Source organism: Zingiber officinale, chromosome 9A (genome assembly GCF_018446385.1).
Source record: "Zingiber officinale cultivar Zhangliang chromosome 9A, Zo_v1.1, whole genome shotgun sequence".
In the NCBI taxonomy this organism is placed as follows: domain Eukaryota; kingdom Viridiplantae; phylum Streptophyta; class Magnoliopsida; order Zingiberales; family Zingiberaceae; genus Zingiber; species Zingiber officinale.
Window position 1 is genome coordinate 51439291 of NC_056002.1, and position 72089 is coordinate 51511379.

The 72089-nt window shown below is 40.3% G+C and overlaps 3 protein-coding genes and 1 pseudogene across 4 annotated transcripts; 2 read left to right on the forward strand and 2 right to left on the reverse strand.

Annotated features, from left to right (window-relative positions):
* The first annotated feature begins 24504 nt into the window (after nucleotides 1-24504).
* Nucleotides 24505-29443, forward strand: LOC122021852 (O-fucosyltransferase 7-like). Its single transcript, XM_042580018.1, has 12 exons — nucleotides 24505-24750; nucleotides 25403-25480; nucleotides 25658-25772; nucleotides 25849-25916; nucleotides 27279-27367; nucleotides 27438-27618; nucleotides 27692-27820; nucleotides 27906-28038; nucleotides 28122-28336; nucleotides 28682-28866; nucleotides 28979-29037; nucleotides 29112-29443. Exons 1-12 carry the CDS (start codon nucleotides 24589-24591, stop codon nucleotides 29348-29350), a joined length of 1653 nt encoding a protein of 550 aa, XP_042435952.1. The 5' UTR covers nucleotides 24505-24588; the 3' UTR covers nucleotides 29351-29443.
* Nucleotides 29444-29796: 353 nt separating this feature from the next.
* Nucleotides 29797-29971, reverse strand: LOC122022116 (annotated as a pseudogene).
* Nucleotides 29972-31579: 1608 nt separating this feature from the next.
* Nucleotides 31580-34707, forward strand: LOC122018804 (cell division control protein 45 homolog). 2 transcript variants are annotated; one of them, XR_006121915.1, is made up of 3 exons: nucleotides 31580-31717; nucleotides 31896-34195; nucleotides 34500-34666. XR_006121915.1 is itself a non-coding variant. In XM_042576216.1 (2 exons), the coding sequence occupies exon 2, from the start codon at nucleotides 31997-31999 to the stop codon at nucleotides 33773-33775; it is 1779 nt and encodes a 592-aa protein (XP_042432150.1). In that variant the 5' UTR covers nucleotides 31580-31717; nucleotides 31896-31996; the 3' UTR covers nucleotides 33776-34707. The 2 variants fall into 2 exon arrangements, 1 of the variants encoding a protein (XP_042432150.1); XM_042576216.1 differs by having other exon boundaries at nucleotides 31896-34707.
* Nucleotides 34582-44099, reverse strand: LOC122019205 (RNA-binding protein 38-like). Its single transcript, XM_042576700.1, has 6 exons — nucleotides 43862-44099; nucleotides 43645-43771; nucleotides 35467-35584; nucleotides 35203-35239; nucleotides 34796-35063; nucleotides 34582-34625 (listed from the first exon to the last, which is right to left on the reverse strand). The coding sequence occupies exons 1-6, from the start codon at nucleotides 44075-44077 to the stop codon at nucleotides 34582-34584; spliced, it is 810 nt and encodes a 269-aa protein (XP_042432634.1). The 5' UTR covers nucleotides 44078-44099.
* Nucleotides 44100-72089: the final 27990 nt, after the last annotated feature.

A 72089-nucleotide genomic window follows, 5' to 3' on the forward strand; every position in this document is an offset into this window, starting at 1 on the left:
TTAAAAGAACGCATGGTAGCTAGGTAAAGGTTCAGACCTTTGTACAAAATTTTTGTACAGTGGAACCATTAGGTTTACCGAGTAGCAACCAACAAGTGGTATCAGAGCTAGGGTTTTGCCTCTGTGTATTTGGTATTAGTTTAATTATGCACATGTCATACATAATTTAGGTAGGTTAATAGTAGGATGTACTAAATTTGTGAATGCAGGATCCAACTATTATGGCTTATAGTTTTTATGTGTGTGATTGGACCCTTAGACATGTCAAGGGCATTTATGTATGTGCATGATTGTATTATAAAATATAGCAGGAGCTGTATTTAGTTTTATTAGGATTTTATTTTTGATCTAGTTACATGTACATTTCTTTTATGGAATATAGGATCGATGGATATAAATTTTTATTTTATGTTCGATCTAGTTTACATGTACATTCCTTCGAGGAATATAGGATCGAAAAATGTAAAATTCTATTTATGTCGTGGATCGAATCTTGCAAGGCGTGGAACCTTTTGAGGATCAGAGGCGCAGCGGAACAAGGAGCAAGATGGATGTGACAATTAGACCCAGTGGTGGTGGCCAAAGATGGCAACAGCTAGGGTTGGCGACACACGGAGGACAGCAATAGATAAAAGCCATAATAGTTGAAAATTAGTTTTTCTATTTATTGCTTTTTATGTTGTGCTGTGTGTGCTTGTTAGTATGCATGCTAAGTAGGCTAGCATAGTCAAAATTCCTCACTTTAAATAACTAAGTGGGAGAGGGATTTATTTTTAAAATAAATTCCACAGTCTCTATTACTGGTTTATAAGTGATGTAACAAGCTTGCGCGTTGGCTCTGAGTGCCTTCCTCCATATCGGATAAGCTTGTTTGCGGATCACTAGCTTAAACTTCCATTTTGGATGACTATAGGAAGTTAATTAAGAGCGTGTGATCTTCCCCATCGGAAGGGGCACAATCTTATTAATGGACTTAGTGTCAAGTAATGGAATACACTTAGGCACATCTAATAGTATCCTCCCCATCGGAGTCACTGCTATTATTTGTGTGACCGAAGAAAACCAACTATTAATTTGTCAAATAAATAGGATGACAAGAAAATAAAATTAAAAACTCCTCTTACAAATGTTTGATTTTGTATACGTCCACACTATCGTGGCATACAAAATTCACAGTGTTTGAGGTAATTTTATTTTGTCATAAAGATTTATTGACAAGATAATTAATGGGTAAAACCCTCCTCTTACAAATGTTTAAATTTTGTATACGTTCACACTATCGTGGCATGCAAAATTCACGGTGTTTGAGGTGTTGATGAATTTAAATAATATTGTTTGAGGAATTAGTGTTATTTTAAATTCAAAAAGTTTTGACCAAATATTTGATCAAAGATAGATCAACCATTAATTTTATTCGTCATAAAGTAAAGTTGACGAGATAATAAAATTAATGGATAAAATCTCCTCTTTGATTTTGTATACGTCCACACTATTGTGGCATACAAAATTCATGGGGATTTTAAAAGAATTGATCTTGACCAAATATTTTTGTGATTCTTAGGATTTAAAATGTTTGTCAATTCCCTAGTTGTTATACTATAGAAAAGACTTAGTAGTCCCAATTGTATTGATTGGAAATAGGACTTGGACATTAAGGTAGTTTGTCTTCTTAGAACTAAGAACAACATAGGTGTATTTAATTCATTAGTTGAAACATGTTTAGTGGTGTTATCTACCAGAACCTGGAGTATAGATACAGATGTCATTAATCATGTCCGCAATTCATTGCAGGGTTCCAGGAAACCCGACAACTAAATGAAAATAAAAACACCGTCCATATGGGCACTGCTATAAAAATGGCAGCTGTTGCAGTGGGAGAAGTTTATTCTTTGATAAGAATAAAATATGGATTTTAAGTAATTGTCTTTATGTACCAAGTTTAGAAAGAATAGTTTTCAGTTTCTAAATTATTCAAAGAACTTGATATTCTGCCTCTTTAAATAACAAAGTTGTTATTAAGAAAAAGAGGGAAGTTATCTGTTCTGGTACGTTGTTTAGCAATTTATAAATCCAAAAACTCCCACGATGCAACAAATGGAAATTAGTAACACAACTTCTAACTTTAAGAGAAAGCAACCTTCAGAAACGAACCAATTATATCTTTGGCATCTAAGGCTAGGTTATATTAACTTGAGTAGGATTCATTGGTAGCTGATGAACTTTTGGGTTCATTGGTAGTGGAAATCTTTCCAATCGACGAGTCTTACTTGGAAGAAAAAATAACCAAGAAGCTTTTAAGTATAAGGGGTATGGAGCCAAAGATACATTGGAATAGGTTCATTCTGATTTGTGTGATCCTATGACAAGAGTTAGTATCAAATATTTCATCTATTTTATAGACAACTATTCAAGATACGGATACATTTATTTGATGTGCCGCAAGTCTAAGTGCTTTGATTAGTTCAAAGAGTACGAGGCTAATGTTGAGAAACGTCAAAGTAAAAGTATCAAGATACTACGGTGAGATCGTAGTGGCAAGTACCTCTTGGGAGAATTTAGAAGTTACTTATCATAAGTAGGGATTCAATCCCAACTAACTGCACCTGGTACACCCCTATAGAATAGTGTAGAAAAAGGAAGGTATAGGACTCTTATGGAAATAAGTAGATTGATGATGAGTTATTTGGAAAATTACCAAATTCATTTTAAGGATATACTCTGGAAACGGAAGTGAATATAGTACCTTCCAAAGTCAGAACTCTCTACTCATATAGAATTGCTAAATAGGGATAAGCCTATTTTTGAAGCATATTCGGATTCGGGTAGTCCAGCACATATGCTGAAGAGAGACAATGATAAGTTGGACAGGAATTCACTTGTTTGTAAGTTATCCTAGAGAAATGAAAGTAGGTTTCTAGTCTTAAAAATCAGAAGGTCATTGTTAGCATCAATGATCGATTTTTAGAAAAGGACTATGTAATAAACCACAAGCCCATAAGTAAATTTGTTCTTAAAGAAATTATAAAGGACATGTCTAATCTAGTACCAACTGTACAAGATGAAATATCACAAGAAACTGCAACACGTATCACAATTGATACACAATTATAGATAGTACATCATCGTAGTGGGAGGGTTGTCAAACAACCAAAAGGATTCATGTTTTGGGAGAGTTTTTGGACTTGATCCCAAATGAACATAAGTCTGATCCCGGAAATATGATGAAGCACTCCAAAATAAAGATGCAGCATCTTGGCAAAGAGCAATGAATACAGAATTAGAATATATGTATTCTAATCAAATCTGGAAGCTTGTAGAACCACCAGATGGTGTAAAAGCCATTGGGTGAAAATATGTCTACAATAGGAAAAGATGGATAGACAGGAAGGTGGAAACTTTCAAAGCAAGGCTTGATGAAAAAGGAAACTTTTTCACTGGTAGTCATGCTTAAGTCTATCCAGATTAGGGCTGCAAACGAATCGAGTCGGCTCGAAAAATATTCGATTCGTATTCGAATTTATCGAATTCGAGCCGAACTCGAACATGTTCGAACTTTTTTTCGAGCCGAACTCGAGCCCAAATTATATTGTTCGAGCCGCTCGTGAGCCACTCACGAGCCTTAATATTTATTAATATAAGTTAAATATATATTAAATAAATAAATTTCGAGCCTTTCGAACTTATTTTCGAGTAATAATTCGAATAGTTCGCGAACATGTTCGAATATTTCGAGCCGAACTCGAACCCGAATCCTAATTCGAATCGAACTCGAACCAAACATTTTAATTTTTTCGAGCTTCGAATCGAGCTTGAACTCGAATATACCTATTTCGAGCCGAATTCGAGCCTTAAGTTTTTCAGCATATTCGGCTCGATTCGATTCGTTTACACCCCTAATCCAGATTCTTTTATCTATTTAGTAAGTGGATGTCAAGACAGCATTCCTTAATGGGAGTCTTGAAAAAAGCATCCATACAAAGCAACCAGAAGGGTTCATTGCAAAGGGCAAAGAGCATTTTGTGTGCAAGCTCAATCAGTCTATGGACTGAGGCAAAGCTTCAAGGTCTTAGAACATCCAGTTTATCAAAGGAATCCAGATCTATGGATTTATTTAGTAACCGGATAAGTCTTGTGTATACAAAAGGTGTAATGGAAACGTGGTAATATTTCTTGTACTATACGTAGATAACATTTTTGGTAGTTGGAAACAATATCAAAATGTTGTCAGAAGTAAGGGTATGGTTGTCCAAACAATTTGATATGAAGGACTTGGGAGAATGAATATATTCTTGGGATCAAAGTAATAAGGAATCACAAGAAAAGAATATTTTAATTATCCCAAGCTTCATATATCGAAAAAAAATCCTTGCTCGTTTTAAGCATGCAAAACTCCAAGAAAAGTTTCTTACCTTTTTAGCATGGAGTAATTTTATCTAAAGAAATGTCTCCGTAGACATCAAAGGAGATAAAGGACATGAAGGCAGTTCCTTATGCTTCGGCTGTTGAAAGCCTAATGTATGCAATGTTGTGTACGAGACTGGATATCTATTTTACCGTGGGCATAGTTAGTAGATATTAAAGCAACTCTGGACAAGGACATTGATCTGCGGTAAAGCATATATTGAAGTATCTTAGAGGCACTAGAGATTATATGCTAGCTTATAAGGCAGATAATTTGTTCCCTGTGGGTTGCATGAATTTTAACATCCAATCGGAAAGGGACAATAGTAAGTCAACCTCGGGGTTTTGTGTTTACTTTAAGAGGTAAAGTCATAACTATGGAAGAGTGATAAGAATAGGTGTTTTTCTGGACTCTACCATAGAAGTTTAGTATATGGCAAGCCTCTGAGGTAGCCATAAAAGCTGAATGACTCAATAACCTCAAGATAGACTTAGATATGATTTCTGGTTTGACCAAAGATTATTACAATTTATTGTAATGATATTGGTGCAGTAACAAACTCGAAGAAACCATAAGTCTATAAGGCAGGTAAACACAATAGAGCGCTGTTGGTGCAACATCCCTCAGGTCAAGGTTGACCTGGTTGACCAAGCTGAGTCTTGGTTTGAGTTTAGATGTTTGACAATAAGAAATTGATTGAAGAAGAGTCAAGTAGGTCAAGGTTGACCGGATACTTGACTGGGAAGTCCTAACTGGGATGTTAGGTAGAATGGAAGTCCTGGTGAGTGAAGCCAGGCAGAAGGAAAGTCCTAGTGAGTGAAGCTAGGCAGATTGAAAACCCTAGTGAGTGAAGCTAGGTGAAAGTCCTGGTGAGTGAAGCTAGGTGAAAGTCCTGGTGAGTGAAGCCAGTGAAAGCCCTAGTGAGTGAAGCTAGGCAGATGGAAAACCCTAGTGAGTGAAGCTAGGTGAAAGTCCTGGTGAGTGAAGCCAGGCAAGGGAAAAGCCAGATGGAAACCCTAGTGAGTGAAGCTAGGTGAAAGTCCTGGTGAGTGAAGCGGGCAGGAAAATCCAGATGGATCAAGGATGATCGGACATCTGGTGTTGGGAAGTCCAAGTAGGTCAAAGGATTGACCAGATACTTGGCATGAATAGAAAAGTCCAAGTGGGTCAAAGGGATTGACCAGACACTTGGTGGGAAGTCCTAGCAGGTCAAAGGAGTGACCAGATGCTAGGCATGATGTACCAACAGGTCAAGGTTGACCGGATGTTGGTTTGAGAGGCTTGGGACTTGGTTTTGGGCAAAAACCAAGTGCTGGATCGATCAGTGGATCGATCCAGCGAACAGAGAGCCTCTGGATCGATCCGTGGATCGATCCAGATGTCCCAATCGATCAGTGGATCGATTGGGACGCGGCTGCTTCGCGCGATAAGCGCTGGATCAATCCGTGGATCGATCCAGACATTTTTCCCAGAGCACAGAGGCGCTCTGGATCGATCCGTGGATCAATCCAAAGCCTCCCCGATCGATTGGGAACATTCGAATCGATCGGGATCCGACCGTTGCGTCATGTTTATAGCCGCAGGCGAGCGTTGTCTTCGATATCTCTTCACTGATTCATTTCAGATCTTCACCAGCTCCTCCACAACTCTTCTCAAGCTCGAGATCGCCAGTTCTTGAAGGTTCTTGGAGGCTCTTCCAAGTCAAGAGGCGGATCAAAGCAAGAAGAAGAAACTAGGGTTAGGGTTTGTGCACTCATTGTAAGCTTGTAAGCTTGTATTTCTTTACTACCCTTTCTTCTTCTTGTATTGAGTCTTGTAGGGCTTCTCCGCCCTTGGTAGTTACCATAAAGGAGAGTTTCATTAGTGGAGGGTGCGTGCGTTGTGTGGATCCTTGGATTAGTCACCTCCCTTGGAGGTGGATACCAAGTAAAATCTAAGTGTTAGCGTATTTGTATTTGTTTCTTTGTATTTCCGCTGTGCATCCTTGAAGAAACAAGCAACGTCGAGCAACGAGCAAGCGAAGAGCTATTCACCCCCCCCCCCCCTCTAGCTACTTTTCGGTCCTAACAAGTGGTATCAGAGCCAGGTTGCTCTTCACCGGAATTATCGCCGAAAGGGTCAAGCATAACAAGAAAAGCTAGAGGGTGAAGAAGTTGGAGCAAATTCTTCAAGTTCAAGACTTTATCAAGCTCAACTTCAAGATACAATTCCAAGATGGACTTGGATTTGACACAAGGGTGGCTCCACCATATACTTCTATGAGTTTCGATTCTTGGAAATCAAGAATCGAAAATTTTCTTATGATGGAGATAGAGCAATGGTTTGCTCTAATGGAAGGCTTCAAGGCTCCAAGAAATTCAAAGGGCAAAGTTCTCAAGAGGAGCAAGTGGAGCCAAGAGCAAGCCCAAAGGTGCGAGGCCAATGACAAAGTGACCAAGCTCTTGGTCAATTTATTGCCAAGCACCATCCTTTGCAAAATTGGAGATTTTGAAGATGCAAAGGAACTATGGAGCAAATTGGCCAAGCTTCATGAAGAGATCCCCTCCACTGTACAAGAGAAAGAAAAATCCAGAGAGGGTGACTCTTTGGAGCAAGACCAAGAGGAGGACTCCGAGGTTGAGAGATGCTCAACCTCCGAAGAAGAGGAAATCCAAGAAGCTTCATCCTCGAGGGAATGCACCGAAGGGAACGAGGAGGGAGCATACTCCTTGTTTCATATTCAAGATGATGAAGCCTCCACCTCTAGGATTGAGGGAGAGCAATCCTTGGTGACGCCGGATCAAGAAGAAGGAGAAGCTTCTACATCCGGGTCGAGAGAAGAAGAGGAGGAAGAAGCAACTACCTCCACAAGTCAAGAAAAATCAAATGGAGGAGAATCAAATTCATACCAAGAGGAAGCTTCTACCTCCGGATCAAAAGGAGAAGATGCCACCCCTACAAGCAAAGGTATAAATATTTCAATTGATAATAAAAATCATATTATATGCTTTGAATGTAGGGAAAAAGGGCATTACAAAAGTAAATGCCCTAAATTGGTCAAGAAGAAGGGCCAAGTGACATTAAAGGGCAAGGAGAAGTCCAAGGAGACCACCCCCGGGACAAAGAAGAGCAAAGAGCACATTGTGTGCTTCTTGTGTCAACAAAAAGGGCATTATCGAAGTCAATGCCTCAAGGGGAAGAAGATGGTCAAGATTCAAGGAGGCATTAGTCAAGGGGGAGCCTCCAAGGTAAAGAAGAAGGTAACATTTATTGAGCCTACTCCTTTACATTATGGTAAAAAACATGATAGTTCTAATTTTTATCATTTTAATGCGATTTACCATAAGAATAGAAAACATGAGGGCTTTAAGGAAAAGTATGTGGCCCTACATGCCAAAACTACCCAACCTAAGGTTAGGAAGGTAGATGGACACTTGGGCAAGAACACTAAGGATAATAGATACAAGCCCAAAAACAAAAATGCTCATGGGTGTAATGAAAAATCAAAATCTAAGGATTTAATGATAGAAAATCAAGTCTTGAGATCAAGACTTGATAAAATGGAAAAGACCCTAAAAAGGATGAAAAATATCCTAAAAGGGCAAAATGAGCATAACCTAGGTTTAGGGGTACAAAAGTCATCCAATGGCCATAGAGGTTTGGGATACAAACCCAAAGCTAAAAAGGATGTGCTTAGTTATCATAGGGTTCCATATAGCTATGGAACAAACCCTAAGTCTAGAGGTCAAGTCAAAGATACAAGGGAAGATATCCCTAGAAGTATCTTTGCAACCAAAGTGACTAAGACTTCTAAGAAGTCTAAGAAAGTCACTAACAAAGTCACAAGGGAGGCTATCCCTAGAGTTGACCTAGAAAATGTGACCAAGGCTTCTAAGAAGTCCAACAAGGTCACTAGGAAGGTATCTAGGGAAGTTATCCCTAGTGAGTACCTAGAGCATCCAAGGAGCACCAATAGGTGTTGGGTTCCTAGGAGCATTTTCTCTACCCCATAAATGGGTTAGAGAGTGTCAACTCCGATTAGAAGGATAGTTAACCCAACTTTGAGGAAATTGACACTCAAGGAGCATTTTCAAGGTTTTGTTAACCTTTGAAAATGAAATGGAATTATTATTTACTCCTTGAAAGAGTAAAATGTGCCTAATGGTGGAAGAATTGATTTTAATCTTAAATGGCACATATTGGGAAATTCATAAGAACTACCAAGTTGGGATTTTGGTATGTTCTTAGGAAATTTAAGGCGATCCGGGCCTTAATTTAAAGGTGCTACTCTTGTGGAAAAATGAAATATGCCAACATTTGAGGATATGCTTATTTTCAATTGACATACATTAATCAAGGGAATTAGAAATGCCAATTTAGGCTTTGGCATTTTCTTGAAGCACTTTAGGGCAATCTAGGTTTAAGTTGTAAGTTTAGCTAAGATTTTAAGGATACTTAGATAGTTAATCTAGGTATATTTTATTTATGCTAAATCTTGCCATGATTGTTTGCCCATCATATGCCATGACATCATGTCTATTTTTGCATTCATGTTTTATTATGAAAAATCCAAAAATACCATGTCATGACACTCATACATCATGTAGTTATAGGAATCTTTCTTTTGAAAGTTATTTTATTTTGATGTATGTCATAACATTATCATGCATTAGTCTAATTCCTTGTAATTAAGGACAAATGGCATTTAACAACACTTATTAACAAGTGACATCCTAGGTGGATGTCTAATATCTCTAAAATGCCTAGATAGATATGCATGATCCCTAGATTAGGGCAAAACCAAAATCTACATCTCACAAAGACTATAAGGTGACTTGTATGTGTTTTAGTGCACATTAGATACAAGTGAGATGTTAGGATGATGAACAAAGCTCAAGATGTTGATTTAGTGCATTCTTTTGAGTTTTTAGGTTCATCAAAACACATAGTTATGTGTTTTCCCATCATTGGGAAAGCTAATGTACAAGTCATGTGCATTATGCCCAAGGAACATGATGGGATATTGGTTTTGAAAATGTTTTTAAAAAATGCTTTTGGAAAACCATGGTGAAGGCTATCTTTTGATAGTAATCACCATTGAATAGTTAGACACAAACTTGAAGAAAGCGCTAAAGTTTTAGCAAGTTTTCAAGCGTGTGTCAATCTTTGAAAATATGATGTATTTTCATAGAAAACTATTTTTCCATGATTAAGTATGCCCTAAATAATGTCTACACGAAATTTCATGATTTTTGGATTTTTGTAGAATTTTCTAGGGGTTTCTGAAGTTGACTGAAATGAAATTTCAGCAACTATCAGAGCTCCGATCGATCCATGGATCGATTGGAGTGCCTGAATCAATCCGTGGATTGATTCAGAAGGCAAGTCTCCCGCGAGCAGAAGCTCGCTGGATCGATCAGCCGATCGATCCAGGTAGTCTGAATCGATTAGTGGATCTATTCAGAAAGGTTCAATCGATTGGAACCCAACTCCAATCGATCCAAGTTGCTGATTTTGGCTGGGAAGGCCTGATTGCAGCATCTTTGAACCTCTTTGAGTCTAAGTAACCATTCCAAACCCCTAAAATACATTTGTATACATACAAAGGGTGTTTTCATGTGAAAACAAGGATGGATTGGTTAAGGAAGGCTTCATTGAAGTTTAGGTTGAGGTTTGTTTCAAATTTTGAGTATTTGAACCTCAAAACTTCTAAATTTGGGTTTCCTAAAGGTTTAGGGATTCCAAGTCATTGTTGGTGCAATGACAGAAGTTACCACCATGTCTTTAGGGGGAGGGACTCTTTAAAGACATGAAAAATTATTTTTCATGAACCTTGGAAGGTGGTTAACCTTCTTTAAAGAAAATGCTCATGTATGAGCTTTTGAACTTGAAATGGGGAGTGGATATCCTCATTATTTCAAGTGGGAACTCAAGTGGTTAGAAAATGCTCAAGGTTGGGTATTTGTCTACATTGAGGGAGAAGTTAAGGATAAATGAAGGGTATGAGACCTTCATTATCGTGTTGATCACAACGAGTGATGTTGTGAAAAACGATGAGCAACTCTTCAGGGGGAGAGTCGTCAACAAATGGATTTGTTGATGTGTACCCAAAATTGGGGCATGGGTTGATGTGTGCCCAAAGATGGGTTGATGTGTGCCAATAGGGGGAGAATGAAAGGACCTGTGATTGGGTGTAAGTTAGGCTTTCATTACCTAGAGGGAGTGTGCCCTCTTAGGGGGAGAATGAAGAGCTTAATTTATGTGTTCATTACCTAGTGGCATGAAGATTGAGGCTATAGGATTAGCCTAACTTACATGTGGTATTGTAAGTGTTATTGTGGTATTGTCAAACATCAAAAAGGGGGAGATTGTTGGTGCAACATCCCTCAGGTCAAGGTTGACCTGGTTGACCAAGCTGAGTCTTGGTTTGAGTTTAGATGTTTGACAATAAGAAATTGATTGAAGAAGAGTCAAGTAGGTCAAGGTTGACCGGATACTTGACTGGGAAGTCCTAACTGGGATGTTAGGTAGAATGGAAGTCCTGGTGAGTGAAGCCAGGCAGAAGGAAAGTCCTAGTGAGTGAAGCTAGGCAGATTGAAAACCCTAGTGAGTGAAGCTAAGTGAAAGTCCTGGTGAGTGAAGCTAGGTGAAAGTCCTGGTGAGTGAAGCCAGGTGAAAGCCCTAGTGAGTGAAGCTAGGCAGATGGAAAACCCTAGTGAGTGAAGCTAGGTGAAAGTCCTGGTGAGTGAAGCCAGGTGAAAGCCCTAGTGAGTGAAGCTAGGCAGATGGAAAACCCTAGTGAGTGAAGCTAGGTGAAAGTCCTGGTGAGTGAAGCCAGGCAAGGGAAAATCCAGATGGATCAAGGATGATCGGACATCTGGTGTTGGGAAGTCCAAGTAGGTCAAAGGATTGACCAGATACTTGGCATGAATAGAAAAGTCCAAGTGGGTCAAAGGGATTGACCAGACAGTTGGTGGGAAGTCCTAGCAGGTCAAAGGAGTGACCAGATGCTAGGCATGATGTACCAACAGGTCAAGGTTGACCGGATGTTGGTTTGAGAGGCTTGGGACTTGGTTTTGGGCAAAAACCAAGTGCTGGATCGATCAGTGGATCGATCCAGGCCTTTCTTAGGGAACAGAGAGCCTCTGGATCGATCCGTGGATCGATCCAGATGTCCCAATCGATCAGTGGATCGATTGGGACGCGGCTGCTTCGCGCGATAAGCGCTGGATCAATCCGTGGATCGATCCAGGCATTTTTCCCAGAGTACAGAGGCGCTCTGGATCGATCCGTGGATCGATCCAAAGCCTCCCCGATCGATTGGGAACATTCGAATCGATCGGGATCCGACCGTCGTCATGTTTATAGCCGCAGGCGAGCGTTGTCTTCGATATCTCTTCATTGATTCATTTCAGATCTTCACCAGCTCCTCCACAACTCTTCTCAAGCTCGAGATCACCAGTTCTTGAAGGTTCTTAGAGGCTCTTCCAAGTCAACAGGCGGATCAAAGCAAGAAGAAGAAACTAGGGTTAGGGTTTGTGCACTCATTGTAAGCTTGTAAGCTTGTATTTCTTTACTACCCTTTCTTCTTCTTGTATTGAGTCTTGTAGGGCTTCTCCGCCCTTGGTAGTTACCATAAAGGAGAGTTTCATTAGTGGAGGGTGCGTGCGTTGTGTGGATCCTTGGATTAGTCACCTCCCTTGGAGGTGGATACCAAGTAAAATCTACGTATTAGCGTATTTGTATTTGTTTCTTTGTATTTCCGCTGTGCATCCTTGAAGAAACAAGCAACGTCGAGCAACGAGCAAGCGAAGAGCTATTCACCCCCCCCCCTCTAGCTACTTTTCGGTCCTAACAAGCGCAAGTACCACCCAATACGAGAAATCGTATAAACGAGAAGTTGTTGCCGCCTAGATTGCATTAGGTGATGACCTATAGATCCTTTCACTAAGGCAAGAGCTTTTGATGGGCATGTTGAAGGGTTGGGAATCAGATGTATGGTAGCAGATATGGCAGCTTAGTCTTTTAGTATAAGTGGGAGATTGTTAGGATGTATACTAAAAGCCTAGCTTTTAGTATAAACATTTATCTAGAAATAAGAATCACATTGGTCAAATGTCTACATTTACGATAAATGTAGTTGCTCAATTAATTTATATTGTAGATAACATGGTGTGTGGTGATACACACAGAAGATCATGTTATCGGTTCCTTATAAATTATAAACAGTAGCTCACGACCAAGATGGAAAGGAACAAACCATTGGAAGGTCGTAGTGTAATTAGGTATTAGTTTATCTTAACTATATAATTACACTAGTACACTTAGAGTGTATTGAGTAGGACCATTTGAGGTCGTTCCTTTTATACTGACTTTATGAAGGAACAAAGACCTCAGTTATTATGGAAGTGTGTGCTCTTAATCCTAATATAATAACAAGCACATATATTTGATATTTATTTCTTTAATTTATCAATGGGTGAGATTTAGTTCAATGAATCAATAAGCCCGATAAGTTGGGAAATGATATCACTTATAGTGTGTGTTGTTGATTATAGAAGGAAATTGTGTCCTAGTAATCTAGGTTGATAATGTCCCCAAGATGAGCTCATAAAGATTGTCATGTTAAACCCTGCAGGTGGACTTAGTCCGACATGACGATAAGGTTGAGTGGTACTATTCTTGGATTAAGATATTAATTAAATGAGTTGTCAGTAACTCACTTAATTAGTGGACATTCAACATCTTAAACACAGGGAGACTAACACACTCATAATAAGAAGGAGCCCAAAAATGTAATTTGGGATTGGTGCGGTAGTTCAATAATAGTTCTCTAGTGGAATGAATTATTATTGATAAAATTAAGTTGTGTGTTCGGGGCGAACACGGGATGCTTAATTTTATCGGGAGACCAAAACCAATTCCTCCTCTCGGTCCCTATCGTAGTCTCTTATTTATAGAGTACTATACCCACCTATACTCACCTTCGTACCCATGATGTAGGGGCCGACCAAGCTAGCTTGTGGTTCAAGCTAGGGCCGGCCAAGCCTTGGTTCATGGGTGGTCAGCCCTAGCTTGAACCCAAGCTTAGGTGGCCGGCCTCCATTAAATTAAAAAGAATTTTAATTTTAAAATTTTCTTATGTGAAAGATATAATTTATTGGAGAGATTTAAAATTAAAATATCTCTTTTAAAAGGATCTACAAAAGATTAAAGAAAGAGATTAGATCTCTTTCCTTATTTGTAGATTGGAAAGATATTTTATTTTTTCTTCTTTATAAATTATTCACATGTAGAAAAATTAAAATTATAGAAATTTCTTTACCATGAAGGGATTGTAAAGAGAAATTTTATTTTTTAAAATTTCCGAAGACAAATACGGAATTTTTAATTGTTGATTGAAAATTATCTTATTTGCTCTCCATGAGGTGGCCGGCCATATACAATTGATTAGAAAATTTTATTTAATTTTTATTAATTAATTGTTATCAAGGAAAGTTAAGGAAATTTTATTGTAATTAAATTTCCTTATTTACCAAAGCTAAGGAATATAAAAGAGGGGCTTGGGGTGTCTTCATGAGAGACAACCTCTATTATTCTCTCCCTCTTTTCCTTGGTGTTGTGGCTGGCCATCCTCTCTCCCTCTCTTCCTCTTTGTGGTGGCCAAAACCTTATTTTGCTTGGAGCTCTTGTGGTGGCCGGATACTACTTGGAGTAGAAGAAGAAGAAGGAGAGAAAGCTTGCATCCCTTGGAGCTTAGTTGGTGGAAAAAGTTCTTCATCCTTGGATTTTGGTGCTTGGCCGAAACTTGAAGGAAGCAGAAGAAGGTGCTAGGTGGTCCTCATCTTGGAAGATTGTTGCCCACACAACATCCGAGGTTAGAAGAGGAATACGATAGAAGATCAAGAGGTCTTTCTAAAAGGTATAACTAGTATTTTTCCTTTCCGCATCATACTAGTTATTTTTGGAAATAATACCAAATACAAGAGGCATACGATTCTAGTATTTTGAATTTGTTTTTGATGTTGTGTTCTTTTGTTTTTTTCTTTTCCTTGTGATTTGATTGTTCTTTTCGGTTGACCTAAAGTTATTTAAGGAAATTAAATATTAATTTTCCTTAAAAGGCTTTGTCTAGTCGATGGTAGTTATTCCCATATCCAAGAAGGCCATGTGCCTCGCTACGTCAGTACTGGGAGCCAATTTTAGAAACTAATATTTAATGAAATTAATAACCTAGGTGATTTGGATCGAACGTGTTAAGTTTCGTAGGAGATCCGAGTCTAAACCTAAAAGAACAAATAGATTAAACTTTGGATCAAACGTGTTAAGTTCCGCAGACGATCCAAGTTTAATTTAAAAGAACACATTGTAGCTAGGTAAAGGTTCAGACCTTTGTACAAAATTTTTGTACAGTGGAACCATTAGATTTACCGAGTAGCAACCAACAATTCATTATTGATTTGGAGAGAAAATATTGTATCTGTGGGGAGTTTCAAATTTCAAGATTGTCTTGCTCACATGCAATTGCCGTCACCATTCATTGGAACATGGATACACTCCCAATCTCCCATATTGTATCTGTGGGGCGTATAGCTTGAGTTGCTCGCTGTTGATCCCGAATGCTCCAGTCAGCTGCTGAGCGACTAATTGAGAATCAGAGTGGATCAGAACCTTGCTGGCACCGACATGCCGCGCGACTTGTAGGCTAACTATAAGCATTTCATACTCAGCTTTGTTATTAGTGGCCCGGTATTCTAACGGAACGGGCAACTGCATCTGTTCTTCTTGCGGGGAAATAAGAAGTATGTCAATCCCACTCCCTTGCCGAGTGGACGAACCATCTACATATTGTTGGTGCAATATTCCCTAGGTCAAGGTTGACCTGGTTGACTGAGCTTGAATTGGTTCAAGCTCGAGTCTTGATGTTTGGGTTTCAATGTTTGACAATACATGGAGACAAGACATGGAGATAGCAGGTGTAATTGTTCATGTGGTGAAATTGTAAAGGATAGTCAAGTAGGTCAAAATTGACTAGATACTTGACTGAGAAATCCTGATGAGTGAAGCTAGGTGAAAGTCCTAGTGAGTGAAGCTAGGTAGGAGTGAAAGTCCAAGTGAGTGAAGCTAGGCAAAAGTGAAAGTCCTAGTGAGTGAAGCTAGGCAGAAGAGAAATCCTGATGAGTGAAGCCAGGTGAAAGTCCTAATGAGTGAAGCTAGGCAGAAGAGAAATCCTGGTGAGTGAAGCCAGGTGAAAGACCTAGTGAGTGAAGCTAGGCAGAAGGGAAGTCCTGGTGAGTGAAGTCAGGAAAGGAAAATCCATATGGATCAAGGATGATCGGACATCTGGTGTTGGGAAGTCCAAGTAGGTCAAAGGGATTGACTGAATACTTGGCACGAGGAAATCCAGATGGGTCAAGGTTGACCAGACATCTGGTGGAAGTTCAAGTGGGTCAAAGGGATTGATCGGACGCTTGGTAGGCGAGTTCTAGCAGGTCAAGGGTAACCGGATGCTAGGCATGATGTACCAACAGGTCATAGGTGACCGAATGTTGGTTTAGGGGGCTTTGGACTTGATTTTGGGCAAAATCAAGGAGCTGGATTGATCAGCCGATCGATTGGCTCATGCCCAATCGATCGGCCGATCGATTGGGTGAGTCCCCGTGACAAGCTTCCACCAATCGATCGGTGGATTGATTGGGAGAGGCTCACAATCGCACAGAAAAGCGCTGGATCGATCAGCCGATCGATCCAGAGCTCCCAATCAATCGGGCGATCGATTGGGAGGTGTGATTTCGTGCGATAAAGGCTGGATCGATCAGCTGATCGATCCAGACAATTCCCAAGAGCACAGAGGCGCTCTGGATCGATCAGTCGATCGATCCAAAGTCTCCCCAATCGATTGAGAGCAATCTAATCGATTGGGATCTGACCGTTGGTGCTGGATAAAGACGTTGGCATGCGTTTTCGTCGACAAGAACTTACGGCTTTCTTCTCCAGCGAGCACAGATCTTCATAGAGCTTCTCCACAGAGTTCTCACCACCAGTTCTTGAAGTTCTTCGAGGTTCTTCCTGTTAGGACCAAAAGTAGCTAGAGGGGGGGTGAATAGCTCGTCGCGTTCGCTCGGTGCTTGGCGTTGCTCGGCGTTGCTTGGCGTTGCTTGTTTCTTCAAGAATATGCAGCGAAAAATACAGAAACAAATACAACCACGCTAACACTAGGATTTTACTTGGTATCCACCTCCAAAGGAGGTGACTAATCCAAGGATCCACACCACGCACGCACCCTCCACTATGAAACACTCCTTTTCGGTAACTACCGAGGGCGGAGAAGCCCTACAAGACTCTCGGTACAAGAAGAAGGAAAGGGAAACAAAATACAAGCACAAAGCTTACAATGAATGCAGAAAACCCTAACTCTAGCTTCTCTTCTTGCCTTTGATCCGCCTCTTGACTCGGAGAGCTTCCAAGAACCTTCAAGAACTGGCGATCACGAGCTTTGAGAGTGTTGTGGAGGAGCTGGCGAAGATCTGAGATGAAATGAAGAGATTGCAGGCGTCCATCACCTGCATACGGCGCAACGGTCGAATCCCAATCGATTGGATTGCTCCCAATCGATCGGGAGGCTTTGGATCGATCCACGGATCGATCCGGAGCGCCTCGAATCAGAAATCCGGATCGATCCACGGATCGATCCGGCGCTTATCGCGGACGGCGTCCCAATCGATCCAGCGATCGATTGGGACCTCTGATCGATCCACGGATCGATCCGGAGGGGTGCGAGGACTCACCGGATCGATCGGCGGATCGATCCGGATCTTCTGGATCGATCCACTGATCGATCCAGATCTGCTGGATTGATCCACGGATCAATCCAAACCTGCTGGATCAATCCACGGATCAATCCAAACCTGTTGGATCAATCCACGGATCAATCCAAACCTGCTGGATCAATCCACGGATCAATCCAAACCTTGGTTTTTGTCCAAAACCAAGTCTAAAGCCCCCTAAACCAACATCTAGTCAACCATGACTTGTTGGTACATAAGACCTAGCATCCGGTCACCCTTGACCGGCTAGGACTCTCTCACCAAGTGTCTGGTCAATCCCTTTGACCCACTTGGACTTTTCTCTTCTTGCCAAGTATCCGGTCAGTCCCTCTGACCTACTTGGACTTTTCTTTCTCGTGCCAAGTATCCGGTCAATCCCTTTGACCTACTTGGATTCTCACCAAATGTCTGGTCAACCTTGACCCATTTGGATTTCTCTTGCCTGGCTTCACTCACCAGGACTTTCCCAATTGCCTAGCTTCACTCACTAGGTCTTTCACCTGGCTTCACTCACCAGGATTTTCCTCCTGCCTAGCTTCACTCACTAGGACTTCCCAATTGCCTAGCTTCACTCACTAGGTCTTTCACCTGGCTTCACTCACCAGGATTTTCCTCCTGCCTAGCTTCACTCACTAGGACTTCCCAGTCAAGTATCCGGTCATCCTTGACCTACTTGACTCTTCTTCAATCAACCTTGCATTGTCAAACATCGAAACCCAAACCAAGACTCAAGCTTGGTCAACCAAGTCAACCTTGACCTTAGGGATGTTGCACCAACACTTCCAAGTCAAGAGGCGGATCTACAGCAAGAAGAAGAAATCTAGGGTTAGGGTTTTCTTGTGCAAACTTATAAGCTTTTGCTTGTATTTTGTTCCCTTTCTCTTTCTTCTTGTAGTGTGAACTTGTAGGGCTTCTCCGCCTTTGGTAGTTACCATAAAGGAGTGTTTTCATAGTGGAGAGTGCTCGTGTGTGTGGATCTTTGGATTAGTCACCTCATCTTGAGGTGGATACCAAGTAAATCCTTTGTGTTAGCGTTGTATGTTTTGTTTCTTGTATTTTCGCTGCATATCATTGAAGAAACAAACAACGAAGAGCATGAGGAGCGCGACGAGCTATTCACCCCCCCTCCCCCCTCTAGCTACATAATCGGTCCCAACACATATATCTTCCAAGCAACCCCGGGTTCAGGATTCTGCACCTCGGTGACGAAATCCACCAAGGACTGTGCCTTGATGGCCGTTCAAGGTTGATACTGGATGTCGAACTCACTTAGCTCCGTGGTCCACTTGATCAGTCGTCCAGACGCCTCAGGATTAAGAAGAACCCTCCCCAGAGGACTATTGGTCATGACAACGATTGTATGTGCGAGAAAGTATGGGCGAAGCCTCCGAGCGGTAAGTACTAAAGCAAAAGCAAGCTTCTTGAGACCAATGTAGCGGGATTCAGCGTCCTTTAATATGTGACTTAGAAAATACACTGGTTGTTCTTTGTCGTTCTGCCGAACCAACGCCGAGCTGACAGCATGCTCAGTTGTGGACAGATAGATTCGGAGCGGCTCACCGGCAGTTGGCTTGGCTAGTACAGGTAGCGAGTTCAGATACGCCTTGAGTTCCTCGAAGGCCTGATCGCACTCCTCATCCCACTGGAACTTGGTGGCTCGGCGCAATATCTTGAAGAAGGGTAGGTTCCGGTCGGACGATTTGGAGATGAATCAAGATAATGTTGTTATCCGACCGGTGAGGCGCTGAACTTCCTTCAAGTTTCTCGGTGGTGGCATATCTTGGAGTGCTTTTACCTTGTTGGGATTTGCCTCAATGCCCCGCTTAGTGACGATATATCCCAGGAAACACCCACCTTTCGCGCCAAACAGATACTTATGAGGATTTAACTTGATTTCGTACGCTCGGAGGGTCTGGCAGGTCTCCTTGATATCTGCACAGAGATCAGCTACTTGAAGGGACTTGACTAGTATGTCGTCAACGTATACCTCCATGTTGTGGCCGATCTGCCACCGGAACACTTTGTTCATCAGTCTCTGGTAGGTGGCTCCTGCGTTCTTCAAGCCGAATGACATCACATTATAATAGTATGTTCCATCGGCAGTAATAAAACTGACCTTCTCCTGGTCCTCCTTGGCGAGCGACACTTGATGATACTCCTGATATGTGTCCAACATATATATCAACTTGCACCCAGCCGTGGAGTCTACCATTTGATCAATCCGGGATAGCGGGTAGAAGTCCTTTGGACAAGCTTTGTTGAGATCTCGAAAGTCAATGCAGACCTGCCACTTGTTGCCTGGCTTGGAAACTAGTACTACATTCACGAGCCAGCTCAGGAATTGAACCTCCTGTATGTGGGCGGCCTCCAAAAGCTTCTCTACTTCCGCCCTGATGATCAAATTCTGTTCGGCGTTAAAGTCCCTTTTCCTTTACTTCACTGGTCTAGCGTCCGGTCGGACATGGAGCTTATGCTACGCGATGCTCGGGGAAATGTCGGGCAGCTCACGCGCGGACCATGCAAATACGTCATGATTATGCTCTAAGCACTTGATCAGTTCGACCTTTTGCTCGACTTCCAGGTCAGCCGCTATAAAGGTTATCGCCTCTGCCTGGCCTGGACATATCTGCACTTCCTCCTTTTCCTCATAAACTAGACTAGGAGGTTCTTCAGTTATTGCACTAACCTCTAATTGGGGCGTCTTCCATGTGGACTTGGCTTCTAATTTGACCATTTTGGCGTAGCATCTCCGAGTGGCCAACTGATCGCCCTTGACCTCTCCTACCTGATCTTCCAACGGGAACTTAATCTTCTAGCAGAAGGTTGAGACGACGGCCCGAAATTCATTGAGGGCCAGTCGACCCAAAATGACATTGTAGGTGGAGGGGGGCTCACCACGATGAAGTTTGTGGTCCTCGTCCTTCTGAGGGGTTCCTCCCCAAGTGATATGGCCAACTTAATTTGGCCGATCGGCTGGACTTCATTGCCGGTAAACTCGTAGAGTGAGGTTGTCATCGGCAACAACTCGCCTCGATCAATTTAGAGTTGGTCAAACGCCTTCTTGAAAATGATGTTGACCGAGCTCCCTGTGTCAATGAATATACGGTGAATAGTATAGTTGGCAATTACTGCTCGGATAATGAGAGTGTCGTCGTGTAGTATTTCAACTCCTTCGAGATCCTTGGGCCCAAAGCTGATCTCGGGCCCGTTCGCCTTCTCCTTTCTGCAGCCTATGACGTGGATCTCTAGCCGCCAGGCGTATGACTTTCGAACCCGGTTGGAGTCTCCGCCGGTCGGACCGCCGACGATGATATTGATCTCGCCCCACGCGGTGTTGCTTCTATTCTCCTCCTCCCGAGCGGTCGGTCGGCTCCACTCATGTGAGGCCCATGCAGGATCGGTGCTCCTCCTGCGATGTTGTCGCGGTGATTCCCGAGCCTCTTCACGTCGTCCGACTCTCTGATGCCCGTGTCGCCGGTCGGGTGAAGGCGATCAATGTCGATAGATCCTTGGTGTTGGTTGTGCGACCGGGGCAAACCCGCGACAATCACGAGTGTTGTGGGTGACTGATTGATGGAAAGAGCAGAATATAGAAGTCCATACCTTTTCCTTTGGCTTTGGTCGCTCAGAGGCCACATGCTGAACAGCGTGTGACCTTGGTTCCTGGTGTAGCCGTGTGCCTTCGGCTCGCAGCCCTCTAGGCAGTTGATGGCTGGTCGGTGGCCTTCACTCGGCCGGCGCCGATGGTTCTGGTGGCGCTTCCTTCCTCCTGGGCGCCTGGACTTCTTCCACATTTATGTACTCATTGGCCTTCTTCAACATATGGTTGTAGTCGTGAGACAGCTTCCTGACGAGCGACCGGAAGAAATCCCCGTCCACAAGCCTTTGCGTGAACACATTCATCATAGTCTCGGACGAGACCGAGGGAATATCCATCGCCACCTAATTGAAGCGTTGGATGTAGGCTCCGAGGGTCTCCCTCTAGCCCTGTTTCATGGAGAACAGGCTGACGCTTGTTTTCTGATAACGTCTGTTGCTCGCAAAGTGATGAAGGAAAGCCGTTCGAAAGTCCTTAAAACTTCGAATCGATCCGTCCGACAACCTTCGAAACCAACGTTATGCCGAGCCGGATAACGTAGTGAGGAAGACTCGGCACTTGACTCTGTAAGTGTATTGATGGAGAGTAGCAGCATTATCGAATTTATCAAGATGGTCGTCCGGGTCGGTCGACCCGTTATACTCACTGATCGCCAAGGGAGCGTAGTGTCTCGGCAATGGATCCTGCAGAATTGCCTCGGAGAATTGTCGGTTGATCCGTTCGGGAGACAAATCATCCTTCGACGCTTTGCCTTTCCTCGCGTCCCGAATGTGCACTTCATCTGACGAAGAACCTCGCTCTTGGTTTTCTTGCGCGATCTTCGAGGGCGACTGGAATAAAGCCCAGTGGAATGGTTTCGGGACGAGCGACACCTCTCCTTGCGTGTCGTTTGGCCCTTTATTCTATCCCCAGATGGACAGCTGTTCCGGCTGGTCTTCCTACACCGCTCGACTTCCCGAGGCTGATGTCGCTTGTTGTGCTAGCTGATCGTCTACCGCCTTTTGCTACTACTGCTCAACTATTTTTGCCGCTCATACTTGAATGCGTCGAGCTCCTCCTGAGTGAGCGTCACAGCGTGGAGACGTCCAGCTTCTTCCATCTTCTCGACTCGGATTCAGGTGTGTTCTCATAGACGACGCCAAATTTGATCCTGTCCGAGAGTCGAGTCGACAAATGCTGGGGAGATGACGCTCACGTTGACTGGATGTAGACTGAAGATGATGTGGACTTCCGACGAGCTAAACCTGCAACCACAAGTCGTTAGTGCCGAGCCGGGGAGGAGTTCCCCGACGATGACCCTCCGACGCTCAAGTCAGTCACCAGAGACAAGTGAATGAAGTAGAAAAAAAAGAGCAGCAGCGTAACTGTAGCCACAGTAGAAGTGAACATACTTCCGTCGAAGCCTAGGGGTCCTTATATAGGGCTCCCGGGAGGCGTGTGCACGCTTCCCCAAGCGCGCACACTCTTTAAAGCATACCTAAAATGGACGTGTCGGAAAAGCGTGCATGACGCCATACCTTAACAGCCCGAGCATATCCCTGACGTGATAGTGGAAGCTTTCACCGTACGATTCTCCGTCTGGCCATGTCGCCAACCATGTCACTCGTCGGTGACACTGGTCCCTAGGAAGATACCACCAACTGCACCTTTTGTCTGTTATTGGGCCGAGCGAGAGAGTCCACTCGACCAATGGTCCGCTGTCTCGGCTCCGCCTTGTCGAGCAAGGAAGTCGTGCTTGCTTGGTTGGGGCTGCGTCCACTATTCAACCAAGCGGGACGGCCACTCGGCCTTCGTCCTTTCCTTGCTTGGGAGTTTTTATGAGCGTTGGAAGCTCGGTATTTGATCGAGCTGTCGAAGTGTTGAATCGGCTACTCTTCATTCTAACTGAGAAGGTGGTTCGCCCGATCGGACACCTACCCAGGACATTGACCACTCTGACCGTGATCCTCCACGTGGCGATGACCCTCTACCAGGCAGGCCCCGCCCTTACCACCGGATCAATATGCTAGGTATGAAGAAAGACAAGATTAATCTCTATCTCTATTATTTTCAATTTCTCTTCCTACTATTGTTTCTAATTTGAGCGTCGAAGGACCAACGCCAGGAACCTCTTCCCTGATTTAGTTTGTTTTGCAGAGAGAGAAGCTAGATTTTCATCCAGTTAGTAGAATCGACACATCCCCAACTTTTCAGCTTAATACATTCAGACAAAATTATTATTAATATTTCAATTAAGGCTTTTATTTATTTTCATTTACTCTCTATTTTTATTTGGTACAGCTTTAAAATGATAATATAATATAATGATAATATAATATAATCTGATTATTAAAATAATAAAATTTTATAATCGGAATGATGAGACTAATAATATGTAATTTAATTATCGAAAAATTTGCATGCAGTCTCCATTGGTAAATATAATTTTGCATGTACTCCCCATTGGAAAAATTCTTTGTTTTCACTCCCTAGTCTAATATACTTACCTAATTGCCCCTGATATTTTAAGTATAAAAAGTCTAAAAATGAGTATAAATCCTCTTAAATTCAGTACATTAAACTAGAATCTAGTATATTTTCTATTAAATTGAGTACGATTTTTTTTCCACCTCAATTGGATGGAAAATATACTAGATTTTCTTTAAATGGTACTCAATTGAATGGAAAATATACTAGATTTGCTTTAAATGATACTCAATTGGATAAAAAATATACTAGATTTTTTTTAAATGATACTGAATTTAGGAGAAATTATATTAAATAGGAAAAAAGTTAGTCATACTCAATTAAATAGAAGATATACTCGATTCTAGTTTAAAACACTGAATTTAATAGGAATTATACTCATTTTTAGATTATTTATACCTAAAAAATATGAAGGATAATTTTAATAGAAAATATACTCAAATATACTAGATTTTCTTTAAATGATACTCAATTTGATAGAAAATATACTAGATTTTTTTTAGATAATACTTAATTGGATAGAAAATATACTAGATTTTCTTTTACATGGTGCTGAATTTAAGAGGAATTATATTAAAACAGGAAAAAAATATACTCAATTTAATAGAAAATATACTCGATTATAATATAAAGTACTGAATTTAAGAGGAATTATACTCATTTTTGAACGTTTTGTACCTAAAAATCTGAGGGGTAATTAGGTCACAATATTTGCATGGGGAAGTTGAAACAAATAAAACTTTACAGGTAGAGAATCGAAACAAAGTTTTTTATGAGTGGGGATTGCATGCAAAATTTAAATTGTCATTGGAGATTTTTCTCTATTTTACCGTTTAATTATATTTAAAATTTAAAATATAATATTTAATTAAAATTTAAATATTAAATATATCATAGTTTATTTTTTTCATCAATCGACGGACGTTATTATTGCTGTCAGCCGCATCTTCCGACACTGTCCGTCAGCCGCCAGCAGCCAGCAGCCAGCAGCGGCCACAGTTTGCTATTGCCGACTGACCACCGCCGTCGGGCGTCGATGCAGCCAACAGCCACCGACCAACCTCACAAGTTATTTTTATAATTTTATAATAATATAAATTATATTTTTTAAAAAAATAATAAATATTCAGGCATAATATACCATTCTTTCCTAAACCAACTTAATTATGTTAAATTATAAATTTTATTATATTACGGACTGATTACAAAAGTCCTAACCAAACACAGCTTTCGGATTTGGGAATTTGTTTTAAATAGATCAAGTGATCGATAAAGACGTCGTGACGGGGAAGGGAAGAATCGAAGCGAAAGAGCGGATGCAACGGCACAGGTTGAGGCCCACCATGGTGGCTGTCCTGCTCTCGCTGCTGGCCTGCGCAGTCGCCGGCTTCTTCCTCATCACGTTGCTCGACGCCAACGTCTCCCCTTCCTCTTCCTCCTCGCTTTCATCTGCAACCGCAGTGTACGAGCTCCCCGAGGTCTCTCTCTTCTCTCTCCTAGCGTCTTTTTTTGGTCCTTCATCGATGTTTGTGGAACAAAGGCCTCTTTTTTTATGATTGCTATTTGGATTTCATATACGTGGATTGTTTTTCCGTGCAGTCCATTTGAGTAACTTGGATAACAATATCTTTTTGGTTTTGGTTTTGGAACTATTTCGAAGTGAGGATTCTCGTTTTAATACACTTCTTGTAATTTTTAGCTATAGAGCAAGCATGATAAGCAAGTACGAGTTTTTTTTTTGTTTATCTGTGTTTTACAAGAATAACGAAAGCAATCTTGTCTTGGTTTCTTTTTTTGTGTGGAGATTTTACAACTAGCACTGCTTAGGAAATTTGCTTGGTTCTGTAATTGAATAAATTAGGCTCTTGACGTCTCTTTGTTTCCTTTTTTTTCTTCTAAAAGAAAGCGATAGGATCAACAATATATAATTCCCATTGTTTTCATCACACTTGATTTTGGATTAGTCCTTTACGCTAAATTGTTTGCCCTTTAATCAATTGGATTTTTATGTAAAAATATACAGTTTTGGTTTTTTTAGGTTCTTTTGATTCATTGTTCTTATTGTTCTTCTAATTTATTTTTAGTCCAATAATTTATTTCCTGAAAAAGTTCACGGTTTGTTTTGAGCAGAGACATGATATTAGGCCCATAAGACGGCCTTCAGAACTCAGATGGATGCGAGAGGCAGCTGCTCCTCAACTTTCAACGGTATTTTGCCATGTTTTTTTAGTTCTTGCCATTGATGCTTGTTCTGTTTGAGTTTTGCAAGGTTTCACTTACTAGTCGTCTTGCTGTATTGGCATGGATGATCTATTAGCGGATTAGTAGTAGATTTCAAATAGTAAGCAACCATTTCATCTCTTTTCTTTCTTTTCACTCATATAGATTCGACAGTGGAATGGTGCAATTGAGGATAAAACAGAGAGCAACCAGAAGCTATGGAAGGCCCCATTAAATCGGCAATTCGTGCCATGTTCTAAACCTAGCTTGTCATATCTGTGTAAGGAATCTACATTCACTGAACTTAAAATTAAGTAATTTTCATTTTGTTTTAAAGGATTTTTCTTCTACTGTAGCTCCTCAGGCGTCAAGAGGTTACTTATTAGTTAGCACCAATGGCGGATTGAACCAGATGAGGGCAGGGGTGAGGAACTGTATTTCTTGATATGCTACAGTCTTTGATTTTATTCAGATTGTCAACGAAGGAATCAAAACTTGGATTGGCAATTTGTCCAGATGCTTGCCATGAAATAAAATCTAACTAATTATAGGTATGTGTTATGTGGTAGGAATTCTTTATTGCTAAGTTACTTGAATGTGCTAATTTGTTGATGAATGGTCCCGAGTTGGCTGAATTTGAAGAGCTCTGTTTCTTCAAACATGATGGATGCATTAAATATCCTATTTTTTTCACAAGAACATTGATGCTAATGTGATGAAATCTTTGTTTAACTAGTGTAAATGATTGCACGTAGGGATATATTACCTTGAAGCTGATTTTATTGTGATTGAGCAATATGGTTGGATGTACTTAGTTGCACTCATGATGAATATTCCTACTGTCACTACACATTTTTGCCAAGAAAGATCCATATAAACTATGATTTAGCATGACAAAATCAAAATCAAGTCGTTAGTTGCTTCTGGTTTAGTCAGTCAAACAGCTAGATTTCATATGCAAAATAGTCAAGTCAGAATGAGCTTTGCAGATGCAAAACTTGACAAGTGGTTGAAGAAGAGTGAATAACCATTCTCACAAATTGTTTTGGTTTCCATTTGAGAGTCGTGTGATAGACTATAACCAATGAGATTATTCTGGTAGAATTGACTATCAGTGAACAGCAAAAGAAGGGTTTCAATCTCAACCTTGGAAAATGACCATTTGTTATTTTGTATCGTCTAGTTTTGTCGTATTGGACTAATCAAGGTCGGTGAAAAAGATCAATCCCTAAGACAACAACTGAGCTCTTCATATTTCTCAACAACAAATGCCTTCACAAGGTATAATAGCAATATTTACTTTACGATACCTTATCACTCATTGTTCTTTTGGATTGGCTGAAATTGTTTTTTTTGTTTGTGCTGAAGCTGGATTCCAACTAAACTAAACAAATTACTAAGCTAAAATGACAAAGTTGCATTAATTTTGATTTACTCTTGTAATAACATGCTTGTAATGCATGTGGAGACAATTATCTGTTGCCAATATACTAGCTAATTTCAGTTTTTTATTCTTGAAGGTTGCCTATGTTCTGATTATATGATTTCAGTTGCTTGTCTCCATGTTCGACAATTATAAGGTTCAATTTCCAAAATTTTAATCTAAACAAATTGATAGTTCAAATGGTTTCTAGATAAAAGATGCTGGTGATCTTATTGATGGAAAGTTGTAATGTGATGCTCTCTTTCGCAAAACTTCAAATGGATGTTTTTGGTTGAGAAAGTTTTAGTTTTTATATATTATGTAACCGAGCATTTCTTATGTCTGTTGTGCTTTTCATGGTAGATAGCAGACATGGTAGCAATTGCACGGATTATGAATGCCACTCTTATTATTCCAGAACTGGACAAGAGCTCATTTTGGCTGGACTCAAGGTCGTTCTTTCTTAAATTCCTGTGTATCTTTTGACAACTTCTGATTTCTTAATTGTCTTAATTTTCACAGCAATTTTGCTGATGTCTTTGATGAAGAGTATTTCATACATTCATTAGCCAATGATGTTAAAATCGTGAAGAAACTACCAGAGGAGCTTTCTAGGGTTACCAAAGCGGTGGAATATTTTATAAGCTGGTCTCCGCTGGAGTATTATCAGGATAAAATCTCTAAACTATGGGATGATTTTAAGGTATGGTTACTGTCGCAGAACCAAGAAGAAGACTACTTCTTGATGTTGCTTAATCAACAGCCGTATCTGTCAGGTCATCAAAGCTGCTAAATCAGATTCTCGTCTTGCTAATAACAATTTACCCCTAGATGTCCAGAAGCTACGTTGCAGAGCTTTCTTTGAGGCTCTTCGATTTTCTCCTAGCATCCAAGCACTAGGAAAGGTAATAGTTTAGATATTATCTCTTTCATGTTTGCGATTGTGTCACGATTACATTACACTTACTGCATTTGAATATAATCTTATAGTCATTGGTAGAGAGAATGAGATCATATGGATCGTTTATTGCTTTGCATTTGCGATACGAAAAGGACATGCTTGCTTTTAGTGGGTGCACATATGGCTTGAATGTTTCTGAAGCAAATGAATTACATCGATCAGGTAAAATATGCTGATCAATTGTTCTTCTTTTGATCTTTCTTTCCATTTTCCATGTTATTCTACTGCATTTATTCTTGTTATAGGGAAAAAAACAGCATACTGGAAGGTGAAAGCTATTGATCCTCTTCAACAAAGGGTCAAGGGATATTGTCCCCTTACACCTAAGGAGGTTGGGATTTTCATTTCTTCTCTAGGATATCCATCGAATACTCCAATATATGTTGCTTCTGGAAACATATATGGCGGCAATTCTCACATGGCAGATCTTGAATCTCGTTTTCCCATACTAATGAGCAAGGTAATCCTACCTTTTCAGAATGAAATTCTAAATCACGTCTCCACACCCAATGAATTACAGCTTCCAAACCGTTTTTGTTTGGACATTGCAATTCTTGTGTATTGGTGTTTGATGGACTTGTTTGTAAGCTCAACTTTATTGGCGTCAAAATATTACCTTAAGAACGACCAAGAATAAGTGAAAATGCAGAGATGAAACTTGATCTAGATATAAACAATTATTAATTAGCCTTTCCTCTTTTATGTTTCTTATGAAATTTACGAGTTCTTTACATGACTGTAATGTGTTTAATAAGAAGTTGTTTCTTTGCTTCTTGGATTTTCAGCTAAACCCATTTCCTTTCAGGAAAAATTAGCATCAGCTGCTGAGCTCAAACCATTCAGACTTTATGCAGCTCAAATGGCAGCCTTGGATTACATCGTATCTGTAGAGAGTGATGTTTTCATCCCCTCGTACTCAGGAAACATGGCAAGTGCTGTTGGGGGTCACCGTCGTTACTTGGGCCACAGAAAGACAATCACACCCAATAGGCATGCTTAAAATTCCAATTGGCTTGCATAACATATGTTGCTGAAAAAAAAACCCAATCTAATTTGTTCTCTATTCCAAAAAATGGAACTTCATTTGCGTAAACTTGATTAGGGATTGCTTAAACAAGGAAAGAAGCTATCGAAGACTATTCTTGAAATCCATAAGAAGCGGTATATGGACTTGTTGAACATCACATGTTAAACATCCTTGCTCAAATCCTGTTCTAACTGTTATACTTCATCAGGCAAGGGTCCCCTCGTAAAAGAAAAGGCCCCATGCCAGGAACAAGAGGAATGGATAGATTTCGTTCAGAAGAAGCGTTCTACAAGAATCCTTTACCCGATTGTTTATGCCAGTCAGGATCTACTACCATGTAGTTCTTCATTCATTTTTTTTTATCGACAGTTGTACACGATAGAGATTAGTCTTGACTGCTGCCATACTGATCGAATAAGCGACTCCCTAGATGCATCTCATGGATAACTGAAGGTGGTGGAGAGTCATTGACAGTTCGATACAACCTGAAATGAAGTTACTTGTATATATTTAGGCATTAGTTAAATCTTATATTTTTGATATCTTTAGTTTTTTATTGCATTTTGTTTTTCTAGCTTGTTGAGGTTCATGTATATCTATGAGATTACATGTTTTTCTTGAGAAACAACGGCATAAAGAACAGTGTAATGGTCTCACATGAAAAATTGTCTGATAAGAAAATCATATAACTTTGCAGATGCAATCTTGTTGTCATTGTAAAACTTTGTTGATCTTTCTTTTTACATATATTTAGATGACTTCTGATTTTTATTCTATGACGGTTTAGAATTATATATATATATATATATTAATCATCTTGCACACGTGTTGTATGCATAATATAATATATAAATACACATAAATTAATACTTAGGTTCATAAATTAAATTTGGTAAGGGTGTGTTGGACTTATGCTGTAATGCAATGTAAGACCGACGCTTGAGAACTCCAGCAGCAAACTACTGTAACGAAGTCTCTCTCATGAAAAAAATAATTTTTTATGCCAGATATTAAAGCAATAAGAACAAATACTACATTTGATCTTAGTCAAAAGATCGAGAAAGATATGCTTTTTCATCTCGCTGTCCAAGTTGTTTATAAATTTTTTTTATAAATTTTCATAGGATTCTGCGAGGAACTCCCACATGTTGCACAACTTTGAGGGCGTGTCTCCTGATAGTGATACTGAGGATCTGTTCGCGGTCCCTTTGGCGGGGGAGCTAGTGGTGCTAATTTTTCAACCACAAGAGCATGAATAGGCGGAGGGACCTCTTTTCTTTAAGCTACTTGTGCTTTTTCGATATTGATGAATTCAGTAGCTCGATCCAGCAGCAAATTGAAGTCCTTCGGAGGTCTCTTAACCAGATCTCGAAAGAAATCATTATCGGTAAGCCCCTGCGAAAAGGCACTCACCAAGGTTTCTGTGGTGGCTATAGGAATATCTATGGTCACCTAATTGAATTTTTTGATGTAGGCTCGCAACGTTTCCTTGGATCCTTGCTTAATAAAAAAATGACTCCAAGGAGTCTTATGATATCGCCGATTACTAGAAAAGTGATGGAAGAATACCTTACAAAAATCTTTGAAGCGGCGAATGGAATTATTTGGTAGCCGCTTGAACCACTTTTGAGCAGCCCCACCAAGGGTTGTAAGGAATATCTGACACTTCACACCATCAGTTAGTTGTTGTAATAGAGTTGCATTTTCAAACTTGAGAAGATGATCTTTTGGATCAGTTGTGTTTGAATACTCTCCGATATTCATGTTCTGATACCGTTTTGGTAACAAATCTTCCAATATTCGTTGGGAGAATTGGGTAATGGTTTTCTCCGGCGAGCTATCACTTATCGGGGCCTTCCCTTTTGCGTTTATTGCGAGTAAACATCTCTTTAGAAGATCCTTGATGAGAGTCTTCGGGCTCCATTTGTTTGAGTGGTGTATGAAATAACGCTCTCGGGCGACGGATGGGGGAGAGAGGTGCAGGAGGTACTCAGGCTGGATCTTCCTCTGGAATTCGTCTCTCCCGATGATGCACCATAGTAGAGGCAGCGGGTTATGGTGGCAGAAGAGTACCACCAATATTGACTTGCTGTTGCTACAGAGCCCTCTGAACCTGTACTTCTACAAGTAGATCCAGATCTTCTTGTGTTAACGTAATAATGGTAAATCTTCCAACTTCTTCTATCTCAAAGTTTTAGATCTTCTTATGTCGGCCTTATGCAATAGTGCAATGTAAGATCGACGCTTGAAAACTCTAACAGCAAGTTACTGTAACAATTTCAAATTTAGTATGATAAAGGATTGATTGATTCTTGCTGTTGTAATTAGGGGTTTAGATTTTTTTTAGTTTATTTTGAAGTCAGTTTTTGAAGGGAAGCTTCGGCATAAACAAATTTAAAACATGAAAATAATCTTTTGTAAAATATAAGATATATTTCTTAAAAAATCCAGAGTTGTGAGAACGTGTGCACCGGGCTGCTGTTATTTTGAAACCGCTTTTTTATAAGTTTTTAGGGTTATGAAATTTTTTAAAAAACTCGGCGGCACTGCAACCTTGTCCATTTATGTAGTTTTGGATCAGGACTGCATTTTGAATCCGAAAGATTAAAATTCGATCCGTTCCCGCCGACGCAGCAAAATATGACCCTTTTTTTTCGCCCAATTCCCGCGCCTTGTCAAAATCCCTTCCTTTTCCCTCTTCGCCTTCTCCCGTTGCGACCTGCTTCCCTCCCCAACTTTCGACGCAGCTTCCTGTCCACCGGCGAAGGCCTTCCGACGCCCCTGATCCTCCGATCTCACTGATCTTAAACTAGGGTAAGGTATTAAATATCTCCCATTTGTTATTTTCTCCGACGATTCTGGTTGACAGTTTTGATTTTTGTCTCGCTTGATTGTGATATCTACTGCATTTTTGATGGCTTAATAGATTGATCTCAATTTGTTTTATGCTACAACTGATTTTTTTCTTTTGGGTGCTGGTTATGGTCTGAAGATTTCTGCACGAACGAAAATTCTTTGGAGGAGGGAAGGATGGAGGATGATTTTACATCTTAGCATGTGAAAAATTGGGACAAAAATACTAATTGACGATCCATGGTGAGGGAGTCTAAAGTTGAGCCTTTCTATGCCCGGCTTCGTGATGCTGCCTTGGCATCCTCGTCTTCCCCTCTGCTTATTTTCCCGTCGGCTTCTGATGTGGACTCCCTCTGTGCCCTGAAGATTGTAACCCATGTCCTCTCATCTGATTCAATTCTTTACTCAGTATACCCTGTCACTTCGTTTAATGAAGTTGATGAAATAGTCACTCGCAACCTAAGGTTGTTAGATCAGCACTTCACATTGCTTCTCATTAATTGGGGCTGCCACCGGGACCTCCGTAGGCTGTTGAACCTTGGGCCCGAAGTTCATGTTTTTGTCATTGATAGCCACCGCCCGATCCACCTTCACAACCTTAATGAGCAAAACGAGCAGGTTGTCGTTCTTTATAGTCAGGAAGATGAACATCAGGCTGATCTGGCTTATGAATTTGATGTTTCAGCACTGGCCAACGCATCTGATCTGAATAGTGATGATGAAATTGATATGAACTCTGATAGTGACGAGGATAGTGCTAGTGACAATGATGTGGAGGTCGAAAGAGGGAGCAGGAAGCGCCGTAAAGTCTCACAAGATCCAGAGTCTGATCCAGTTAGGCTCTATACGAAGCTCAAGTCAGAGTATTACAAGTTGGGTACTTTTCATGGAAGGCCATCAGGTTGCTTGATGTTTGAATTAGCACATTCACTGAGAAAGAACACAAATGGGCTATTGTGGTTGGCTTGTGTTTCACTCACAGATCAATTTGTACATGAAAGGCTAACCAATGAGCGGTATCAAGCTGGAGTTATGGAACTCGAGCAACATATAAACAGCTCAGAAAATATGGATGCTGTAACCTCAGTTACACTCAAAGATGGTACGAAGATACAGACTCCTGAGAGTTTTCGAATAGTCTATGAAGATGAACCAAGACTCATGCTTTTGCGGGAATGGAATCTGTTTGATTCAATGTTGTGCTCTTCCTATATAGCAACCAAACTTAAGACTTGGAGTGACAATGGTTTGAAAAAGCTGAAGCTATTGTTAGCCAGAATGGGGTTCCCCATCGTTGATTGTCAAAAGAAGTTTCAATATATGAGCAATGAAGTGAAACTAAAGATGAAAGAAGAGTTTGACAGTTTTTTGCCAGAGTATGGGCTAACTGATTTCTACTACCGTAGCTTCTTGATAGTGCATGGCTATTGCAAAAAGGTTTCAGCTGCTGATGTTGTGTATGGAGTCACAGCATTGCTTGAGTCATGTACAGTGGAAAAAGATTCCTCATCTTCTGATTACTTTGGGGATGCTTTATCTGCATTGTCACTGAAAAACATTGATCAACTCAGAAAGGGAATGCAGAGTGCAATTGAAGTACAGAGGGCTATTCTCAGGCAAGGAAGCTGTGCAATTACCAAAAGTGGGGTTATTAGAAGCGGAAGAAAATTTCGCTGGTTGAGGCTTGATGATCAAGTTGACACTCATAGGTTAGGCCATCCCCAGGCACTTACCAAGTTCTGCTATTTCTTGATGGATGCACTGAAGGAAAGAGGGGCAAAGGTGAAACCACTAGTCTGTGCATGCGCTGCAAAAGAAACCAATAAGGTTTTGATTGTTGGCATCCATGGCAAACCCCGTCTTGGAGCCATTCAAGGCAACTCGTTTGGATTTGCGTTCAGGACATCAGCTCTTGAAATTGGTGCTGAAATTTCTCATGATTTGTTTGATTCTTCTTGGATACTTTTGGATACAGGGATTCTGCATTTGTTTATGACAAGATTAACTGAGAAGCTTTGACGTATTGTTATTAGTGGCACACTGATATGGAAATCTTTTATAAGTAGACTTCAGGAATGGGTAGTTTTCTCAAATTGTTGAATGTTGGATAGTAGATAATTCTGATCTTGTCAGAGTGCTGGATATGTACTAATTTGTGTTTGTGGTTTCACCTGACCGATGGAGAAGAAACAAGTAGCAAAATTTGTCAAGGGGCTACCCAATTTATTTTGTTTGATCTGTGATAGTAGCTAACATATCGATGGATCCTTTGCTCTTAATGTTCACTCGAGAAAGGTCCAGCTTACTTTTGATTCACCAAGAAGATTATTTCAAACTTATCACGCCTGAACATAACAGTGAAGCACAAGGAAGCCCCACATATTATTACCTTGTATCAGTTTCTCTTTTCCCAGAATCAATTTCATTTACATTTTCAAGGTCAGATATCCGCCTCAACAATATATCTGTTCTTCAATATTAGTCTTAGTACTTGCTGCAATTTTTCATATTGAGATTACTTTGAATGTTATTTCCTCAAACAACTTAGTTAATCCTACCTAGTCAAAACTTTTTTAATATTCGATAGAATGAAATGCACTGAACATGATGTCTTATATGAATAATAATGAGAATAAAGAAATAAATCTGAGAAGAATTTAGCATCAATTACTACTCATCATATAGGGGAGTCCTCAGTAGGTTTCATCAGTAAATTTAGTCAAACCGCTGAGCTTTTTTGCAGCTTATTTTCTCTGTGGTCAATGAAGTTGGTCGATGAGTACAAATCATGCTTTGCTTCAAAGATGTTAAATTACTTGCCACCTTCAATCTTCTCGGTTATTCTCGTTTTCCTGAGGAGCTTGTGAATCTGAAAGGAGAGTGCCGTCAATATACCAATAGGTATTTATGATAAAATAGTAGAAAAACAACTCAGGTATAGACCTCTCCATGTAATTCTCCAAGAATGCTTGTTTCTAATTTTCTTTCATGAAATGTAAGTTTTGTTTGGAAATTAAGCAATGAAATTAGTAGAGTTACCTAGTGTTGGATTGAGCTGTTGTCTTGCTTGAAATGGGGCTTGGAGTTGGAAAGGGCAGTAATGGTCAGAAGAGGAATGCAAGTGACCTTCCATGTGGGATCTAGGGTACTGCATGAAAGCTCCTAGAGAAGAAAAACCTACCCTTGTAGAATGCATCTGTATAGGGTACCCCATTGGTGGAGGGCCAACACTTGCTGATGAGCTTGTTGGTCCATATATTTGCTGATAGTAATAAGACCCCATTTGAGGGCTGTACACTGCAGCAGCCTGTAAGGTACGTTTATAAACAAGAATCATCATTAGTTAGCTAGCTACATGCTCCTGAAATTGTATGGAAAGTGGTTTATTTGTGAGCACCTAAAAGATTTAGAAGATATAGAACAGAGCAAAGATAGGAGGCACTAACTTGTTGGTATCCATACTCAGAAGGGTAAGCCATAAACCTGCAATGAAACAATTGTTCCTTAAGAATTTGAGATACAATTATTATTTTCTATTTTTGAGAATAATGTTTCAGAAGTGCATCAATGTGGTCAGCCATTGATTACACCTGGAACAAGCAGAGAGGAGTTAGATTTTTGGCAGAGGGCATTGATGAGCCGGGGACATTGTGGCTGGAGGAATGCTCTGGGCAAGGGCCCCACTCTGAGTGCTCGAGCGTGGGACTCACCCATATGGTGTAGAGTAGATTCCTTGAGGTCCCACCTGAGCTGGCACTCTACCATAGGCCGTCCCTGTTCCCGCCCCCTGTTGCATGCTCCCCTCTTGGCCCTGCCTCTGAATCCTCCCTACACAAAACAGAGCAAGACAGCAAATTACTCTATTCGACTTGGAGAAGATTAAAATTGATTTATTTTTAATTTAAAATTTATGTAGTTATACTATATTCAACTTGGGAAATATTTAAATTGATCATTTCTAGGTCATTATTGTTGGGACCTTGACGTCCGCTAGAGGGGGGGTGAATAGCGTCTCACCCAAAACTTTACTTCCTATAATGTTAGTGCACAGCGGAATACAAAAACAAACTAACAAATACGAAAGTTAACCTAAAACAAGAAAGAAGAAGACAACAAACCAAACACAAACCCTAACACAAGGTGTTTACGTGGTTCGGAGATAACTTGCTCCTACTCCACGGCGTATCCGTAAGGTGGACGATCCCTCAATCCGTCGGTGGATTAGTCCCCGGCAAACTCCGGCTAGCTCAACCTCCTTGTGGGTGGAGAAACCTCACCACAACTCCAACCAAGATCACTTGGACACAAGAGATCCTTGAGCACTTTGGTGACTACTAATTAGGCTTTAACCAAGTCTAATTTCGTCACCTTGGCCGGCCATCCCAAGCTCCTTCTTATAGAGCTTGGAACAAATCAGTAAGCTGATTTGTCCGTTACCAGTCGACTGGTCCTTGCACCAGTCGACTGGTGTCAGCCCAACGGCTCTCTCAACGGCTATCTACAGTGCACCAGTCGACTGCTACAGTCACCAGTCGACTGCTACAATAACGCTACAAGATCGCACAAGATCGCACAAGATACCCTATTTTGGATTTTACCCCAGTACATTCACTCAAGACTTTTCGCTCGCCCGACCAACCTAGACCTAGCCTTCTAGCCTCCTCCATCAGCCTTGCGTCCCTCGGATGCCTTCCCATCCTTCACGTCTTGCCTTCTGGAGCTTCCATCGGCCTTGTCATTGTTGTCGGGTCTTCCTTTGCCAAGAGGTCGCGCCTCCGGGACTTCATCCATTGCCAAGTCACACTTGGACTTACGTTGCCAAGACTACATGCTTGGACTTACACCGCCAAGACTCATCCTTGGACTTTCCTCCTTTGCCAAGATCACACTTGAACTTACGTTGCCAAGACTACATGCTTGGACTTACACCGCCAAGACTCATCCTTGGACTTTCCTTGTTGTACCTATATCCTGCACACTCACAATGCATATCAAATACAACAATAAACCTAACTTAAACCTTTGTCTAAACATCAAAACCTAGATTGCTCCAACAATCTCCCCCTTTTTGATGTTTGGCAACCTGTTTAAGTTAGGGAAACATAAATACAATACATATGTAAATAAATATGCAAATCAACTCATGCATAGATAATGGAACCTAAATCCCTAGGCTCCCCCTTCACCTAAGCTCCTCCTTGAGCTAGGATTTCCCGCAAAGGTAAACTTCTCCCCCTTTGCCTAAACAGTCGCTCCCCCTTCACCTAAGCTCTCCCTCGAGTTAGGATTTCTTGCAAAGGTGTATAGGTTTCTCACTTAAACCTAGACTTCTCCCCCTTTGCCATACATCAAAAAGAGCTCCAACAATATCCCAATTGTTGAAAACATGTCATCCAAATTGACCCTAAACTCATGTATTTATCCCCCATGAATCTCATACATTTAAACGAGTTGACACGGTCAAGAACAACGTTGAAAAACACTTTTAGGCTGGTATCAGTCGACTGAACTAGGTACCAGTCGACTGCCCCCTTCGACAACCTTACAGAAGCATTCTGTGGTCGAAATCTACTGTTACCAGTCGACTGGTATCATCACCAGTCGACTGGTATCGAAAAACTGAGCTTACAGAGACATTCTGTGCTCAAAAATACTGTTACCAGTCGACTGGTATCTGCACCAGTCGACTGGCACCCTATTTATGTAAAAATCAGCCTTTTCAGGCCAACTTCAGAAATGCACCAGAAATTCCCTAGACCTCCAAAAATTTCCAAATTTTGTGGAGAGGTCTATTGTACCCTTGTCTACTTGGGAAAAATATATATAAAAATATATTTATCACAGATCCCAAGATTGACACAAAATTCAAAATTAGCTAAATAGTTCAATTGAACCTTGACCTAAAGTCCTAGTTTCAGCTTCCTCTTGATGTATCTGCCCATACTAAACCACAATACTTTCCTAGCATGGGTTTATATGGCATCTATACATCAACAACTAATTTTCATGCAATATAAACCTAATTCATATTTCTATGCACGAAACACATCCCAATTGTGCCAACCAAGTATAATAGAGACTCAAATCCATCTCTAATCCCTTTGGCACATCTTGGTTCACTTAAGATCATTTACCATATGTCCCAAAGACTCTTTGAGCTCTCCCTTGAGCTCTTAATCTTAGCCACCTCCCTAGGTGACTCATTTACTATGACTATGCCACTTCGGTGCACCTCAGGTGACACTTGGCCTACAAAACTCTCCTTCATAACCTTAGACACCTTGTCTTTGGTTAATTTGTCTTTAATCTTGGACACCTCATTCTTGCTATAATTATATGGTACCCTAGCATATTCCTTCTTATTGGCCTTGGATGACTCTCCCTTGTCCTTGGTAACATCTCTCATACCAATGTCATGTGCTACCTTAACACTTGACCTCCTTTTGGTCTTGGAAAAGATTTTTATGTTTTAAAGGAGTAACTCCCCCTAAAAATATGGTTAAACTTTTATCATTGCACCAACAATGACTTGGAGTTTCTAAATAATTAGGAAAACCAAAACTTGAAGTTTTGAGGTTAAAAATTCAATAATGAAACTAACCTCAACCGAAACTTTACTTTGGTTTTTCTTAACCAAACCATACTTGTTTTCATCATGAAAACTCATGTAGACATTATTTAGAGTATTTTATCAAGGAAAAATAGTTTTCTATGAAAATACTTCCTATTTTCAAAGATTGACACAAATTTGAAAACTCTTGAAAATTTCAATGTTTTCTCCTAGTTTGTGTCTAACTTTCCAATGATGATTACTATCAAAAGATAGTCTTCACCAAGGTTTTTCAAAAGTATTTTGAAATCATTTTTAAAACCAATATCCAACCACGTTCTTTGAGCTCAATGCACATTACTTGTACATTAGCTTTCCCAATGATTGGAAGACACATAACTATGTGTTTTGATGAACCTAAAACTCAACAAGATGCACTAGATCAACATCTTGAGTTTAGTTCACCATCTTAACATCTCACTTGTATCTAATGTGTATTAAAACACATACAAGTCACCTTATAGTTCTTTGTGAGATGTATATTTGGTCTTGCCCTAAACTAAGGGATCATGCATCTCTATCTAGGCATTGTAAAAATCATGATCATCCATCTAGGATGCCACTTGATATAATCCCTCTTGTTGGGATATTTACCATTTATAATAGATGTCATTTGTCCTTAAATAACAAGGGAATTAAAGTAATGCATGATGTTACATGGCATACATCAAAATAAGCAATTTTCAAAATGAAAAGCAAGCTATAGCTACATGATGTATGTATGACATGACATGGTAATAAAATATGAATGCTAAATATAAATATGATGTCATGACATATGATAGGCAAACAAAACATGGCAAGTTAGCATAAATAAAATTTACCTAGATTACCTATCTAAGTATTCTTAACCCTAGCTAACTCAAAATTTAACCCTAAATTGCCCATGATTTTCCATGAAAATGCCAAAACCCAATTTTGATATTTATTTTTCCTTTCTAAATTTGTGTCATTTTAACTTAAACAAATTTCTCAAAGTATGGCACATTTTACTCTTTCCAAGAGTAAATGAAATCAAATTAAAACTTAGATTTGCCTTTTACCTTTTAAGAAAAGATCAAAACCCCAACTTGGCATTTCTTATCCTTTTCTAAATGTGTCAATTTAAATTAAGTTCAAAACCTCAAAGTTTGACACATTTCACTCTTCCAAAGAGTGAACATCTTACATTATGACCTAGATTTTTCTTTAATTACTCTAAGAAGATACCAAAATCTCAATTTGGTATTTCATATGTTTTTCCACATTGCGCCAATTTAATTCAAACATAATTCCTTAAGATTTGCCACATGTTACTCTTTTCCAAGAGTGACAATTTGGATTAAGGTTTACATTTTCCTTAATTCCATAAGAAAATGTCGAATTCCAAATTTGGCATTACTTTTGCTTCTCTCTAGTGTGTCAATTTAAATTAGATTTAACTCCTCAAATTTTGACACATTTTACTCTTTCAAAGAGTAACACTTATCATCCTTTTCATTTTCAAAGGTTAACAATCACCTTGAAAATGCTCTCAAGTGTCAACTTTCCCAAGGTTGGGTTAACTACCTTTCCAATTGGAGTTGACACTCTCTAAACCCATCTAGGGTGTAGAGAATATGTTCCTAGGAACCCAATACCTATTGGTGCTCCTTGGATGCTCTAGGTACTCACTAGGGATGACTTCCCTAGATATCTTCCTAAGGACCTTTCTAGGCTTCTTAGAAACCTTGGTCACTTCCACTAGGTCACTTCTAGGGCTAACTCCCCTTGTAACCTTATTTGTGACTTTGTTTGGCCTTTTTGGAGCCTTAGTCACCTTTACTAAGTCAACTTTAGGGATGACCTCCCTTGTGACCTTCTTTGTAACATTATTAGACTTCTTAGAAGTCTTAGTCACATTGGTCTTTGCAAAAGTACTCTTAGGGACAACTTCCCTTGTACTTTTAGCTTGACCACTAAACCTAGGGTTGGTCCCATAATTATATGAAACCCTATGAAAGGAAGTCACATCCTTCTTGGCTTTAGGTTTGTATCCCAAACCTATATAGCCATTGGATGGCTCTTGTCTAGCTTTTCCTAGGTTATGCTCATTTTGACCCCTAAGAATATTTTCCATTCTTGCTAGGGTTCTTTCTAAATTATCAAGTCTTGACCTCAAGACTTGGTTTTCCATCATTGAATCCATAGACTTGGATTTTTCTTGACCCCTATGAGCATTTCTATATCTAGGCATATATCTATAATCCTTAGAGTTATTGCATAAATTGTTATTTACCTTCCTACCCTTAGATGTGATAAATCTAGCATGAGGAGGGATATATTTATCCTTAGATTTATCATGCATTCTATTTTCATGATAAATAGCATTATAATGATTTAAATTTTTACTAGCATTCAAGTTAGGGTTTACCTCCCTTACCCTTGAAGCTCTCTTCTTCTCCCACTTCTTCAAGTGCACCAATTTCTTGAGCTCTCCTCTCCTTGGGCACTTTGTGTGGTAGTGACCCCACTCACCACATGTAAAGCACCTAATGTGCTTCTTCTCCTCCTTCTTCTTCTTCCTACAACTCACATTAGTTTCTAAATTAACTTTAGTGAGTTTAGGGTTTACCTCCTTTACCTTCTTGAGTGAAGGACACCTACTCTTGTAGTGCCCCATCTTACCACACTCAAAGCATTTGATGTGGTCCTTTGTGCTCTTCTTGGTAGTTGAGGTGGAGGGTTGAGCTTCCAAGATCTCCTCTTCCTTGGATTGCTCTTCTTCTTCTTCTTCACTTGAAGATGTCGATGATTCTACTTCTTCCTCCCTTGAAGATGTGGATGATACCTCCTCATCTTCCTTCTCCTCCTCGGATGTTGACCTTATGTCAACATCGGATTGGTCCTTCTCTTCTTGGACCAATGAGCCCTTCTCCTTGGACTCCTCTACTCCTTGGAATTGTGACGGGTCTTCGTGATAGGCAATGATCTTTTTCCAAAGATCACATGCACTTGTGCATTCACCTACACTCACAATGATATTAGAAGGTAGTAAATTATGCAAAATTCTCATTACCTCCTTGTCCGCCTCCGATTGCTCTCGTTGCTCTTCGGTCCAATGCCGAGGTTGGAGGCGTTTACCCTTCTTGTCCGTAGGAGCTTCAAATGGGTCACTCAAGACAACCCATTGATTCCAATCCATTTGGAACCATGTCTCCAACCGCTTCCTCCAATAATTGAAGTCTTCTTTGTCATACGGAGGTGGAATTCGGATATCCCATCCGAGCGGTCCTTCGGACTTCATCTTCTTCTTCCTCTAGCTTCTTGCTCTCTTGGCGGTTAGTCCGTAGAAGAGCGACCTCGCTCTGATACCACTTGTTGGGACCTTGACGTCCGCTAGAGGGGGGGTGAATAGCGTCTCACCCAAAACTTTACTTCCTATAATGTTAGTGCACAGCGGAATACAAAAACAAACTAACAAATACGAAAGTTAACCTAAAACAAGAAAGAAGAAGACAACAAACCAAACACAAACCCTAACACAAGGTGTTTACGTGGTTCGGAGATAACTTGCTCCTACTCCACGGCGTGTCCGTAAGGTGGACGATCCCTCAATCCGTCGGTGGATTAGTCCCCGGCAAACTCCGGCTAGCTCAACCTCCTTGTGGGTGGAGAAACCTCACCACAACTCCAACCAAGATCACTTGGACACAAGAGATCCTTGAGCACTTTGGTGACTACTAATTAGGCTTTAACCAAGTCTAATTTCGTCACCTTGGCCGGCCATCCCAAGCTCCTTCTTATAGAGCTTGGAAGAAATCAGTAAGCTGATTTTCCCGTTACCAGTCGACTGGTCCTTGCACCAGTCGACTGGTGCCAGCCCAACGGCTCTCTACTAGTCAAGTTACAGTGCACCAGTCGACTGATGAAACCACCAGTCGACTGCTACAGTACTGCTACAGTACGCTACAGTACTGCTACAGTACTGCTACAGTATACCCTATTTTTGGATTTTACCCCGAGTACATTCACTCAGCACTCGTTCTCGCCCGACCAACCTAGACCTAGCCTTCTAGCCTCCTCCATCAGCCTTGCGTCCCTCGGATGCCTTCCCATCCTTCACGTCTTGCCTTCTGGAGCTTCCATCGGCCTTGTCATTGTTGTCGGGTCTTCCTTTGCCAAGAGGTCGCGCCTCCGGGACTTCATCCATTGCCAAGTCACACTTGGACTTACGTTGCCAAGACTACATGCTTGGACTTACACCGCCAAGACTCATCCTTGGACTTTCCTCCTTTGCCAAGATCACACTTGAACTTACGTTGCCAAGACTACATGCTTGGACTTACACCGCCAAGACTCATCCTTGGACTTTCCTTGTTGTACCTATATCCTGCACACTCACAATGCATATCAAATACAACAATAAACCTAACTTAAACCTTTGTCCAAACATCAAAACCTAGATTGCTCCAACAATTATTTTAAATTTAGAGTAAATTACTTAGCTCTAGAAATATTTAGATAGGGTTATAAATGAACTAAATGTTCATAAGTTTGATGTTCAACAGTTTGTTTATGTTTATTCACTGCACATAAAATTAATTTAATGAATAAGTTTGAATATTTTGTTAAATTAATTGAATAAGTTTGAATATATTTTGTTTAACTCGTTAATGTTGTTAAATAAGGATTGTGATGAATAAAATTTATGAAACATATTTATTAATAAATTTTTTATCAACATAATCATATATATATATATATATATGTTAAAATGAATAAATAAATTTATATTATTGAGTTTTATAATTAAACTTATAAAAATATTAACAATCAAATAGAGTTTGATAATATTTAAATGAATGAAACTTAAGTTAGTAAAAAAGAAATCAAGACAAGTTTAAATCATCATTTTAACTATTTGATTTATTTTAGACTTAGCTTGATTTGATTTAGTTATTACGTAAGTTTAGACTACCATAAAATTTAACTAGCTTGTTTATAGATAAGTGGTCCAAAGATAAGTAGCTTAGATGTCTAGGTATTTTTATCCTTCCATCCACATGAAGTTGATCAGCTTGGTTCTATGGAAATATTCTATCAACCATCAAACAAATTTGGAAAGTACAGATGAGCAACAGAGGATGGTCAAGCACCACAAGTGGTTCAAGCAAAAATCCTATATTTAGGTGTTACTTAATTTATGTGTAATCTAGATTTTGTTAGTTGATCCTTAAACATAATTCTGACCTCGCAATTTGATCTGATCTAACAAAAATCCCCTATTTCCTCATCAATATTGAGATCAAGAGTACACCTTGTTCTCTTCGCGGGTTTCTGGGCACCGCCAAAGCGGCGATGTTGCAGTTCGCTCGCCGGCCGTCGATCACTGGATTCGGATTGACCACCGCCCGTCGTGCAGCCTCCGCGTCGTGAAACGTTACCTGCTTCATCGACCCATCGGAGGCGATGAGGAAAAACGAAGAAAGAGGAATCATTAAAGAATGGGAGGTGGAGAGGTAGTCGGGTCATACGAAACCGTAGCCTTTGGATCGGCCGGTGGCCTTGTCGGTGATGACGACGGCCTCGAGGATGCTGCCGAACTGCTCGAAGTGGCGGCGGAGCTCCTCGCTGGGCGTCTCCCATGCCAAGCCGCCAACGAAGACCTTGGTCCACGTCGTGTCTCCGAACCGCGACCGGTAATGCGGGCCTCCTGACATCGTCGGCAGCGGCGGCGAAGCCATCGGCATGCACGCAGGTTCTACGTGCTCATAGATGTATCAGAAATGTGAGATGAAAGTGAGATTGCGATTGAGAGGTAAGAGAAGAGGAGGAAGATGACAGCTGCACTGCATCACATATCTCCCACTTTGTCCTTCCTGTCGTCTACTCACAGTATGATTTTTTTTTTAATATAATAGATAGAGAAATTCAAAACACAATATTGAGCAGGGCAATCTAATAGGAATTTATTTATATTTGTGTAATTCATACTATTGTCTGATTACATTTTTCAGTGTTTTCATCCATTATATAAAGAAAGATAAATTATAATATTAATTTATTATATAAAGAAAAATAAATTATAATATGAATTTATAGTTAACCGTCAAATTAGATGGTGGGAGGTTATATTATTCATACGAGATCAATTAAACAGTAGTGAATCAAATGCATTGCAAGTTGTGAAAATTTTAAAAGTCACATTTATTTATTTTATCCATTCTATAAATTATTGTTGTATGCATTTAAAAAATAAGACCAATATGGTATTGGATTTAGAATAGTATCATTGTGATATTGGTTTTAAAAAATTATTATCATTTTGGGGTTACATAAATTTTAAAATAAGCACCACATATGATGCTAGTTTTCAAAATATAATGTTGATTTTTAAAATACAGTATTATTCTTTCAAATCTAATATTATAGTGATGGTGTTCTTTTAATATAATAATACCACAATGGTTGAGAAGGGGTAAAAAGGGAAACAAATATGTCATTTGAGAAATCTAAAAATTAGGTGTGTTTTTTTGAAAATTTTGTAACTTTAAGTATATCCTTTGATGAATTTTTGTGGATCAAATGAGTAAATATTAATAATTTATTAAACTAAATGAATAAATTTTAACATATACCTATTCAATTTTAATATTCATAAATACAGTTGGTGAACTGATAATGAATAAAATTTATGAATTATATTCATCAATAAATTTTTATTAACATGATAAATAAATATTTTTTTTAAAGTTAATAAACAAATTTATATTATGAAGTTCAATAATTACTCAAGTTAGCTTAAAAAGATAAAATTTTTAAATAATTAAATAAATTTGAATTGAAAATTTGATAACATCTCAACTTATAAAAAAATTTATTTTAACCATTTAATTTATTTTAAATTCAACTTATTTTAACTTGATTATTTTATCAAATAAAATTAAACACTATAAAACTTAGCTCCTTTAAAGCCATATTTGAAGTCAATCTTAAATTATGATTCTCTTAATTGTTCCTATTGGTGTGGATATTGCATTGATTTTCTTTTATACTGTTTTTATGACAGTTAAATACATTGTCATAAATAGTATGCTTTCAAAATTATTGAACATTTTTTTAAAGTAGTTAACCTTGAAAAATAAGTTGGGAAAAAAAATTTTTTTTGCTACAGGATTTACATAATAAATGATTAGATAAATCAAGCAAAAAAAATAGTAAATAATGAAGGGCGGTTTCTCATGTGATGGAAACAAGCAACAAGCCTAGGGCTACGGTGCGATGGTACAGGTTTCTTAAACAATGAATTTTAAATCTCATTCGGGGTATAATTATATTTGAGCAGTTTGAACTATTTGTGAGATCCATCTTTCTGATTATATATATATATATATATATATAACAAGCAAAACGATCTATGGGAGATCTTGAAGTACAATAAGCTGGAAGAGAATCTAAAGGACGATTCTTTAATCCTTTTTCTCGGTTACATAAACTGATAAACAACATTGGATCTAAATCCTCGATCTATATAGTTTGGAGATGCACGTGTGCGACGCGTGGTTGTCTCATTGTATGGGAGGCATCTCTAGTAATTGGAGGTGTCTTCCATATCGTGAATGTCTCTACGCATCGTCCAGGTTAAAATTATTTCTTTCTATATATCAAAGAATGATAACGATGACATATGATGGGATGATTTAACATGATAAAAATTTATTTTTTTAATATTTTCATCTGTATATAATAACTCTCTTCTCCTTTTTTTATGGGTATGAAAGATAATATTGATATCAAACTAATATCATCCATATTAATATTGATTTTTATAAATTAGTATTAAGGTGATGCTAATTTTTATAAATTAATACCATCTTAGTGCCGGGACTAGTAAACCAGTACTATCCATCTTGGTACTTACAAATCAGCACCAAATGATACTGATTTGTTGAAACCATATTGATTTTCAAAATCAGCTCCATTTGGTGCTGATGCTAGTAGTTAAAGAGCAGTGTGTCAAGATAGATGGTGTTAATTTGACGATTCTAATCTTTGAAGACCAGTACCAAGAGGCGCCCGGACAATCCTATGTATCTCTCAAAATTTTTGTCATATGTAAAATTCAGTTTTCTCCTCAATATTTTTATTTTTTTTATTTTGCTCATTTTCTTATGTTTACAATTTACCTTAATATTTTTATTTTTATGATTTTTATCTTTTATTCAAGTGCCTGCTTCATACAAAATAGAATACAGTCACTGTAATTATTATTTTATAAAATTTCCTTTTAAACTTTAAAAGACCGTCATAAAAAAAACATGCTATTATATTTTTAAAAAGGGTAGGAAAAACATAATAGGATAGATATCTTTATAAAATAAATTTTAAAATAATCAATTTAATTTTTAAATTCCATCATAAAATCAATTATGGCCGATTCCAAACTCGGATAGAAGAGAAAAATTATATTAGGTTTTCAATCAGTATTAAATTATGATAAATATTTAATAAATGAATATATTAAATTATTGTACTAGTGCTAAGTTGTTCCCTATAAGGAATGCGTTGTAGGGTCCGTGACGCCGAGTAGAATATGTATATTATTTTGGGGTGTAAAGTTGCAGAGGTATTAATAAGAAAACAAGAGAGAAGAAATACAAAAAAAAAGTAATAATCAAAATTAGGCTTAAACTTATTATGAAATCAAGTATGCAAAGGAAAAGAGATGTAGTCATAATATGGTATAAAGGAAACCAATTGATTTAATATCAAAATAATTTGTCTTAAAAGCATAAATTTATATAGCTCTCAAAATACTCAAAAAAATTTAAATGGAAAATTAACCAACGAGATTTAGTTCCCTAAGATTAAGGACAAATTAACCAATAAAAAAAAAATCTAAATGGGAAATTAACCAATGAGAATTTACCCCCCTAAGATTAAGGGACTTAAACAGAAAAAGTCTGTTTAAAGGGTTGGCTAGGGTTAAGGACAAGGCTAGCTATAATTAAGGAAAAATTAACAAAACTTAATAAAAATAGATAACCAATTAACTAAACCCCAAAGATGCAGATCCAAATCTCCCTGAGCCCATGTCATGTTTTCCCACATGACCAAGCATTTTGGGTTCGATTAAGCCTTGTTGTCATACCTTGTCTTGTTTGGATCTCCTTTTGCATCAGTTGCTTAGAGTTGAAGAGAACTCATCCTCGAGTTTAGGGTGGGTATATCCGACCCACAGCATAAGGACTTACGTGCTTTATAATTGATCCAAAAAAAATGATACAATCCATTTATATTGCTAAGGGAGGACAACAATCCCATAACTACACTGAGAAGGTTGTGCTTTAAGAATATCCATTGCTAACATAATGAAGTGAGCCCTTTTCTAGACTAAGGAATGCCTTTCGATTATGCAACCAACCATAAGAAACTCTATTATCACCGTAACCTGATAAAAATATTCTACACAGTTATATCACTGTTGAAAACAAATTCATTTTCAAGTTGACTCCAAACAACAATCAAAAGTAGAATTGTACAAAGCACACTATTTTCAGCAGAAACCATAAAAGTGTTGGGGGGCTTATTACTGTACCGTGAGCATGATAAAGATCTGTAGAGAAATTTCTAAATCCGAAATACCAGCTCTTGGATTTTGTTATGATCTCTGAATAACTCAATAGGCTTGTTCGTGACTCCAACTTTGTTTCAGTACCTAGATAAATACTCAAGTATAGAAAGGAATCTTGTTTAGAAGGATTGAAGCATAAGAAAGCTCTTCTCAAACAACTTAGAGCTTCCGTTCCAATCTGATCATTCATTTGTTTGCTCAAACCCAATCTATCAAAGATGTTACCGTCCTTGGTTGCATCATCAGTAGTTTCAGCAGTAGTTTTTAGAGTAATTAATAGAGTTCCTAGCCCTCTCGACTATGAACTTCTATGGGATCTTGTATTTATCACTGAACCTATGGTAATTGCTGAGAATACTGAACAAAATCTTTTTAAAGTCAGATTAAACTGCTGCATAGTCTTGACAGTAATTCAGATAGCAAACTGAAGAAGATGAGGTGAAACATTACTTGTTGAATACAAAGTTGTATCACTTTGTACATGTGTGTGTTCATCATCCACATGAAATATCTTGCTTTCAAAGAATGACGACAATGTTGGTAACAACAATCGCAAGGGTTTTATCATGGGTTTTAGCAAACCCATGATAACTTTCCAGCTGGAGTGTAAGCACAGAATTTTATTGAGCTTCAAAGGGACTAACTTCCTTGCCTTAGAACTTAAATTCCTTAGGATATAACTCAATAAGCTCCTGATGTGGATGTGCATGCCGAACATATGTTAGAATAAGCTCCTGATGTGGAAGTGAGCACATAAATCAGTCCAGATCAGAACTGAGCCAGAATCGGATCAAAGCCTGATCGGTCGACCGAACAGTAAGATCGGTCGACCGAACCTAGTGACTCAGCAAAGCCAGCTTGTCAGCACCGATCAGCAAGGAAAGGAAAGAAGGACTGATCGGTCGACCGAACCCAGAGATCGGTCGACCGATCCAATCAACATTAAAGCTGCATTAAATCAAGATCACGACAGATTCTGACGAACAAGGAAAAGGCTTGTTCGGTCGATCGAAAAAGGAGTTCGGTCGACCGAATCATTAAAGACCGGTAAATGCAAAAGCTCGAGCCAGCTTCGAACTTCAGCCAGAAAGGAAGGGAGCGGGTTCGGTCGACCGAACAGTGGGATCGGTCGACCGAACCTCAAGTACACCTATAAATTCAGACTCGAAGACAGAGGCCAAAACAATAATCTTTTCTGATCAATTCTGGTGCTACTTTGCAAAACTGCTTGTGCAACACAGCTCCATCAACACTGCAAGCTACTTCACCAGATAGTGCCGACCGAGCTTCGTCTTTCAATTACTTGTCGGTAAATTTAATTTTAGCTTGCATTGTAATTTCATTTAAGCAAGATAGTAGGGTGTTGCTATCTTGCTCCATTGTACGATTCACTTCTTTCCGAGGACTTCGGAAAGAAGGATTTTAGTGCTTTGCCCATCGATGCAGTCAAGGACTGCGAGCCTTCGAGTAGGAGTTGAGCTAGGCTCCAAACGAAGTAAATACATTGTCTCTTTTTCTTATTTCCGCTGCACGACTTTGGTTTCAAAATACGAAAAGATTAGTTTTAAAAAGCGATATTCACCCCCCCTCTATCGCTTCAAACGATCTATCAATTGGTATCAGAGCCGGTTATCTCTGAAATTTCTTAACCGATTTTCAAAGCATTTTTAAAACGTTTTCTTTTCTGTTAGAAATATTTTTTATTCTATTCTCTTCTCAAGCACTACTAATCTCAAGACGAGTGTCTTGGAAATATTTTTCTTAATTTTTTCTTGCAAGGATGATGAACTCATATCAAGAAGGCTATAGTACAGTCCGACCTCCACTATTCAAAGGAGAGAATTTCAGTTACTGGAAGAATAGGATGGAGTGCTACTTAAAGTCCGACATTGAGCTTTGGTTCACAGTTTTGAAAGGCTATACTCCCCCAATGAAGGACGGAACAACCCTAGAACCAAAAGAATAGACTCCTCAGATGGTCAAGAAGGCACAACTGAACTACAAAGCAATCAATACCATTCAGTGCGGGCTCACGATAGAGGAGTTGAATAGAGTTGGTCCCTACGATAACGCCAAAGAATTATGGGAATCGATAGTAAAACTACACGAAGGAACGGATGACTCGAAGGTAAACAAACGAGATCTACTTTTAAATAATTTGTTAAATATAAAAATATTTCCTGGAGAGACGACCTCGCAACTATACGCTCAACTGAAGGACATCCTCAACGTTTTTCACCTGATTGGACATAATCTCGAAAATCGCGACACAATAAGGTACGCTCTGAACGCCTTTCCGAGGAATGTTTTGTGGGCATCAATTGTAGATGCCTACAAAGTTTCTAAGGATCTTTCGATTCTTAAGTTAGACGAGTTATTCTGTGAATTAGAACTGCACGAGCAATCTAACATGAGCCATAGCGAGAAAGGTGTTGCTTTGTATGCAGGGGCAAGCAAGGAGACGAAATCAAAAATGAAGATCGAGTCTGAAAGCGAGTCAGACTCAGACTCAACAAACGAAGAAGAATTAGTCAACATGGTCCGAAGGTTGTTGACTAAGAAGAAGTTCAGAAGAAGCACCAAAAAGACTCCACCGAACTAGATCCAAAACAAATCAGAAATGATTTGTTATGGATGCAACAAGAAGGGGCATTTCAAAAACGAATGCCCAAATCGAAAAGAAGAAAGATCCAAATCGACAAGACGGAAGAGGGCACTTCAAGCAACATGGGACGAAACTTCTTCCGACGGATCCGACGTGGAACAAACGAAGCACTCGAGCCATCTTGCATTTATGGCAAGAAACGAAGATTCCGACTCCGAGTCAGATGAAGAGTACGAATCCGAGAACAACATCGAGTCCGAGGAAGATCGCGGATCCGGAGATCCTAATATGGTAACAATTTATTCAAATTCAAATTTGCTTAAAGTAGTTAAATATTTGTTTAAAAAATTAGCAAAATCGGAAAAACAAAATAACTTGTTACTTAAGGAAATAGACCACCTTAAGCAACAAGTTAGCTTGAGTGACTCGACTAACCAAGTTCAAGTCGGAACTTCGACTCAAGTTGAAAAACTTGAGGAAGAAAATTCCGACTTGAAAGGTCAAGTCGAGCGACTCAAGAAAATGTTGGAAAAGTTTGAAATGGGATCCAAGTGTCTAAATATGGTACTTGGTTCGCAACGAGCTGTGTACAACAAATCGGGGCTTGGCTATAAACCGAACAAAACAAACAAATCATACATGTCCCTAATCAATCAAAATGTTAGAAGTCAAGTCCAAGCATGGGTTCAAACAAAACACTTAACCAAACTAATTAAACCAAACCACTACTTGGTCCCTAAGAGTCAAATTCATTACTTAGATAGACCTTATCTAAGCTATGACTCAGGGGGAGCAATTAGAAAAATAATCCAACCAACTTGATCAAACAAAACTCAATACTTAGGACTAGGTTCATTTCTGCTTAGAACGGTTAGAAGAATAAGGTTTACCAAACCCTTACAACATAACACTGGAATGGATTGGGATAATAGTACGTCAAGGAAACTTTGTCGAAGGCATGTCTAGGCTGAATATGGAATTCTACCTGGTGCACTAGACTTAGTGGATCTGACCGAAGCTACCCCAGTCAAACATGGGCTAGTTAAACCAAAATTTAGTATTAAGTTTTTTGGACGGGAACAGTTTGGAAAGCATTCAGCAAGTGGTCTAATGATATCCAAGTAGTCTGTACGCCTCGCCACTGAACTGAAAGCTTATCCTTATGAAGCCTGCTTGATTAACCCAAAGCAAAATTTGAATCTAACATGGGTTCAATAACCTTTTTCAATTAATTATCAAACCCAATTTAAACTTATTTAAAAATTATTTTAAACTTATTTAAAAATTAATTAAAAAATTATTTTAAACTTATTTAAAAAATTATTTTAAACTTATTTAAAAATTAATTAAAAATTATTTTAAACTTATTTAAAAATTAATTAAAAATTAATTAAAAATTATTTTAAACTAATTTAAACTTATTTAAAAATTAATTAAAAATTATTATTAATTTAAACTTATTTAAAAATTAATTAAAAAATTATTTTAAAACAATTTAAACTTATTTAAAAATTAATTAAAAATTATTATTAATTTAAACTTATTTAAAAAATTTAAAAATTATTTTAAACTTATTTAAAAATTAAATAAAAATTATTTTAAACTTATTTAAAAAATTATTTTAAATTTATTTAAAAAATTAAAAATTATTTTAAACTTATTTAAAAAATTATTTTAAACTTATTTAAAAAATTAAAAATTATTTTAAACTTATTTAAACTCATTTAAAAATTAATTAAAAATTATTTTAAACTTATTTAAAAATTAATTAAAAATTATTTTAAACTTATTTAAAAAATTTAAAAATTAATTTAAACTTAATTAAAAATTATTTTAAACTTATTTAAAAAATTTAAAAATTAATTTAAACTTATTTACACTTATTTAAAAATTAATTAAAAATTATTTTAAACTTATTTAAAAATTAATTTAAACTTAATTAAAAATTATTTTAAACAAAATTAATTAAAAATTATTTTAAACTTATTTAAAAAATTTAAAAATTAATTTAAACTTAATTAAAAATTATTTTAAACTTATTTGAAAATTAATTTAAACTTAATTAAAAATTATTTTAAACAAAATTAATTTAAAATTATTTTAAACTTATTTAAAAATTAATTTAAACTTAATTAAAAATTATTTTAAACTTATTTAAAATTATTTAAACTTAATTAAAATATTAAAACTTAATTAAAAATTATTTTAAAATTATAAAAACTTTTAAAACCTAATTAAAAATTATTTTAAATTATTTTAAAAAAATCATTTTAAACTTATTAAAAATCATTTTAAATTTATTGAAAATTCTAAAACTTAATTATTAAACTATTTTGGAGATATCTAAAATTCTTTTTGATATTAAACTATTTTAAAAATAGAAACATTATTTTAAACCTTAATTATTTTGAAACATAAAACTTAAAAAAAAAAAACTGTAACGCTAAATGTTCCGTCGATTGGACCAAGGTTCGGTCGACGGAACTAACGTTACACAAACCAAACTAACGTTGAATTTATCACACAAATTCAATTTATCGGTCGACCGAACCGGTTTTCCGGTTGACCGAAAACTTCAATCTCCATCCGTTCACCTACATTTTCACCAACCCTTTATCTCTGGAAAGTGAATTTATCGGTCGACCGAACAGTTGTCCGGTCGACCGAACAGTGTCTCGTCGGTCAAAAATAACAGCGATATAAAGGGATCGGTCGACCAAACCCTTGATCAGTCGACCGATCACCCTCTATATAAACAGATTCAGGGAATCCATACAACTCATCCAACACATTCCTCTCGTCTTCTACTTCTTATTCTGTTCGCCGATCCCAGCCTCTCTCCGTTCGAAAATGCCTCGGTAACTTCCTTTTATTCCTTTTAATATTTTTGCACAAGTTATTTATTACATTTTATTATTATTTTTTTAGTGAGAAAAGTAGAGCTTATTGCACAAAGAGAGGTTAGCTCTCTTAATCCCAGCCAAGACCCTAGGTTCTCTACCGAAGAATTGCGTCAATCCTTTCCTAATAAGAAATTTAAAGTGATAGGAACGCGATGCCTAGATCTTCAATTTTATCAAACTTTCTGTCCTGAGGTCATAGACTGATCACACAACACTTTCAATTAGACAACATTCTCTTTTGTCGTCATGCATATAATCCTATTTTGTGTTCTGAGTTTTATCATAATCTGTGTGAACTTGATCCCCATCATTATAGGACTAGAGTTGCTACTCGAGATATGTTATTTGATCTGGACATGTTCCTTCGATTTCTACGGATCCGACCTTCGGTCAACCGTATTTTTTTTAGTGCGTCCCTTCCCGATCCGTTACCTGCTCCTTTCTCTCATCTGACTCTAGACCTCATGTATGCTGACTTCTTTGAGGGACCTCGTCCTAAAAAGATGTCAACTGTACCCCTTAGTCCAAAGATAACACTTTTTATAAGATGATCGTGTCTTGCATTTATCCTTTATCATCTAGAGATCAGGGCATTTTGCGACCAGTTCATCTTTTTCTGATGTACGCCCTTAGACATAGACTAGACTTTGATTTAGGCTACTGGGTATTCAGATCTATCATTTACTATTCAGGGTACAACACTTCATTTAAGGTTCATATGATTCAGTGTCATGTCCTCACTGCTTATATTGCCAATCTCGGTGTAGGGGTTCATCGAGGCGATTTGATTGAGTTGTCTGACTTTGATCTTGTCGGGGTTAGGCAATTATCCTTGGTTGGGATTAAGACTAGCGCCGAAGGGCTTCTGTACAAACGAATTCATCCACACTACATCCCACCGGCTGTCGACGACCCTATTGATGAGGATGATCCGGTCCCTGTTACTGCGCCTCCTCCTGTGGTTATTGATCCTGGATTTGCCATGACACCCTTCTTTGCTTTTCCTCAAAGCAGTTCATATGCTCCTCCTCCTCCTCCAACTAGTGACTTCTTTATCCGTCTGCGAGATGATATTTTTTGTCACGCCCCGGAGGAGTCCCTATCCGAAGAAATTTCGGTAGCATCTCCCCTGTACGGCGGACAATCTGAAACGTTCTACAATCACCATATACCTCATCCGCATGCGGCTGGAATAATAACAATAATAAAACAATCATCACGCAATTAATATCAATTTCAGCCTCTGGTTGACTGTAACGCCCGAAAATTCTCAAAATTATTTTAGAAATATTCTATGATTTTTCTGAAATTTTAGAATATTTTTATGGAATTTTTAGAATAGCGGAAGTAGCAAAAATAAATGGAGTCTTAAAATAGCCTACGCGGGTTTTGAACCAGAGACCTGTTGAGTCCTGTGACTTATAGATAGCTCTAGTAACCAAGTGAACCCAGCAGGGCCGTGCTGAAAGGAAAGGGAAACAATTTAATTTATATTAGAGTTGGGCGAAATTACCCACTTAATATAAATAGGGAATTAATAAGTGAAGAGTTATTTTTAACGTAACTTTTCCTCACCCTCACCCTAGCCACGCCGACCCCTTTTCCTCTTCTTCTCTCGGCGCCAACCACAAGCACACCTAGGGTTCCATCCCTAGGGCCATAGGGGTACTTTCCGGCGACGACTCCGACACGAGGACGCTCCCCTCCGCGAGAGGAACGCATAGACTCGAGAAGATCGTCGAAGAGATCTCTCCTCCGAAAAACCTAGCGATTAGATTTGTAAGAAAATCCGAACAGGAGGTAAGAAACCCCTCACCTACAGTATAAGTAGTTCCCGTACGATTTTTATGCATTAGTTTAGAGATATGCAGTCTTTGGCACATAGGGTGTGCATTAGCGCACACCGAGTGCCCGATTAAATGCTTAGCTCAAGTGAATGCCACCATAGGCATTTTAATAGCTTAGATAAATGCAATAGAAGCATTTTACAGCTCATATAGTCTTGCTACAGCTTTTACAGGACTAAATGTCCAATGGGTAGGCTCCCACAGTCGCCTCTAGGTTCAGACAACCTATTTCTAGGTTTAGATAACCTAGTAAAAGCAAGACAAGAAGTATTAGCTATGTTCAATATTTTACTTTTCAGTGGCACTGTACAGGATTAGATATCCATTGGGTTGGGCTCCCATAGTCGTCTCTAGGTTCAAATAACCTAGTAACCCTACTAAAGTCGGGATTTGCAAACCCGGGTCTAGTTAGGGATGTGCGCATAGCACGTACAGATGCCGAGCCCATTAGCAGTATGATTATTATTTTAATCTACTTATGAATATAGTTTTCAAAACTTCACAACATGGTTATGTGAATTCAGTACAGCTTTAGCATCAGTTTCGTATTAGCTTAGCTCTGCTTCTGTATCAGTTCAGTTTTCTATTGATACAACGTGATAGTTATGATTAGCACTTATGCCATGATCAGTTTCTTATTTCTATATTTTGTCTGCCATGCCATGCTTTAGCATATTCAGTGCATATTTCAAATAACATATTTTCAAAGCATAGATCGTATCACATGTATGTTTTGTGAGGTAGATGGTTTCTTACTAAGCTCTCAAGCTTACAGATACTTTTCCTTATACTGCAGATAAAGGTAAAGGAAAGATGGACTAGCGGGGGCTGGAGGTCAATGCAAGGAAGATGTGTGTGAGTGGAACTTGGAATAAAGATCTTAGGGATCTAGCCAGTTTTGTTTTAAGCATTAGAACTCTGTAGTTTTATTCATTCCGCACTTTAGTATGTTTAAATGCCATGAACTAGTGAACTATGTATTAGGCTATGCTTAGAATACTAAATATTCGTTGTTAGATTGTTTCCCAGTTATTTTAGAACTTGTGTATGTGAGTTTGGCACGAAACAGTGCTGAAATCAGAGTTTACTGCGAAATCAGAAACCCCAATCGATCCATGGATCGATTGGGGGCCCTCAATCGATCAGTGGATCGATTGGGAGCTTGGTTTTACGAACAGTAAGCTTCTAGATCGATCAGCCGATCGATCCAGTCGCACTCTATCGCGAACAGAGAGTTTGGGGATCGATCGTTCGATCGATCGGGGAAATCGCTCCCGCGAACAGAGAGCTCTGGAATCGATCATTGGATCGATTGGCCAGTCTGGATCGATCAGCCGATCGATCCAGAATATTACCCGAGCACAGCAGCCATCGGAATCGATCCGTGGATCGATCCAAACGTCCCAATCGATCAGCCAATCGATCGGAACTCCTGTTTCGGCTGGAAGTACCTAAGTTCAGTATTTAATCATATGTGAAGGTTAGATCCTCTCTTTTGAGTATAGGTACAACCTTTAAAAAGGGTACTTTTCAACATAAGACCAGATTTAGTAGCAATTGGCATGAGTTTAGCAAAATTTTAAATTAGATCACGTTTCCGCACCTTAAAAACATAGCCTAGCACAACATTATTGTGACGGTCCGACCTTACAGCCTAGTTAGTAGAAGGCGGGTCGTTACAGAGTGGTATCAGAGCAAGTTTCATATTTCCCTCACACACATCAGCATTGAACCTGCAGCTTCCAAGTAAGAATACCTCTCACTTTATTATGTTTATTGCTTTTATGTTTGTAGATAACTAAAGTATGCTTATCTGTGATAGTAACTAATGTGATAGTATTAGCTATGTGAACGTGATGATTTAGTTATGTATGTCCTTTGTTCCTTTAGAAATGGCACGAGGACGCCCAGCTAGAAGGGCACCATCTACTGAGCCCCAGCATGAGGCAGACAGTTCAGTGCATCCCCCAGACCTTACAGCATTAGTGGCTCAGTTACAGCAGCAGCTAGCTGAACAGCAACAGGAAATAGCCACCCTAAAGGCTAATCAGCGCCAGTAGTCTTAGAGGTTCCACCAATCCAGCCTACAGCACCAGTAGCCCCAGCAACAGAGGCAAGAAGAGAAGCCTATCTGATCCAGTGGCAGAGAGTCAAGCTAGAGAATTTCTCAGGCACCAGCGAACCATGGGATGCTCAGGCCTGGTTCAAAACACTGGAGAGTACGATGGAGCTTCTGGACTGGCTAGAACATGAGAAGGTGAAGTACGCCTCCTTCTGTTTGACAGGAGATGCACGTATGTGGTGGGAGAGAATTAGAGCGAAGCGCCCAGTGAACCAGATGACATGGGCTGACTTCAGGAAAGAATTCTTCGAGGAGTTCTTTCACATGCGGGTCACGAACCATCACTACGACGAGTTCATAGAGTTTCGCCAGGGCAACCTTTCAGTGGAGGAAGCCGTGAAGAAATTCAACAGATTGGCTCGCCTATGCCCTGAACTAGTCAACACAGAAAAAGAACGAGTTCGGTTGATGCTCAAGATGCTGAGGCCGGAAATAGCAATGAACGTGGCTGGCGGCATTCATAGGCCGCAAACCACCGAAGAACTAGTCAGCAGTGCTCTGACCACCGAGCACTACCAGAATAATATCAAGCAGCAGAAGCAAGTCCTCTCAGAGTCCAAAGGGCAAGGAGGCTCAGGTACTCATAAACAACAGGGCCACAGCTCTAACTGGAAAGGGAACTCCAGCAACAAGCCAAACCAGGGAGTTACCCAAAGGGAGGATCAGCCAGCAAACAACCTAGTTATCCCAAATGTGCTACTTGTGGGAAATTTCACCCAGGAGTTTGTCGCAAGGGCACACGAGGATGCTTTGAATGTGGACAAGAAGGGCATATGGCTAAGCAATGATCGAACAAGACTAGTCTTCCTCAACCACAGCCGATTCAGTACGGAGGCCAGCCAGCACAGCTACATCAGATGCAGGCCGCTTTAGATGGTCCACACATCAGCCAGGGCAGATTAGAAGCCCCTCCAGCTACGACCAATGCGAGGATCTACTCACTCACCAAAGAGGACGTAGCAAATGCTTCGACAGTTGTTTCAGGTCAGATCAGTATTTTACAGCAAAGTACAACTGTCTTATTCGATACTGGGGCAACCCATTCTTATATATCCAGGGCATTTGCCGAGAAGTTAGTAATACCCCCAGAGGTACTCAGTAGTCAGTTTCTGACGACATTACCTTCGGGAGAAATGATAGCATCCACGCACTGGCTCAGAGCGGTGCCAGTCATTATAGCAGACAGAGAACTCTTTTGTGATCTGATAGTGCTAGATATGACTGATTATGATGTCATCTTTGGAATGGACTTCCTGATCAGATACTGTGCCTCTATAGAGTGCCGTAAACAGAAAGTCGTATTCCAACCTGAAGCAGAAGTGCAGTTCGAGTACATTGGAGAACCAAAGAGAAAAGCCAAGAAACTTCTCTCAGCTCTAAAAGCACAGAGGTTAATGGATTCGGGATGTACGGGATTTTTAGCGCATGTAGTCAATGTCAGTCAGGACAAGGACCAACAGCTAGCAGAGGTCCGAGTCGTATGTGACTACCCAACAGTCTTCCCTGAGGAGTTACCAGGACTAGCACCAGACAGGGAGATTGAATTTGAGATAGAACTCATTCCCGGTACAAATCCTATCTCCAAAGCACCTTATCGCATGGCTCCAGCAGAACTGAAGGAACTTCATGAGCAACTACAGGAGCTGCTTGACAAGGGCTTCATACGTCCTAGTCACTCACCATGGGGAGCGCCTGTATTGTTCGTGAAGAAGAAGGACGGAAGCATGCGCCTGTGCATAGACTACCGGGCACTGAACCAAGTCACCATCAAGAACAAGTATCCTCTTCCCAGAATAGATGACCTGTTCGATCAGCTAAAGGGAGCAGCAGTGTTCTCTAAGATAGACCTCAGATCGAGTTATCATCAGGTGAAGGTTAAAGAAGGGGATATACCCAAGACATCATTCAGGACTAGATACGGACACTACGAGTTCGTAGTCATGCCCTTTGGTGTGACAAATGCTCCAGCTACTTTCATGGACCTCATGAACAGGGTATTCAGGGACTACCTAGATAGATTTGTTATTGTGTTTATCGATGACATCCTTATCTATTCAGGAACTCAGGAAGAACACGCAGAGCACCTGAAGATAGTATTGCAGACCCTTCAGCGCCAAGTTCACGAAATGTGAATTTTGGTTAGATCAGGTGTCCTTCCTGGGTCACATCATCTCAAAGGATGGTATCATGGTAGACCCCAATAAGATAGAAGCTGTGAGTAACTGGAAAAGACCCAAGAACGCCAGTGAGATCAGAAGCTTTTTGGGACTAACAAGTTACTACAGGAAGTTTGTAGAGGATTTCTCCAAGATAGCCTCCCCACTGACAGCTCTCACCAGGAAGAACAGAAAATTTCAGTGGACAGAAGACTGCGAGAATAGCTTCAGCGAGCTAAAAAGAAGATTGACCAGTGCACCTATTCTGACTCTACCAGAAAATACAGACAGCTTTGATATATATAGTGATGCCTCTAAGTTGGGACTAGGAGCAGTGCTGATGCAAGATGGCAAGGTGATCGCCTATGCCTCCAGACAACTCAAGGAATATGAGAAGAATTACCCTACTCATGACCTTGAGCTTGCAGCAGTAGTGTTCGCTCTCAAAATTTGGAGACATTACTTGTATGGAGCTCAGTGCAGAGTGTATACAGATCATCAGAGTCTGAAGTACTTCTTCACTCAGAAGGATCTGAATATGCGACAGCGCAGATGGCTAGAGCTGGTCAAAGACTACGACATAGACATCCTCTACCACCCAGGAAAAGCCAATAAGGTGGCGGATACACTTAGCAGAAAGTCCGATGCTACCTTACTATCCCTAGCAGCCATGTCATCATCCCTACAGAAAGAGATCACAGATTTTGGTCTTGAACTCATAGTTGGACAGCTCTCTACGATGACATTAGAGTCTACCTTGCTTGGTGACATCCAGACAGCTCAGGAACAAGATCTTGAAATTCAGAAAATCAAGCAAGGGATAGCAGAATCAGAAGGTAGAGAGTTTAGAGTGTCCACTAGCGGGGTGTTGTATTTCGGTGACAGACTTTGTGTTCCAGATCAGGAGGAACTACGCAGGAAGATCTTAGATGAGGCTCACAGGACTCCTTATGCGATGCATCTTGGCTCCACCAAGATGTACCAAGACCTGAAGAGACGTTTTTGGTAGCCTGGGATGAAGAGAGACATCGCTAGATATGTCAGCACCTGTCTAACTTGCCAGAGAGTCAAGGCAGAACATCAGAGACCAGGAGGAGTTCTGCAGCCTATCCAGATTCCAGAATGGAAGTGGGAAGACATCTCTATGGATTTTATAGTGGGACTACCCAGAACCACGAATGGTTTTGATACCATCTGGGTGATAGTCGACAGGTTGACTAAATCAGCCCACTTTTTAGCTATCAGGATATTCTACTCCATGGAACAGCTAGCTCAGCTATACCTCAAAGAGATCGTCAGACTGTATGGAGTCCCACGAACCATCATTTCAGACAGAGACAGTAGGTTCACATCACACTTCTCGGAGTGTGTACAGTCAGCTTTGGGCGCTAAGTTAAAGTTTAGCACAGCCTTCCATCCTCAGACAGATAGTCAGACGGAGCGAGTAAATCAGGTACTCGAAGATATGCTCCGAGCGTGTGCCCTAGATTTCAAAGGAAGTTGGTGCAAATATCTGAGTTTAGCAGAATTTGCATACAACAACAGCTATCAGGCCACTATCGGCATGACACCTTACGAGGCTCTCTACGGGCGGAGGTGTAGATCTCCCATCTGCTGGTATGAGAGTGGTGAACAGAAAGAACTAGAACTTCAGACAGATCTAGTAGCAGACACCACAGCAGCTATACAGCAGATCCGCCATGCTAATACACAGCGCAGACCCTTGGAGTTTTCAGTTGGGGATTCAGTGTTCCTCAGAGTAGCTCCCATGAAGGGAGTAATGCGTTTTGGGAAGAAGGGCAAACTAAGTTCCAGATATGTGGGACCATACCTTATCACTAGAAGAGTTGGCAGGGTAGCATATGAGCTAGAGCTGCCACAGGAGATGCCAGCCATCCATAATGTATTTCATGTCTCTATGATGAAGAAGCATATCCCAGATGCCATCTAGGTGATTGAGCCCTAGTCGGTACAAGTCCGCGAAGACCTCAGCTATGACTGTCGGCCTATTCAGATAATAGACTGAGCAGTTAAGAAATTGCAGAACAAGGAGGTACCATTAGTGAAAGTTATTTGGCAAAATCATACAACAGAAGAGGCAACATGGGAGACAGAAGCTAGTATGAGACAGAAGTACCCAGGGTTATTCTAAGTTCGAGGACGAACTTTTTATAAGGTATAGGGGATTGTAACACCCGAAAATTCTCAAAATTATTTTAGAAATATTCTATGATTTTTATGGAATTTTAGAATATTTTTATGGAATTTTTAGAATAGCGGAAGTAGCAAAAATAAATGGAGTCGTAAAATAGCCAACGCGGGTTTTGAACCCGAGACCTGTTGGGACCTGTGACTTATAGATAGCTCTAGTAACCAATTGAACCCAGCAGGGCCATGCTGAAAGGAAAGGGAAACAATTTAATTTATATTAGAGTTGGGCGAAATTACCCACTTAATATAAATAGGGAATTAATAAGTGAAGAGTTATTTTTAACGTAACTTTTCCTCACCCTCACCCTAGCCACGCCGCCCCCTTTTCCTCTTCTTCTCTCGGCGCCAACCACAAGCACACCTAGGGTTCTGTCCCTAGAGCCATAGGGGTACTTTCCGGCGACGACTCCGACACGAGGACGCTCCCCTCTGCGAGAGGAACGCATAGACGCGAGAAGATCGTCGAAGAGATCTCTCCTCCGGAAAACCTAGCGATTAGATTTGTAAGAAAATCCGAACAGGAGGTAAGAAACCCCTCACCTGCAGTATAAGTAGTTCCCGTACGATTTTTATGCATTAGTTTAGATATATGCAGTCTTTGGCACATAGGGTGTGCATTAGCGCACACCGAGTGCCCGATTAAATACTTAGGGCCCATTAGCAGTCTTTGGCACATAGGGTACGCGCATAGCACGTACAGATACCGGGCCCATTAGCAGTATGATTATTATTTTAATCTACTTATGAATATAGTTTTCAAAACTTCACAACATGGTTATGTGAATTCAGTACAGCTTTAGCATCAGTTTCGTATTAGCTTAGCTCTGCTTCCGTATCAGTTCAGTTTTCTATTGATACAACGTGATAGTTATGATTAGCAATTATGCCATGATCAGTTTCTTATTTCTATATTTTGTCTGCCATGCCATGCTTTAGCATATTCAGTGCATATTTCAAATAACATGTTTTCAAAGCATAGATTATATCGTATGCATGTTTTGTGAGGTAGATGGTTTCTTACTAAGCTCTCAAGCTTACAGATACTTTTCCTTATACTGCAGATAAAGGTAAAGGAAAGATGGACTAGCGGGGGACTGGAGGTCAATGCAAGGAAGATGTGTGTGGGTGGAACTTGGAATAAAGATCTTAGGGATCTAGCCAGTTTTGTTTTAAGCATTAGAACTCTGTAGTTTTATTCATTTCGCACTTTAGTATGTTTAAATGCCATGAACTAGTGAACTATGCATTAGGCTATGCTTAGAATACTAAATATTCGTTGTTAAATTGTTTCCCAGTTATTTTAGAACTTGTGTATGTGAGTTTGGCACGAAACAGTGCTGAAATTAGAGTTTACTATGAAATCAGAAACCCCAATCGATCCGTGGATCGATTGGGGGCCCTCAATTGATCAGTGGATCGATTGGGAGCTTGGTTTCGCGAATAGTAAGCTTCTGGATCGATCAGCCGATCGATCCAGTCGCACTCTGTCGCGAACAGAGAGTTTGGGGATCGATCGTTCGATCGATCGGGGAAATCGCTCCCGCGAACAGAGAGCTCTGGAATCGATCATTGGATCGATTGGACAGTCTGGATCGATCAGCTGATCGATCCAGAATATTACCCGAGCACAGTAGCCATCGGAATCGATCCGTGGATCGATCTGAACGTCCCAATCGATCAGCCAATCGATTGGAAGCCTGTTTCGGCTGGAAGTACCTAAGTTCAGTATTTAATCATATGTGAAGGTTAGATCCTCTCTTTTGAGTATAGGTACAACCTTTAAAAAGGGTACTTTTCAGCATAAGACCAGATTTAGTAGCAATTGGCATGAGTTTAGCAAAATTTTAAATTAGATCATGTTTCCGTACCTTAAAAACATAGCCTAGCACAACATTATTGTGACGGTCCGACCTTACAGCTTAGTTAGTAGAAGGCGGGTCGTTACACTGACACAACCACGCAGTTTAATAGTAAACAAATAGAACAGTAATACGATGACTCGAAAACAACCCTACTCAACTACACTCGTAAAGCTCAAATCCGATTTTTTCCTACTCCACTACACTCATAAAACACAAATCTGACAAACTCACCTCTTCTGCCATCTAGGCAGGCATGGAGTAAAACATATCCAAATCATACCAAAATCCATCAATGATAAGAATCCATACAAGATCCATAAGTAAAACATTACAAGACCAAGACATAGTCTGATAGAGAAAACTAAAATAACAATTCGTGATCAGCAGAGAACTAGCACTACGTGCAATGGGGACGAGCGACTGGAACTGCTCCGGACAACCTCAACCTGAAAATATCAATGGAGGAGGGTGTGAGTCCAACACTCAGCAAGTACAACTGATATGCATAATAAAGTAAATAACAGACAACACTAATCATGCGTACAGTCTCTTGATACAAGAAAGATAAAATGCAACTGAAGAAAATAAGAGAAAACTGTACTAACCGGGACCAAGTATAAAGGTAGCAGGTTGTCAAACCGAAGGTGTCATAATCCTGTATGCATGTCAATCATATGCATCCATATAAATGCAGCAAACACAAACAATAAATGCATCATACATATGATGCCAATGACATAGTCATCCCGACGCTATCACCATCTACACACAATGGTGAGTCCGAGTGGGTAGAGCTGTGACAACCGTGCACTCGACATCACTACCGATGAATGCTGTCGGAGTACACACATACTCTTACCCTGAAATAATATATGGGGGAGCGCAATGCTCTCATCTCCCGGTACACGATGACGGGGAGGAGTCTCTGCCGGCTACCACGCTGAGTCACACTACCCATGAGCAGACCAACGGAACCAAACAAAGTCCAACTGCCTGCCAGCTACAACGTTGCTACACTAAACCAACGGAGCCAAGCAGAGCGGAACTGTCTGCCGGCTACCACGCTGAGTCACCAGACCAACGAAGCCAAACAGCAGAACTGCCACTCACCTGTTTGATATACCACTAACCCATGAGTGGTGGTGTGTACAGATACATTTAACTGGCGATGTGATCAACAATAATGGAGCAGACAATCGCACAGCATGCAAGCATGCAAGATGATGCATGACACTAAACATGGCAATATCATGAACAACATAACAATAACCATATAAATAAATACAAAGTGTGTACCACAAGACAATGTATCAAATGGAGGGTACACCGATCAGATAGGGTATCAAATAAACCCTAGGCCCTGAACATAATGTATCATATGGTTGGGTCACTACCTAAAGCATGTATGATCAGGTAAATAATAACATGCAGTGCATAATAAGTAAACAAGCAAACATATAACAGATCATGTAGTGACCAACCGAAACAAATGGATAACACAATCATTGCTATATGTTAAACACATTATTATGCATATCAAAAGACATAAGTCAAAGTACCCGCCTCCAATAAAAGGATCGTATCCGAAATAGATCCCTCGTCGAGACACCGTCTCGAATTAAAGTTCTTTAATAACCACATTTAATTTAGCTACATATATATCACATAGCTAAAAATAATTTCTTATTTACTAGAATCCTAATTCACCCCACTATACAATTTGATTTAGGTCTAGAACTAAACCAATTTGAACTCTTCAAAATTTGAATCTAGTACCAGAATAAATTTATACACCTTACCTCTAACTTTCTTTCAGCCGTCTGTGAAGGCAATAGACTCGGTCCACAACGGAAATGCCGGAACCCAACAATCTTCAGACCAACTGTCTACTGCCAATTGAAAGACAAAATTCTAAATCTAACAAATTGAAAATCTTTACAGTAGCATACCACAACACAAAATCCTGGTAGAACAAACCCTCAGTGTTGGAATCAAAGGAATCAAGAAGAAGATCAAGACTAGGGCTCGGCAGAACCTGGTGGTTAGCAACCAGTGCCAAGGCGTGAGGTCGGCAGAGGGGCGGTCGTCTGCCATCGCTAGGGCAGAGGGAAGGAGAGTCGACCGACTGTGAACCCAACCTAGGGCATGAGAAAATCGGTTGACTCGGCTACAGTGGCTTGGTGTCACACAAGAGGGCAGCGCCAGAGGAGGAAAGGATCAAGAGGGTGGCTCGACCGGCAGTGGCTCGCGCTCACCGACGCTTGGGCAGGGACGGAGGAGAAGAGAAGGGCGGCGTCGGTAAGAAGGGGTCGGCGGCGTGGGGGAAGAAATAAGGAGGAGAAGAGAAGTGCCGACCTCTCTTTGGTCCCGGCTTAAGGCATGCGGAAGGAGAAGAAACTGCCGCGGGTAGGGCACGCGGTGGTTCAGCAGAGAAAGAAGAGGGGCACGTGTGGGTTCGGCGAGGAAGAAAAAGAAAGAAAATAAAGAAAAGAAAATAGAAAAGGAATTAAGAAAATAACATTTCCTCGCTTAAATGGGTAGCCTAAACAGGCTTTCCCGGGCCCCGTTTTCATCCCCGTATCTCGTCCGTACGAGCTCCGAAAAATTTCCGAAAAATTTCTAAAATTTCTGAAAAATTCTCTTATTAATATTTGCCTATTTTTGGTATTTTACATTCTCCCCCACTAATAAAAATTTGGTCCCCAAATTTCATTATCTACCATCAGCAAGTACTAACAACAGATATAGAGTATAAATGCTGAACGGTAAATTAAATCACATACCTCAAGTGAAAAGATGGGGGTATCGAGCTCGGATCGTATCCTCGAGTTCCCAAGTAGCCTCCTCGTCTGAATGATGCTGCCATCATACTTTAACCAGCCAGATTGTCTTATTCCGCAATTGACGCTCTTTCCGGTCCAAAATCCGTACCGGAACCTCCTTATAAGTGACGTCAGGCTGAACTGGAATTGGGACATCTGTCAGCACATGCGTCGGGTCAGGTACGTATCTCCTCAGCATAGATACGTGGAATACATTGTGGACGCCTGCCAGGGACGGTGGTAGTGCTAACCGGTAAGCTACCGCTCCGATCCTCTCCAAGATCTCGAAAGGGCCAATATATCACGGAGCTAGCTTACCTCTGAGGCAAAATCTCTTCACCCCTTTCATGGGTGAAACCCGCAGAAATACATTCTCACCAACAGAGAACTCTAGTGGTCTGCGTCTTCGATCAGCATAACTCTTCTGGCGGTCCTGCACCTCTGACATCCTCCGTCTGATAGTACGGACCAACTCTGCATCCTGCTGAGCTCTATGAGGTCCCAACATCTGGGCCTCTCCAACCTCATCCCAGAGGACGGGTGTCCGACATGATCTACCATACAACGCCTCAAACGGTGCCATCTGGATAGCCGAATGAAAGCTGTTGTTATAAGCAAACTCTACCAACGACAGATGGTCCTCCCAACTGCCTCCGAAATCCATAACACATGACCTCAGAAGGTCCTCTAAAGTCTGAATGGTCCGCTCTGATTGTCCATCTGTTTGTGGATGGAAAGCTGTACTGAAACGGAGCTGTGTGCCCAAGGCCTGCTGCAGACTTTGCCAGAAACGAGACGTAAACTGTGGATCTCTATTCAAAATGATACTCAACGGAACACTATGTAGTCTGATGATCTCTCGGCAATACAGATCTGCTAATCGATCCAGGGAATCAGTCCTCCAGATCACTAAGAAGTGCGCGGATTTGGTTAATCGATCAACGATTACCCAAATCGCGTCATGGCCTCGTCGTGTCCTTGGTAATCCCACTACAAAATCCATAGTGATATGTTCCCATTTCCACTCAGGAATAGGAATCCGCTGAAGTAACCCGGCATGTCTCTGATGCTCAGCCTTCACCTGCTGACAGACAAGACATCTAGCTATAAAATCCGTGATGTCTTTCTTTATACCGTTCCACCAGTAGGAACGCCTCAAATCTTGATACATGTGGGTCCCGCCTGGGTGGATCGCAAATCGAGAGCGATAACTTCCTGAAGTAGCTCCTGCAAGACCGGATGAGACTGAGGTACGCACAATCTATCTCGGAAGTATATAATACCCTCCTCGTCTCGTGTAAACTCGGTCTGCTGCCCGGAAGCTATCTGGCTGTCAATAAACTGTAAATGCTGATCACCAGCCTGTGCCTCTCGGATCCTCGTCCTGATCAACGACTGAGCAACCATGGTAACCAGAATACCCTGCTCTGTAGATCCCTGCTCCTCAAGGTCTAACTCAGAGAAACTCTGAATCAAGTTCGTGACTGAAGTCCAGTGGCAAGCTCCCTCTGGACTTCCTGCTGAGTGCATCGCCAACCACATTAGATTTCCCCGAGTGATAGCTAATGGTACAATCGTAATCCTTCTGGAACTCCATCCATCTCCTCTGTCGGAGATTAAGCTCCTTCTGAGTGAAAATGTATTTGAGACTCTTATGATCAGTGAGAATCTCAAATGTAATACCGTATAGATGATGACGCCAAATCTTCAAAGCATATATGATGGCGGCTAACTCCAGGTCATGAACTGGGTAGTTCTTCTCATGCTCCTTCAGCTGACGAGAAGCATAAGAGACTACTCTGCCGTGCTGCATCAGAACAGCACCCAAACCCTGTAGAGAAGCGTGGGTGTAGAGTACAAATCCGTCCTCTCCAGAAGGTAAAACCAAAACTGGAGCCGACACTAATCTCTGTTTCAGCTCCTGAAAGCTGGTCTCGCAATCCTCTGTCCACGTAAACTTCACTCCTTTCCTGGTAAGATGTGTTAGCATGTGAGAAACCCTCGACAAAACGTCGGTAATATCCGGCCAATCCCAGAAAACTGCGGATCTCCTGAACTGACTTCGGTTGCTCCCAACTGGTGATAGCCTCGATCTTCTGAGGATCAACTGAAATACCTCTGCTAGAGACCACGTGTCCCAGAAAACTGACTGAGGATAGCCAGAATGCACACTTGCTGAACTTCGCGTATAGCTGATGTCGTCTAAGAATCTCCAAGACTATGTGAAGATGCTGTGCATGCTCCTCCTCGGAATGCGAGTAGACCAATATGTCATCAATGAAAATGATAACAAACTGATCCAGATACTCCAGAAAGATGTGGTTCATCAAGTCCATAAACACCGCTGGAGCATTGGTAAGCCCAAATGGCATTACCAAAAACTCATAATGAGCGAATCTGGTACGGAAAGCGGTCTTCTGAATATCTGAGTCTCTGACTCTCAGCTGATGATATCCGAATCGCAGATCAATCTTAGAATACACTGATGTACCTCTGAGCTGATCAAACAAATCCTTGATCTGTGGTAAAGGATATTTATTTCTGACGGTCACTGCATTCAGCTGTCTGTAGTCAATACATAACCTCATGGTGTCATCCTTTTTCTTGACAAATGATATCGGAGAACCTCATGGAGAAACACTAGGGCGAATAAATCCCCTATCCAAAAGCTCCTGGAGTTGAACCTTCAGCTCGTTCAACTCTTTTGGTGCTATATGATAAGGAGCTTTCGATGCCGGTGCGATCTCCGGAATCAGCTCAATAGAGAACTCCACTTGCCTTCTGGGAGGCAAACCTGGCAGCTCCTCTGGAAATACATCTGCTGTCCTCAGTACTAATCAAAGATAACAGAAAACCCTGACAGCCATGTGACAGCAGCTTCTGAGCCTGAATCGCCGAAATGATCGAGAAGCCGTCATCTCTGATGCCAATGAAATCCCATGAGGGTTGGTTCGGAGGCCGGAAGGTGACCACCCTCATCTGGCAATCAACGGTAGCATGATATACTGATAGCCAATCCATGCCAAGAATGATATCAAACTCGACCATCTCCAATACTAGAAGATCTACCGTAAGTATCATGTTGCCAAAGTCTAACGGGCAACCTCTGACCTCCTGGGTGATGTCTAAAGTATCACCGGACGATAGGGAGACGGTAAATCGCTGTAGTCTAAAAGTAGGTAATCTACCAATCTCCCACATAAAGGTACGGGATATAAAAGAATGCGAGTTACCAGATCAATCAATATATCAGCGGAAAATGCATAAATGGAAATCATACCGCGGAAAACGGATCCGTCGGCTCGCTGGGCATCCTCTCTGGTAATCGCATGTATACAACCAGTCTCTGGCGGAGGAGGTATGCGCCGGTAAGGCCACCGAGGCGGTGTTGGATAATGTGCGAGAAGACGAGGACGGTGATCGTGCATCGCCTAAAGGCCGCATCTCGCCTGTCGAGATAATAAAGTTCTGCAGAACTACGGGTGCTATGGAAGCACCGAGTACTCTGTCCAAGCATGCCAAATGCCGCCGCTGCAGGCTGTGAAGGTTGGGCTCTTCGCCCTCCTCGATAAGTTCCGGATTGACTGGACTATCCTCCATGATCGGACCCTCCGGAAGTCATATGCTGAGTCTTCTGCGGACAATCTCGGCTCTGGTGCCCAGACAGCGAATGTCGCTGGCGGGTTGTTTCCGGTTCTGTTGGGGAGACCGGAAACGTCCTGAAGAAGACTGCCCTGATTTCTGAGGTTTACATGATACCCCAGATGTACCCTGATCTGACCGACTACGCCTGCTCTGCGGTGGTGTAGCTTGAGGCTGCTGGATCTGCCCAGATGTCTTACCCGGCTGTTTCCTTTTCCTTTCTGGAAACGCTCTCTGCTGCACTGACTCAATCAATAGAGCTCTGTCTAAAGTCTCCAGATAGGAAGTGGTACCAAGACCGGCAAATCTTACTTGCAAATGTCCATCCAACCCCTGAATGAACTGATGCATACGCGAACTATCCTCAGCAACAAGCTCTGGACAAAATCTGGCCAATCTGTCAAACTCTGCATTATACTCAGTCACTGTCCGATTGTTCTGTCGCAGACTCAGGAAATCCTGCCGGCGAGCCATCTGATAAGCTCGTGGAAAGAAACGGCTCTTGAAAGCCTCTCTGAATTTGACCCAAGTGATGTTCTGCTCACCGATGATGGAACGCTCGGTAAGCCACCAAGTGTCGGCCGCGTCCCGTAAGTGAAAAGCAGCCAGCTCTGCTTTCTCCCACTCGGAGCAAGCCATATAGAAGAAAGTCCGCTCCATAGTCTCAATCCAAGACAAGGCCACACTCGGATCACGGTCTCCTCGGAAGAGTATGAATCGACTCTTCATCGACTCTGCCAACACTGGAATCCTGGCTCGTGTCGCGACAAAGTCAGTGAGGTGTGTCAGAACGGCTGTCGGAACTGGCGGAACCACTGGAGCTGATGCTACAGGTGGTACTGCTGAATAAACTGGAGGAGGTACTACTGGTGTTGTTGGGTAAACTGGAGCATAAGCCGTCGGTGGCACTATAGGGTGAACATAGGTGGTCGCGGCTGGATGTACGGTAGGCAATGGTGCCGGATGTGGAGCAGCCAGTATCCCTAATGTAGGTGCTACTTGGTACACCGTATGTACTGGGAGCACAGGTACCGCTGGTGTCAGGTATACTGTAGGCCCAGGTGGCGGTGGTGCCGAGTACACCATAGGCTGGGCTGGAGCTGGGGTCGGGTATGCTAATGGTACCCCTGGTGGTACCGGAAATACAGTAGGAGTGGATACTGTCGGTGCAGCTGAGGTAGGTACTGTCACGCCCCAGGTAGTCCCTGTCCGAAGAAATTTCGGCAGCATCTCCCCTGTACGGGTGATAATATGAATCCAGAATACATATATCTATACCTTGGCCACACACGGCCGGAACAATACAATACAAATAAGAAACAAACCACGCAGTTTATATCAACATCCCACACAGTTCAACATATAATCAATCCACGCAGTTTAATAAGGAAAGATGATATAGAATCTCGAAGATATATGTAAACATCCTACTCCACTACAACGAGGAAAGACAAAATCCATGAAGTAATGAAAATATATCCGCAGCGGAAAACCAAAAGTAGTAAACCCAAGTGTTCGATATAAAGTCCACAACACAAACCCACAATACAAGTATATAAGATGCAAAAGTAAAATATAATCCGACAAAGAAAATCCTCGCGATAATGGGGCTAGCGACTGGAATATCTCCCGACGGCCTCAACCTGAAAAATAGTAACAACGGGGTGAGTCCAAAGAACTCATCAGGTACTCCAATAGATATGTACAGCAACATATAACTACTAGCAATATCCTAAGGTACAGTCTCCTAAACCATAGGATCTATAGTACAGTTTCCTAACAGTACAATCTACGGTACAGTCTCCTAACAGTATAACAGATATGCATAGCTGAAATAAACTGTAATAACCAGCAATAGGCATAAAGTACAGTCTATAGCAAGAATAATAAGAAAATGCATAACTGAAATAAACTGTACTCACCTGCGAGGCTTGGGCGAATGACTGTGGACATACACA

Excerpts from the sequence above, each read along its gene's own strand:
- LOC122021852 (XM_042580018.1), top strand. The coding sequence starts at position 24,589 with ATGCAACGGCACAGGTTGAGGCCCACCATGGTGGCTGTCCTGCTCTCG. Across the intron at positions 25,481-25,657 it reads CTGCTCCTCAACTTTCAACG|ATTCGACAGTGGAATGGTGC; the intron begins GTATTTTGCCAT and ends TCACTCATATAG. Across the intron at positions 25,773-25,848 it reads ACCTAGCTTGTCATATCTGT|CTCCTCAGGCGTCAAGAGGT; the intron begins GTAAGGAATCTA and ends CTTCTACTGTAG.
- LOC122018804 (XM_042576216.1), top strand. The coding sequence starts at position 31,997 with ATGGTGAGGGAGTCTAAAGTTGAGCCTTTCTATGCCCGGCTTCGTGAT.
- LOC122019205 (XM_042576700.1), bottom strand. The coding sequence starts at position 44,077 with ATGCCGATGGCTTCGCCGCCGCTGCCGACGATGTCAGGAGGCCCGCAT. Across the intron at positions 43,772-43,861 it reads GATCCAAAGGCTACGGTTTC|GTAACGTTTCACGACGCGGA; the intron begins GTATGACCCGAC and ends TCGATGAAGCAG. Across the intron at positions 35,240-35,466 it reads ATCTACTCTACACCATATGG|GTTTATGGCTTACCCTTCTG; the intron begins GTGAGTCCCACG and ends GTTTCATTGCAG.